General features: G+C 40.0%; 3 long non-coding RNA genes across 3 annotated transcripts; all 3 read right to left on the reverse strand.

Annotated features, from left to right (window-relative positions):
• Positions 1-6503: 6503 nt before the first annotated feature.
• On the reverse strand, positions 6504-11911 carry LOC124125832. Its single transcript, XR_006859704.2, has 3 exons — positions 11849-11911; positions 8385-8513; positions 6504-7343 (listed from the first exon to the last, which is right to left on the reverse strand). It is a non-coding gene; the product is annotated as an uncharacterized LOC124125832 (long non-coding RNA).
• Positions 11912-11965: 54 nt separating this feature from the next.
• Positions 11966-32614, reverse strand: LOC125384136. Its single transcript, XR_007222949.1, has 2 exons — positions 31214-32614; positions 11966-12379 (listed from the first exon to the last, which is right to left on the reverse strand). It is a non-coding gene; the product is annotated as an uncharacterized LOC125384136 (long non-coding RNA).
• On the reverse strand, positions 24217-27865 carry LOC124125833. The gene is made up of 2 exons (XR_006859705.2): positions 27529-27865; positions 24217-24962 (listed from the first exon to the last, which is right to left on the reverse strand). It is a non-coding gene; the product is annotated as an uncharacterized LOC124125833 (long non-coding RNA).
• Positions 32615-72089: the final 39475 nt, after the last annotated feature.

Here is a 72089-nt window from a genome sequence, read left to right on the forward strand (position 1 = left end):
ATAAAGGTTTCATATTACTTTATAATTCCCGGGCTTTTGGCGACATGGCTCGTTTTGCACTGAGTACAATTTTAAAGACGACCACAGTTTTATTGTGCGCTAGTCAGGCTTCGAAAACATATTTGATGGATTCTGCGAAGGGTTTATACTGTTAAAGTGTTTCACTCATGTAAGGGTTGTGGGGCAACATGATATTTAGGGTCAGTCAAAATGTGTGTCCTCCCTGTTCATGTTGGTGTGTACGTGTATGTCAGAATGAATGTCAAAGGCGTAAAGCCGAAACACAATGTTTATGTGAACGCACTGCAAGGCATGCTGTCCCCATCGCCATCATGAACTAGGTGATACCAGTCAACAGTATCAGGACGGTTAAATCCATGCAAGTATAGACCCCTGACCAGGCCAATACCAGTCAGCAGTATCAGTACGGTATATACAACGTTAGACTTAAATAGACCCCTGACCAGGCCAATAGCAGTCAACAGTATCACTACGGTAAAGTCCACGTTAGACTTATACAGACCCCTGACCAGGCCAATACCAGTCAACAGTATCAGTACGGTATAGTCCATGTTAGACATATAGACCCCTGACCAGGCCAATACCAGTCAACAGTATCAGTACGGTATAGTCCACGTTAGACTTATACAGACCCCTGACCAGGCCAATACCAGTCAACAGTATCAGGACGGTATAATCCATGTTAGACTTATATAGACCCCCTGACCAGGCCAATACCAGTCAACAGTATCAGGACGGTATAATCCATGTTAGACATATATAGACCCCTGACCAGGCCAATACCAGTCAACAGTATCACTACGGTATAGTCCATGTTAGACTTATATAGACCCCTGACCAGGCCAATACCAGTCAACAGTATCAGGGCGGTATAATCCATGTTAGACTTATACAGACCCCTGACCAGGCCAATACCAGTCAATAGTATCAGGACGGTATAGTCCATGTTTAACTTATATAGACCCCTGACCAGGTCAATACCAGTCAACAGTATCAGAACGGTATAGTCCACGTTAGACTTATATAGACCCCTGACCAGGCCAATACCAGTCAACAGTATCAGAACGGTATAGTCCATGTTAGACTTATATAGACCCCTGACCAGGCCAATACCAGTCAACAGTATCAGAACGGTATTGTCCATGTTAGACTTATATAGACCCCTGAACAGGTCAATACCAGTCAACAGTATCACTACGGTATAGTCCACGTTAGACTTATAAAGACCCCTGACCAGGCCAATACCAGTCAACAGTATCGGGACGGTATAATCCACGTTAGACTTATATAGACCCCTGACCAGGCCAATACCAGTCAACAGTATCAGTACGGTATAGTCCATGTTAGACTTATATAGACCCCTGACCAGGCCAATACCAGTCAACAGTATCAGTACGGTATAGTCCATGTTAGACTTATATAGACCCCTGACCAGGCCAATACCAGTCAACAGTATCAGAACGGTATAGTCCACGTTAGACTTATATAGACCCCTGACCAGGCCAATACCAGTCAACACTATCAGTACGGTATAGTCAATGCTGGAATCATCTGTGCTATGTGTGGAGATTCTTGTAGCTCGGTACTCAAGACATGCAAGAGACCACATGCCTATTTTATATTACAAGCAGTATGATATAACAGTTGTATATTTACCAAGGTGCTATATGGCTTTGCTATGTAACCTACTATTTCGTAAGTGCAATGGCTTTATGTAATGATCTTGATTTTGTCAATATGTATTATTTATCTGGAAAACCTATTACATCAACTTTTGTTAACTACACGTACATAATCTTAACGGTATGAATTCCGAGGTTTGTCTTCTACCATTTGATGCTGGATTTCATGTATTATAATTATGATCACTATAACTGTTTGACGAATTAGAGGAACTCATCGTTGGTTGTGTATATCGAATTATGAGAGTAAGAGCATGGATATTACTTAAATCCTGAGTTGCATTTATTTTTTTATTCAGGTTTATTCTGTCCGACCCCAGGGGAAGACAAACTTTACAATCCATGATTGAACCTGGATACTGTCTACCTAAGATGAGCTGCGCTTCTCTACTGTTAATGGTTTTATGACAAATCATGCCGTTCCTTGCTTGTATATTCGTATCGAACAATATTATCGAAGGCATGGGTGTGACTGTGCGGAGTTATGTCCCTTTTATTATTTTAGTCATAGGTCCGAATTCCAGATTATTATCGAAAATAATTTTTTGTATTTTGGGGCGGTGGGGTAGCCTCGTGGTTAAAGCGTTCGCTCGTCACGCCAAAGACAGTGGTCCAATTTCCCACATGGGTACTATGCGGTGACAGTGTTGAAGTATTGTTGGAAGCGGCGTTAAACCCAACTACCTCCCTCGTTTGGCGGTGTCGTTCATGCACGACTATACCCCAGGACAGAGTTGTGGTCGCTGAGTATTTTATAAAACTTGATTTATCAACACTCACCTTGACGCCTTGATATACAGTTCAATGTGACGTTAATGTAGCACTGCAAACTCCTAAACATCATTGGGCTTACCCAATGGCCCAGATACAATTTAAAATTCTTTCAGGTATCGATCCTTGTGTCAGGAGTGTTTACATAGCGACCATATACAATAAAATGTGTTGACAACCGAAACGAAACAATTAATTTCCTGGGACATCGCTCTTCCTATAAATAACAGCAATGAAATTTAACATTTGGTTTACGTGACTTATGCTAGCAACCATAGAAATTAGAAAAGTATATGAAAAGCTGTCCATTAAACGCTGGGGGATTTGGAAACAAAGAAATGATTTCTCATAGAAACGTGCCGTATGTGTGATTGTTTCGTACGGTTTGAGATTACGGGATATTTGAATGGAATTGATCAAATAAACGTATTGATTTACGGGTTAATGATGGTGTTAGCTTAGTGAAGTATATGTACACCGTGTCCATTGCTACCATTAAAGACACATCCCATTTCTAAACACGTTAGTTTTTGATCAAATACATTGTGACCATCGCAGTGAGCAATCTGACAGCTTACCACGGAGGTGATTTACCAACTGAGCCTGGGCCAGACAAACCATTGGTTGACAGCGTGAGCACCAAAAATGTTGGTGTGTACACGATAACGAGATCACGATTGACTACAACAAATATAATGAACTGCACAGATCCACAGATTATAGACCGTCCTTACTCCATGCTTGTTGTAAGAGATGACTAACGTCAAGATCGGGTCAAATCCTAACGACGTGGATTATTGCTCAAGCTATCAACCATATATTTGCCCGTCACAGGTTCCATTACTTGCAGACATCCTGGATTTAGCTATAATAGCACTCAACTTGTACTCATTCATTCTCACACGCGGACAATGGCTATCGTTGGCATATCACGCCGAGGGCTCAGGTTCGATTCCCAGCATAGGTACAACAATGTCCCTTTAGGGCTCAGTCAAACATTCAGGATTTTAACTGCCGTCCTTGATAGGACAATTCTCGATTAAAATTTGTCAACAGTAAGATCAAGATCCTGTGATTCGTGGCGGGCAGTTCACAAGATATTGTTCAGGAAGCGTCCCGAATCTGACGTTTCCAGCAGAATTCGTCCCGATTCTTCCGCATGGTAAAAAAAATGACCGAATCTGTCCCGACAACGTCCCGATTCTCCCGAATGCGATCCGACAGCAATCAGACAAAGACGGTTCGCATTCGGCAAGATCTGGACGCAATCTGGACTCAATCGACAAGAAACGTCAATGAACAATTCATGCCCTTTCACCACGACAGCTTCCCGATCCGCAGAACACCGTCCAGACAACACAGGACACTGTTACGATTTTGATCCGATACAGCAGAATATGTCACGACATAGTCACGATTGTAATCCGACGAGACAAAATAAAATCGGCTAAGTTTCCCGAATGTTACGGTACGCACCATACTGCCAGGAGTGATTGGTCAACCTCTCTGGACCTTTCCCGATCCGTAGGAATATGTTACGAACGTATACGACTGCGTTCAGACAATGATAGGACATTCCAGATCATTGAAGATAGTAATCCGACCTTGTCACTTTTCGTGTCATAGCGCTGTCTAATCGCAAACGGGAGCCATAATCGGCAGTGTGTGAACCCGGCCTTACTGGTGTCTCTCCTTCCACCACCGTGATATTGCTGAAATAGTGCGTATGACCATACTCACCCAGTCACACAAAACACTCGTGTTTTTACGTCCTCGTGTTTTTGTGACCCAGTATGGCTAACGTACGTTAACCTATCACTGAACTGAGCCGCGTGCTTGAGATTAAATACTAATGCATACCTGATCGGTCAACTGATACATAAATATCTTTATATCTGTACTTGGAAATAAAGGCCCCATCTGCAACTGTGAATTATCACTGTCATTTTCGTAATCAGGTATATCTATGAAGTCGGGATTTATCTACACATTATCAGGTAGACGGTTCATTATGTGTCGTGTATATCAGCGACAATGTATTAACCGCCCATGGTTTTGGAGCGGCAATATCACCTTTCTCTTCCGCGCCCTGGTATGTATGTACGTAGACTACCACAAGTCTCTAAAGCAAAAATTATTAGTTTAATCATAATTTCTAGATTATGTAAATAATGAGAACACGTTGTCCTTATAAGAGACTGGAGTCCTTCCTGTCCACAAATCTAGTCTTCCCTATTATGAGGATAGAATTACTATACAGCCATGGACTTACTTTCAGTACAGCCTTGGAGCAAGGCTAGGATTAAGGCACTGCGCCACCTTTAGCAAGTTTTGAGCAATAACGTGACGGGGCTTGCTCATTCAATTAAATATTTGTGGAGTCGAACCTGGACTATGGGCTTGATAAGTGAATGCACAAGCCCATAATCCGACATGGTAATGTAAACCTGGCTATGTTCAGTAAAAAGTGACTTGAGTTTAATCTTCCCCCACGTGGCTGACAATCCGATCAGTGCACGTGTCCTCGGTGCTGCCATCTCCCTCTCATGAACCAGGGCTGGCCTGACTAACTTTCAACTAAGGGCCATAAGAAAGTAAACTGTCCAATGTAGTACATTGTTTGAGTAGTTCATTGCGAGTGTATGTGGTCTGTTGAGGCTGTTTGTATATTACTGACAACCAGTTAAACGTGATAGGGGTCCAAATGGGCTCAGAAATGGAAACGAAAGAGTACCGAGCAGTCATCAAGTTTTTTTCTTTAGAGAAAAGTATTTCCCACGAAACTCATGACCGCATGTCACAAGTGTATGTGAATAAGCTTCCCTAGTTATTCCACTGTTAAACGTTGGGCAGCTATGTTAAAGGCTGGCACCATTCCACTTCTCCGGCACAAAAGAAATTCAAGTCTTCAAGATCAGTGAACAAAGTTATGGTCACTGTATTGTGTGTGATCCTTGTTGATAACTTGGAAAGTCAAAAGACGATTACCGGTCTTTACTGATTTGCTTCATCGCCTGAGAGATAATATTAAAGAAAAGCGGCGAAGAATGCTGACTGCTGGAGTTGTACCGCTTCATGACAATGCCTCGTCTCACACCTCTCGACTGGCACCAAGTGATTTCCATCTCTTTGCTAAACTGAAAACGCTATGACAACAACGATGACCTCAAAGCTGCCGTGAATGGGTTTTTCAGGGTGGCTTCAGAAAACTTCTCCCTGACTGGAATTGAAAAGCTTCACTATCGATTTGAGAAGTGTATGGAAAAGCAGGGGGATTATGTTGAAAAATAAAATTAAATACACTTTCACAATTGTTGGTATTGTTAATTACAATCAATGAGTACTTAAAAGATAAGAATATCACCCGGATGCCCTGGAGGGCTGTATAACGGGGTCAGAGGCAGAGTGTTAGTCTATAGACAAAAACATCCTCCAAGCATTGACGACTTTGGGGAAGAATCTGTACATATATTGATAGCAGTGGTTCCTTTGCTTAAGTTTACACAAACTACTTAGAATTGAATGCGCTATTTATATTTGTAAACAAACAAGGCAAAAGTGAGCAGGGCTCACTAATACCGCCGACCTCGACTCCAAGATATTTCTAAGTTCAAAAAATTAAAAAATCATATTTTTTTCCGAAAAAAAACCATATCAAAATCAAACTTTGCCCTGCATCTCTCCTATTGGTATAGAAACTGTGCCCTTAATTGGAAAAGGAATCCGTGAAGTTGTTTTCAAGTTATAGGTCGCACAAATGTCAATGAAAACAATCCTCAGAAAAGCATGAAAAAGAGCTGTATTTTTTCAGAAAATCCAAATTCTAGTATTGAAAACAAAACTTCCCACTGCACCTTTCCTATAGATATAGGAGGTGGCCACCAAGCTTGAAAAGAATCTAGTAGTTTTCAAGTTATAGGTCCTTCAAATGTTGAAGTAAAAAAATTCTAAGTTCAAAACATGAAAAACATCATACGTTTTCATAAAATATACATATCAAAATCAAACTTTACACTGCACCATTCCCATTGACATAAAAGTGTTCACCATGTTTGAAAAGAATTTATGCAGTAGTTTTCTTGTTATAGGTTGCACACAAAGGACGGACGGAATACCTTGGCGTAACAATATACCCCCGCCCTTTCAGGACGTAGGCATAATAATAATGATGAGTATAATAACAATGAAGGTGATAATAATGATAATGATGATGATAGTTTGATTAGAAGAAATATGATAACAAATAAATATCGGGCACCATGAAGACGTCTTTCCTACTGACACCCGTACTGCAAACATTGAGATAGATTGGGACTAGTTTCATGTGTTCATCCGGGCACTTCCAAATGTACCTTCAAGCAGCTGAAAACGTACCGCAGGACCGTTGAGTTTTATTAGACATTTACAGAAAATCCGCAAGATTTTGGTGCGTGTATTTTTTAAACGGAATAAACAAAGTTTCAAATAACATCCTAGCCAGAGAAAAACTTTGTAGACAGGTTTGTCACAACAATATCTGAAGATCAACTGAAGACATAAATATATGTATATACCAACTGTGAATACCGTTGCCGCAGTGGTACTTTCCAAACAACTGAACGTTAAAGAAAGTGTAATGCTTGCTGTGGGGTTGCCTTAATCTTTCATAGATCGCTGCCTCGTTCAAGTGGCAGATGTGAGATATTTCCAAGCCAGGCTTTCGACAGGAGATCGTTATCCGTGTATTTTATTGCACTATTTGCATAACCAAGTCGCGATGCACTGGGCATATGGAGGTAGTGGTTTGTTAAATGGCATGAGCATGCCGGGAAATCGTCCTCTGTGAACTTGTGGAAGGGAAAACAGCATCTCGCCAAGGTTGCCGGCTTACTGAAAATAAAATAAGAACATGAAAAAAAAACGGAAAAAAGTTTTCTTTGTCTTTGATCCGAGGAGAATGTGAAGCGTTGTATTGTTTCAATGTTGTAGTTTGACTGCTTGTATATCTACGTGTTTATCTGCTTGTCGTTTGTAAACAGGTTTGCCTGGAATAATCCCCAGATTAAACAGTCTACGGATTAGCCAAGTTAAAATTCTACAGGGTTGTCTTTATCCCTCATGAAAGAAAGGAAGACTGTTGTCTGTGGGAAGTCACCTCTGACTGCCAATCCACGTTAATATAGGAAGTTGTGTTCTCGTCTGAGGCTTCGTACCGCGCTGTTCATGAGGGACCGTAGTCTCACACAAGTCATCAATAGGAATCACTGAATTATCATAGGACAAACAACAGCGAAACATTATCATGATGACCTGTCATCATATAGTGGCGGTGGGTAGCTCAGTGGTTAAGGTATTGAGGGTCAGGCCGAACCCGAGTTCGAATCTCTGAATGGATATAAGCCTGGTAACCCCTGTCGGGACCCCTGTCGTGATATTGCTAGAATAGTGTAGGAAGCGGCGAAAATTCTTATTCCCTCACTTTCAGCATGTACATATATAGCAATCGAAGATCACCTTCCCGGGGCAAGGGAGTTGACTGAAGATCCGGGGTAGAATAGGTTGAAAAGGCGACTATGCATGTCATAAGAGGCGACTAACGGGATCGTGTGGTCAGCCTCCCTGATTTGGTTGATGCATGTCATCTTATCCCTAAAGCGTGGATCGATGTTCATGATGTCAATCACTGGATTGTCTGGTCCAGACCCGATTATTTACAGACCGCTGTCATATAGCTGGAATATTGCTGATTGCGGTGTTAAACTACAAACAAACAAACAGTCAACTAACTCTCCTGCCTCGGGAAGATGTTGAAGAATGATATTCATTCTGCATAGGGGTGAGTTACTGTGTGAACCATACTGATGTCATGCATGTGTCAGAATTCAATCCCTACTTTCAGCTCAGGAAATACTGATACAAACACACACTCACGCGATACATCCTGTACTCTCAACACTTAGGAGAGAACTATGCTGTGTTTTCCATGTAGACAGAGGTTCATTGTAGATTTGCCCACGCTAAATTAAATTTGGAACCGAATGCTTTTTAGTCCGACAATGGCTGAAAAAGAAATACCATTCTATAAACATTACCTGCCGCGGTGATTCGGCCGTCAAATCGGCTCATTCCACCAGAGTGTGTCTATTTTGATTTGATAACCTATGATTGACCAATCAGAATCGAGTAATTCTAAATTCATGGTCGAATATACAATTAGCTGTGGTGAAGAAGTATCTCCTATTTTGTAAACAGTCTCAGCATGACGTCAGTAAAGATAATCTCTCACGTCATTGCTATTGTGACGTCCTTAGCAAACACATGACGTCAATAATGGTGTCCTGCTGGAGCTGGGGAATCGAACCCAGTGGCGGACCCCGTAGCCCCGTGCAGGGCCCCGTTCCACAAAGCGATCTTAGTGCCACGTTGATAGTGAGTCTATGATAAAGTATGGGAGTTACGACCAATTTAGCACTAAGATCGCTTTGTGGAACAGGTTTTAGGGCCCCGTTCAATAAAGTTATCAGACCCGTGAAGATGCGGGATAGAATAGGTCTTCAGCAACTCATGCTTGCTGAAAAGGCGACTATGCTTGTCGTAAGAGGCGACTAACGGGATCGGGTGGTCAGGCTCGCTGACTTGGTTGATGCATGTCATCGTATCCCAATTGCGTGGATCGATGCTCATGATGTCAATCATTGGATTGTCTGGTCCTGACCGCCATCATATTTCTGGCATATTTCTGGCATATTGCTGAGTGCGGCGTTAAACAACAAACAAACAAGTTATCTTGGCACAATGAAAACCTGGAATCAGCGTTCACGGCAGACAAGTAACAGTGATGGTACCTGTTGTCTTGCTGTACCTAAACTGTCCTCTTGAGACGGTCGAGCCATCAATGTCTCGTGCATACCACGAGACGCACGTAGATTTTACAAGAGACGGTTATTTGACTTTCATGCTTCCATAGTTATTAATCGGTTAAACAGAGCTGTCACATGTGAAGTACACAATGGCGACGATGAAAGTACACATCTTGAGACGCACGTGTCTTATAAACATTAGGGTGTGGTTTTTTCAACCGCTCAAGTCTCCAAACGAGAGGCCACGAATCTTTTATACTTTGATGAATATAATGAAAGTGAAGGCTCTTTGAAACGTATGACAAAGTAGGACATATATTACACCGCCCCTTCCACTTTTCCGCGTATAGATGAACCCGAAACATACTGAATCTTCAACAGTTACTGTTTGAGGGGGATAGAGAAACGGGCTCCGTTTGTCTGTCTGTCCGTCCGTCACGTTTCGTTTCTGGAGCTTAATAAACCGTTCAATAATTCTCTATGATGTACGTCCATGCGACCTGCACTAAACTTGGGCCTTTTGCTATTCAGTATTTTTAGTATTTTTATGGTAGGGAATGTTTCAAGGGCAAAACTCTTAAACCGTTATTTCATGAAACTATATATATATATATATAACTATAGCATAACTCAACTGTACATTATTTCTTTGTGACAGTTTGTATATACATGGGGCATACCCTGAAATGATACATTTTCCTGTTCAAGTTTTTATACCGAGCTTTTAATTTTGAGTTTCTAAGGTTATAACAAGTTGGACTTCAAATGGAAGGTTTTGTCGGAGGAAGACGAAGATAACTTTCTCTTCCATGTTGGGATTCCGGCTTCAGTCACAGCAACCTGTGCTTGAATTGACAGGAGACTGGATGGATGGAATGGCCACGCTTGGTGACTTGGTTGGTTGTGTGACATCGTGCACGGACAGACAGGACTTTGCTAATAATGCAGTCTTCATTAAAATACAAGCAGACAAAACATCATACATTACTCTGCTATTTTGTAAGCAGGCAACAAACAAACTTACTTTGTAATGCAAAATGTGAGAGTGGCGGGTGCTACCGGTAGAGCAGGACATACTTACCTTTTTCTCGAACACTGGTTTTCAGTGATCTATTCATATAATTTTCACTGCTATTTCGCCTTTCACTCTCAGTGTACGTTATAACGGGAGAGATCCATATACAGCCATTTGTGCAATAGCGGGAGAACCAGCATGCAACCATGTATGTAATAAGGCAACGTAAATAATATATTCACACTCATTCACCTGACGCCATTAACCTATGTTGGAACATGTCTATTGCTGCTATTTGTCATCAGCTATATGGTTATGGGGGTCAAGTATATACGTATGTCTACATAATCACTCATACCATGCACATTAGGCAGAGACACATCATTCTATGTTCCTTGGAAAATGCCGACCGCGGGTCGTTTAAATGAGACTCTCGTACAATATCCCCAAAAAGTTAAACTTTATCAGTCTAATGTGGACAGTCGTTAATCCAGACTAAAACGGTTCCTACGATTGTGTGATGGTATTATGAATGAACTATATCATATTTGCAGGAGAAAAGCAACCGATCCGAAGCATTGATCAAACTCGTAAAAAAGCAGTGTGTGTGAGTGGTTCACGTTCAATTATATATTCACGTTATACAGTTTAGTTTCAGGACTGCCGCATCCATTGTGGATAAAGAAAAGCTACAGAATCATACGTATAAAGTTATTAGGTTTACATTATAGAAAATAGAAGAAAAGAACATAAATATAAGTGAGTGAGTGAGTTGGGTTTAACGCCGCTTTTAACAGTATTCTAGTTATGTCGCGGCGTGTCAGCTTAATGTGGGAGGTAAGCCCGAATTGATGCAGGTCTTAGACGTTTACCACATAGTAGGGCTATGGTGCTGACAAACCTAGAAATATAATCGGGGCAAACCGAACCCACGATCATAGGTATCTGGCCCAAGGGATTAAATATTTAAGAAAGTTCAATAATGAAAACTTTCTTTTCTGACAATTCCCACGAATACTCCCGGTGCTCGATGTCATTAAGTGTACCGTCTTATGTCATGTCGAAATGAAAGATATATACATATCTGAATCAGCTTAAGCAAATGTGGATAAGGGTATTTTATGTCATGTTTGAAGATGAATGTGTTTCACGAAGATACTGGACTGTTACTGGAAATAGATGCATTTAATGTCACATCCGAAGTTGTTTTGAAAACGTTACCTGCATTGCAAGCGTTCTGTGATAATGCACGGCGGAGCGCCTATGTTCCCGTGCGCACGTGCATATGTAAACACACATGAACACTCACACAAGGGGGAGAGGGGAAACAGGTACGCGTGTGGATATTAAAGATGCACATGCACGACTTCAATTGCTGCAGACGATTGCAACATGTATGCTCGTGTCAGGAGACACACGTGAATGAATGAACCCTGTGTACGACATCCACACCCCCAGCTCACATGTACTAGTAACTGCTCATATAAGGAATGGGCGTATGCAGTGTGAATCACACCTACCTGTTTGTTATTTTTATCTCTACGTTCTTTAACAGCCAAACCATCCGAACACCCCAGCTCACTGATAAAACAGAGAAAACTGGTTCTAAGTGTTTCAAACTTATCAAAACAAAGAAATAGACAGAACATTTAATGTGACGTGTGACAAACTTCATACAAACCAAAGTAAACAAATACGCATTGTAATAGATTTTCCCCAAAACTGTCTTTACGTGTGAGCGACTAGCCTTCCACAAGTCTCTAATGCAATAATTATTAGTTTTAATCATATTTTCTAGACTATGAAAATAATAACCACAAGTTGTCCCCATGAGAGACTGGAGTCCTTGTACTGTCCACATATCTAGACTTGCCTATTAGGAGGAAAGAATCACTACACATCCATGGACTTTTCTGTCAGTACAGCCTTCAAGCAAGGCTAGTGTCCGACTATCACGTGTGCATGACACAGTTTGAGTCGGTGCACGCGGTGGCCCTTGGACCTCGGCCGTCTTCACGAGCTGCTTCTGCACAACACTGGCGTTCTGGGGGCTGAAACGCAAACCTATAACATGTTATCGCAACGCTTATGCTCTTGCTGTGATTAATATAAACACGTCATTCTTAATTACTTCAAAATAAATAAACATATAGCTAGACTTGTTCAATGTGTTTCTACGTTAGGGGTAATCTTTGCTTCGGGAGACGATTTCTTGAAATAAGGGATTATTTATTGTATGCAGTGTTGGGATAATCGACTCTTGAGTAATGCTTAAAACATGTTTATGAATTAGGTTTGAATGCTATTTCTATTAAATGCATTTTTCTGTTCGCTTTTCTCACTATTTTTATGCATGCTTATCAATTTTAAATTAGGTTTATTAAACAAAACTGATATCCCACAGCAGCTTGCATAATCAGTTGTTAATTTGATGCTCGTTACGTTTAAAAGGTTGACAGACCATATTAATGTGCAAAATTCTTTTCAAGTGTTTTGTCTGACTGTTAAAATAATCTGGTATCGATTTTAGTTGTTTACACAAAGCAATCCTTTCTTGACAAATGTTTTTCCTTTTTAACAATTTGTAATGTGAAGCAATATGGGTCATGAATGTTAATAATTTATTGCATGTGGTTGAATAGTAAGTTTGGGATAACAGAGTTTATATTATGTGAGTTTGTGAGAAAAGAATTTACATAAGGTGAGATCGTGAGTTCACTTAAAGTGATTTTGTGATAAAAAGGTTCGCATTTGGTGAGTTTGTGATAAACGAAATTCGCATTAGGTGAGTTGGTGATAAAAGAGTTCGCATTAGGTGAGTTCGTGATAAAAGAGTTCGCATTAGATGAGTTTCATACGAAGGAGTTGAGATGAGAGAAATATATATAACGATATCCGTGTTGTTTTGGTCAGTTTGTTACAATATTTGATAATTGTTCTCATTATCTAATTCATGAGCCGTAAAATACCCTAACCCTCTCATCTCAAACTTGCATAAACATTCCCCAAGCCCTAATCCCCAATCTACAATTCCCTTATCCCAAACTCGTGTACCGTACGGATTGAGGGGGTTGCGTTGTAGTGTGGCTGGACCAGCCTGGACCAGACAATCCGCTGATCGATAGACTGAGGCATTGCTCTTGCTGTCGGTTGCAGTTAATTATAATAAACATATTTGCCACACATACTTTGACCATTTGTTGCAACAGCAACGTTGCATTTTGTAACCTATAATTGTACATATCATTGTATCAGAACGCCTTATACATGTCACGAAATATATTCGCCCCCAGAATAAAATCTCCCCCCGGCGAATTTATACCGGTACAGTTCTGCCCCTCTCGAAATAAACTCTCCCCCACCCTACGAAATAAAATCTCCCCCCCCCAGAATATTTCCTCCCCCGGTCGTTTTATAAATACTTGCCATGCAGTTCAATAGTTGCCAAACACTTCTGATAGAGACGATGTTGAGAATGTGGAGTGAAAAGGGCTTCACTTTGAGCACTGTGTTTTTTTAATTACCGCAATATGAGACAATAAAGTGGTACATAGGTAGATATAGTACTAGTCGTTAGATATAAAGAATGTTTAGTAACTTAAGAAGTTCTAGGACAGTTATTAACACCTGCCGTGTCAGCCCTATGACATTCGCGATTGTCCACTTCCAGAAAACATCCTGTGTTGGTTTAACATGAATTAGTAAAGGTTAATTAGGGATGCCCATAACGTTAATTAATGTAAGACGAGTAGTCAAAACACTGTCATTTCCTGCCCAGGACATCACAGCCCTACACGCTAAGGTCGGTGAGAAACATTCTCATAAAAAAAACCACACAGTCAAGACTGTAGATTCCCGTCGTCTAGCTACAAATCCTGTGATGTATTAAAGGTTGAAGAATTTTGAACTGAACTGTCCGAAAGTTTATATCAAAAATTTTGGAATTGGATACAGTGATAAAGTCTTATATCAATATGTACACTCATAAATATTGGTTTTATGTTTCAACGGAGATATGATATTTTCTTATGAAATATCGCGTATTAGTGTAATTTGCATGCTTTACCATTCATTGTACCATTCTAAACCATATGAATGTTGGAATATCAGTCAACCGGGTGGGAAAACAGCCCAATCCTCGCTCTGTAAAGGACTATGTCAATCATTTTGCAAGTTGAAATGACCCCTGATACTTTATGAATACTTTATAACAGTTTATGGAGTCAAAATCAATGCTGATTATTCATAAACCTAATGCTTCGTACTATAGGCCTGTGGCCTCTTCAGTGCTGAATAAAGATTGAAAATACATCAGTCGATCAAAGATGAAGGTAACTTTATACATCAGAGTTCTTGAGAATTAGTTCATGTTTTGTTCTTAGACTAACATTTCAACCATCGATTGTAGACTCAAACTGGTATAATAAAAAAATGTATACAGACAACAACAACTGTATTAGAAACAACAAACTCTGTAGAGACTCTTGTCTCCCATCCTTTGTTTGGTATGATCATGTCTTATAATTATTTTAGGATGGAAGGTACAGTTACCAAATAAAATATTCTGAAATATCAATTCATTATGACCATATTTCATAATCTATTTTTTAAAGTTACCCTCCTTACATTAAAGATAACTATTTAAAGAATATAGTACTTAAAGACATTGCAACAAACCGAATAATCAGGGGGGAGACTTTATACTGAGGGGGGCGCGAAATATATCCGCCCGGGGGAGATTTTATTTCAGAACAGATTCTCCGGAATCTGTAACGGTATAAAATCTCCGTGGGCGAATTTGTACGGGGAAGAGTTTATACCGGGACACCAGCAATAACTGAGATATAAGACTCCGCGGTTATGCGGCCGACAAATCAGCTGTTGCAATCAGAGGTGGCTATTGTAATTTGTAATCTCTGATTGACCAGTCAAAATCGAGTATTTTCAAAACTCATGGTAGTATAATCTATTAATAGCATCAAACCTTGCCACCTGATCCCCGCTTTATTCGAAATTATGAATCATTGGGGATCTAGTTAATATTCTCAGGGTTATATAATTATTCATGGAGTGTTCCTTAGAAGGTCCGATAATAACATCAAACATTGAAAGTAGATTGCACAGAAATAATCACATTCGTCAACTTACCAACGAGCACTTTTGATAATAAATTATGAGAATTAGCATCGCACTGTTACACTGTCTGACCTTAGTATTTCGAAAATGGATACTATATTCCCCACTTTACCATACAATCCAACAGGTGCATTTCCTATCTAAATGGGTAAAACTCGCTCAGTATTGAACTCAACCTGGGTATCTCCTGCACTTCCAAAATAAATATTTGTACTTGGTTCTTGAATACTTCAGTTTACTTCATGAATAATTCATGAATACGTCTTTGGACTACAGGAATAATTTTAGAATATGTCATTGTAATTCATGAATAAATCGTCATTTTAGTTCATGAATAAATCATTATCGGTGACACGATTGGGCTAGTCGTCTTGCTCGCCTTTCAGAGTTTCTTCCTTCATGTGTACAAAATACTTTTTCTTTTTCTTTTTTATTATATACAGCGCCAGTTTTCATAAGTGTATAGAAGGGACTAATGCAGAAACTCCCAATCAGTGAATGTTTTGACTGGCAACAAGCAAATGTTGCTCCAAGACATGGCCAAGAAAAATATCATTTTCGTCAGAATTTTAAACATGTTGTCTTTAACTGTACAAAAAATATTGAAATAAATCTACAGTCTACAATCGTTCCATCTAATTTTCCAATTACTCCCAAAGAGGCTATCACAAGAACCAAACTCACTCACTTGTCATTGAACTTCATGAATACGCCATTATATGTCAGGGATAATTAATGAATGCATTATTTGACATCACAAATAATTACATCCTCGATAAATCAGTGTACCATATCTCTGTTCAAATTTTATAGATACCGTGCACATTTCTGGTGTCACGATATGGCTGAAATATGGCCGATGTGACTATAACTAACTAACATTTCTTGTGTCACCCGTTGTGGTATTGATATACTAATGCTAAAAGCGGCGTAAAACCATACTCACTCACTCAACATGGACCCACTCTCTGCCACAGCTTCGTTGATGGTTATGATGATGGCGGAATAAAAATCGCAATACTACTGCAATAAGTTTGTTTGTTTGTTGTTTACCGCCGTATTTAGCAATATGCAAGCTTATGACGGCGGTCTGTAAATAATCGAGTCTGGACCAGACAATCCAGTGATTGACATCATGAGCATCGATCCACGTAATTGGGATACGATGACATGCATCAACCAAATCAGCGAGACTGACCACCCGATCCTTTTTGTCGCCTCTTACGACAAGCAAAGTCGACTTTCACTGCAAGCATGGGTTTCTATTCCGGATCTTCGCAACAGTAATACATATTTTAGTTCATGAATAAGAAACGTGGTAAAACATGGAGACATCGAAGTCGATCCCCGATACAGAAGTCGTCATGGTTATTATGTTTTCCGTTGAAGGGGTTACTTGAACTACATAAAAGAAATAATTGCACTTCAATACTGTATATACAAGAACAAAACATAACTGTTACAAACATGATATAACTACAATACGTTTCAAATGTCAGTAAGCGCGATTCACTCACAGTACCGTGATAACGAACCAGCCTGATATGTCTTTAGTGATTTATGTAAGTACTGAAAACATTTAAAAGAATATATGTATTTTTACATCTACACAGGGTAGTCAGAGGTGTATCTGCCCCAGGAGTTTACACACAACACGTGCATCTATACAGGGTAGTCAGAGATGTATCTGCCCCAGGAGTTTACACACAACACGTGCATCTATACAGGGTAGTCAGAGATGTATCTGCCCCAAGAGTTTACACACAACACGTGCATCTATACAGGGTAGTCAGAGATGTATATGCCCCAAGGGTTTACACACAACACGTCCATCTATACAGGGTTGTCAGAGATGTATCTGCCCCAAGAGTTTACACACAACACGTGCATTTATACAGGGTTGTCAGAGATGTATCTGCCCCAAGAGTTTACAGACAACACGTCCATCAATACAGGATAATCAGAGATGTATCTGCCCCAAGAGTTTACACACAACACGTGCATCTATACAGGGTAATCAGAGATGTATCTGCCCCAAGAGTTTACACACAACACGTCCATCAATACAGGGTAATCAGAGATGTATCTGCCCCAAGAGTTTACACACAACACGTCCATCAATACAGGGTGATCAGAGATGTATCTGCCCCAAGAGTTTACACACAACACGTGCATCTATAAAGGGTAGTCAGACGTGTATCTGCCCCAACAGTTTACACACAACACGTGCATCTATACAGGGTAGTCAGACATGTATCTGCCCCAAGAGTTTACACACAACACGTCCATCAATACAGGGAAGTCAGAGATGTATCTGCCCCAAGAGTTTAAACACAACACGTGCATCCATACAGGGTAGTCAGAGGTGTATCTGCCCCAAGAGTTTACACACAACACGTGCATCTATACAGGGTAGTCAGAGATGTATCTGCCCCAGGAGTTTACACACAACACGTGCATCTATACAGGGTAGTCAGAGATGTATCTGCCCCAAGAGTTTACACACAACACGTGCATCTATACAGGGTAGTCAGAGATGTATATGCCCCAAGGGTTTACACACAACACGTCCATCTATACAGGGTTGTCAGAGATGTATCTGCCCCAAGAGTTTACACACAACACGTGCATTTATACAGGGTTGTCAGAGATGTATCTGCCCCAAGAGTTTACGGACAACACGTCCATCAATACAGGATAATCAGAGATGTATCTGCCCCAAGAGTTTACACACAACACGTGCATCTATACAGGGTAATCAGAGATGTATCTGCCCCAAGAGTTTACACACAACACGTCCATCAATACAGGGAAGTCAGAGATGTATCTGCCCCAGGAGTTTACACACAACACGTGCATCTATACAGGGTAGTCAGAGATGTATCTGCCCCAAGAGTTTACACACAACACGTGCATCTATACAGGGTAGTCAGAGATGTATATGCCCCAAGGGTTTACACACAACACGTCCATCTATACAGGGTAGTCAGACATGTATCTGCCCCAAGAGTTTACACACAACACGTCCATCAATACAGGGAAGTCAGAGATGTATCTGCCCCAAGAGTTTAAACACAACACGTGCATCCATACAGGGTAGTCAGAGGTGTATCTGCCCCAAGAGTTTACACACAACACGTGCATCTATACAGGGTAGTCAGAGATGTATTTGCCCCAAGAGATTACACACAACACGTCCAGCAATACAGGGTAGTCAGAGGTGTATCTGCCCCAAGAGTTTACACACAACACGTGCATCTATACAGGGTAGTCAGAGATGTATCTGCCCCAAGAGTTTACACACAACACGTCCATCTATACAGGTTAGTCAGAGATGTATCTGCCCCAAGAGTTTACACACAACACGTGCATCTATACAGGGTAGTCAGAGATGTATATGCCCCAAGAGTTTACACACAACACGTCCATCTATACAGGGTTGTCAGAGATGTATCTGCCCCAAGAGTTTACACACAACACGTGCATCTATACAGGGTGATCAGAGATGTATCTGCCCCAAGAGTTTACACACAACACGTGCATCTATACAGGGTAATCAGAGATGTATCTGCCCCAAGAGTTTACACACAGCACGTCCATCAATACAGGGTAATCAGAGATGTATCTGCCCCAAGAGTTTACACACAACACGTGCATCTATACAGGGTAATCAGAGATGTATCTGCCCCAAGAGTTTACACACAACACGTGCATCTATACAGGGTAGTCAGAGATATATCTGCCCCAAGAGATTACACACACCACGTGCATCTAAACATGGTAGTCAGAGATATATCTGCCCCAAGAGTTTACACACAGCACGTCCATCAATACAGGGTAGTCAGAGATGTATCTGCCCCAAGAGTTTACACACAACACGTGCATCTATACAGGGTAGTCAGAGATATATCTGCCCCAAGAGATTACACACACCACGTGCATCTAAACATGGTAGTCAGAGATGTATCTGCCCCAAGAGTTTACACACACCACGTGCATCTATACAGGGTAGTCAGAGATGTATCAGCCCCAAGAGTTTACACACAACACGTGCATCTATACAGGGTAGTCAGAGATGCATCTGCCCCAACAGTTTACACACAACACGTGCATCTATACAGGGAAGTCAGAGATGTATTTGCCCAAAGAGTTTACACACCATACGTCCATCTATACAGGGTAGTCAGAGATGTATCTGCTCCAAGAGTTTACACCCAATACGTCCATCTATACAGGGTAGTAAGAGATGTATCTGCCCCAAGAGTTTACACCCAATACGTCCATCTATACAGGGTAGTCAGAGATGTATCTGCCCCAAGAGTTTACACCCAATACGTCCATCTATACAGGGTAGTCAGAGATGTATCTGCCCCAAGAGTTTACACACAACACGTGTATCTATATAAACAATAATGATGTTAGAAAAATAAAGAAAAAAAGTAATTTCACACCTTTCTTTTCAAAAGATGGTACTTGGAATGAATGATTTTGAAAGTAACTCTCATGTTAAGTAAAGGCATATTATAACTTAACAAGATAAAGGTGATTTGGACAGACCAATTTCTTTGAAATTATATCTTTATCAGAATGTTACATTTGATTATGCCAACTCATGAACCAAAGGAGCTGCATGTAGTCAAAATAAAACTTTATTAACTATATGGCACGTTAAAGCTGCATTACTGTTTGGTTTCAGACTAAAATCATCATCTGAGTTTTTCTTCATGAAAAGAAACTATTTACCTCATTAAGTAGTAAAATTGACATGTTCGAGTTTTTTTATTGAAACTAATAGTCATTTTTATTATGACCACACACCCTATATGCACGTGCTCATCAAAATTTAATCTTTGCAGCCAAAATGTAGAGTACGACCAAATAGTTCTAACCCTCCTTTTCACCCCTTAAATTTCGACAAAATGATCTCAGATTTTGCGGTAATACTAAGTAAAAATGTGTCTATAAAAATATTTGAAAACCTTTAAAGGGTAAGATTTGACCGATTAAATACAGGAAAGCAGCTTGAACTATACATATAAGCTTAACCTTTAATTGACATGAGGGTCTTCCAACATCTATTTTCAATTTAGATTCTATCTATATTTGAAAAGACATGTAGGACCTTATTTACAGAATTTGTTTCAAATGGCCTTTTAATAGGAACAAGCAGGTTTTGCAATTGTTTTGGTTTGTTAGCAGAACTCTCTTAGTTAATATACACATGCACAAAAGTTAAGCGCCATCCACCATATTTGTGAGCTGTTACTTTTAGCACTTTATGATGACTATTATAACGAGATGTACGATTGTTATAAGCCGTATATGTAAACCTCATGTGATGCAAAAGTTGGCCCAAAGCAAGTTTATCTTGTGTTCCAAAAGAATATGAGCAGAAAGGAATTTTACCGAAGACCAGAAATTGAAGGATTAGAAAACATTGACAAACTTTTTTTGTCATGTAACTGTCATGATATCAGCTGACCATATCAGGTGTCACATAGACACCCTAGGGAGTGCAGAGTCTATTGCTAGACAGAAACGTCAGTAACCTGTGTATGATCTACGGACATTGACCACAGCTTCAACCCTACGCCTCATACTCATTACAAGTCGTTGAATGCTTCTCAGAGGCAAACGGATCCATTCTTCATGAAGTTGGGCTTCAAGTCAAGCGAGATTTTGAACTGGGGGATCACGATGTCTGATTTTCCGGCCAAGAATGTCCCAGAGATGCTCAATCGGATTAAGATCCGGACTACAGGCCGGCCAAGGAAGTGTGGCAATAGCTTCTTGACGCAAATAAGCCAAAACTGCCCGAGATCTGTGTGGTCTAGCATTGTCGTCCATGTAAACAGGTCTTGTCTGAAGAGGATGGTTGTCAAAATGAGAGACTACCACTGGACGAAGAACGGCCTCTTGGTGTTGTTGGCCATTCAGGTTTCCACGAATTGTCACCAACGGAAGTTTGCAGCCGTAGGAAACACAACCCCATATCAGGACAGACCCCCCGCCACATGCTAAGGTCTTCTGGATGTTCCGTGGTGCAAAACGAGTGTTACGTTGCCTCCAAACACGTATTCGACCATCAACAGTTCGTAGCAGCATTCGACACTCGTCAGACCAATGGATCCTTCTCCAGTTGGCCAAATTCCATCGACTACGGGCACGACACCATATCAGACGATTCCGCATGTGCCTCTCAGTCAGTTGAGGACGTTTTGCTGGTCTTCTGGCGTTATAACCAGCCGCTCTAAACGGCGACGCCTTACGGTCATCGTCGAGAGTCTCTGATGGGTAATCCACTGCAGTCTTAAATCTGTTGAAGTGGCAAATGGATTTCGTCTGACTATCCTGAAGAGACGTCTATCCTCTCTGTTAGAGGTCTTTCTTGGCCTACCAGACCTATGCCAGTCATTGACATCATTGGTTTGACCATGTTTGACAATCAAACGAGTGATTACACTGTGATGACGACCCATTTGTCTTGCAATGGCCCTGCATGACATGCCAGCATTTTTCATGCCTATCACTTGCCATCTTCCAGCGTTCGTTAACTTTCTCCTCACCATGGCTGATTTTCAACCTCTATTGGAAGGGAAATCTCACACAGGAGCAAAATGTAACCACGTGTCTGAAACTTGAATTTCACTATTTATAGGGTAGGGGAACTGCAGCCACACATAAACCACGCTTTCCTTGTGGTATCTGGACAAATTTGGGTTCATGAAACTATGGAAGCCTTATTCAGTCATACATCATCATATTTCGTATTCCCACACGTGAAATCAAGAGACTTTGAATATGGTGGCGCTTAACGTTTGTGCATGTGTATAATTTGGCTTTTTTCATATGATATCATATCAACAACATCACATTTGTATGTTTTATTTCAACTTTATGTTTAAAATACAAACAAACATACAAAATAAAAATACAGGGCAGCATCAACAGTCTCTGATCCTCCAGGCAGTGGTGACAGTGGTTGCCAAACAGGAACAAAGGTCAATCCATTCCTCAAAACCTCCACTCTAGATGGTGGCATCCATCCCGTTGGGCACTGTTGCTGCTGTGAAACCGCAATATTTGGCTGCTGCAGCTGTGCTTGCGTCTGAGATAGCAGATGTGGATGAGGTTGGGACTGTTGTGGCTGTACTTGCGCCAGCTGCCTCTTCCTGGACATTGCAACTCTGAGAGCTTTCTGGATGTGTGGGAGAGGCATCAACTTTATCAGTATCCTGCAAGTCTTCATAGATCGAACCCTCAGCAACCCCAGAAACACAAGGAACCTCAGTAACGTCAGAAGCCGGGGTTTGACCTCTCCTGTTTCTTGTTGTCCTCATAGCTAGACTTTAGTTAAGCTAACCCTAACTACGACCAAAATGACGAAAGGAATGAAATATATATGTGCTTTGTCAGGAATTCAAAAGTGAAAGAATGATGAAAGCCACGTGTCTCTTTATATACCCTGTACTGTTTGCGCGAAATTGGCGTTGTTTACCCTAGTTTAACGTAATGTAACGCTTTAATTAAATGTTGTTCAACGTACCTGAATGTACTAGCTACTGTACTTTACTGTAGTCTAACGTAGCTTAACGTAGGAAAACGTAGATGATGTGTAGCACCCTTTTCGTACTTCAATGTTGTTCACTCTAGATCAACGTACTTGTCTTTAATTTGACGGACATTTCCCTGGTAACACTTTCATATAGAAACGTTGTTCGACGTAGTCAAGCTTTTCTTTTATATATTTCGACACGTTAGTGTTATTTCGGCTACGTTGATATCCCTAAGGATAACTACAGCTACTAACGCAAGTGTGAATGCCGCTTAAGTTATCATAGATAAGTAATAGGTAATGGACACTGGGCAAACGGGAGGCTGGGGTAATTAGCACTGATAGGTGAAAGTATGGACATAGCAAAGGGAAAATTGAAGTCAGCTAGGTAATTAATGAATGAAACAAATTCTGTAAATAAGGTCCTACATGTCTTTTCAAATATAGATAGAATCTAAATTGAAAATAGATGTTGGAAGACCCTCATGTCAATTAAAGGTTAAGCTTATATGTATAGTTCAAGCTGCTTTCCTGTATTTAATCGGTCAAATCTTACCCTTTAAAGGTTTTCAAATATTTTTATAGACACATTTTTACTTAGTATTCACGCAAAATCTGAGATCATTTTGTCGAAATTTAAGGGGTGAAAAGGAGCGTCAGAACTATTTGGTCGTACTCTACCTTTTGGCTGCAAAGATTAAATTTTGATTAGCACCTGCAAAAAGGGTGTGTGGTCATAATAAAAATGAATATTAGTTTCAATCAAAAACTCGAACATGACAATTTTACTACTTAATGAGGTAAATAGTTTCTTTTCATGAAGAAAACTCAGATGATGATTTTAGTCTGAAACCAAACAGTAATGCAGCTTTAACGTGCCATATAGTTAATAAAGTTTTATTTTGACTACATGCAGCTCCTTTGGTTCATGAGTTGGCATAATCAAATGTAACATTCTGATAAAGATATAATTTCAAAGAAATTGGTCTGTCCAAATCACCTTTATCTTGTTAAGTTATAATATGCCTTTACTTAACATGAGAGTTACTTTCAAAATCATTCATTCCAAGTACCATCTTTTGAAAAGAAAGGTGTGAAATTACTTTGTAAATTATATATTTTTCTAACATCATTATTGTTTGTTCTTGTTTAGTCTTGATTATAACAAAACAACAAGGACACAAACAAATACAAATGCACAGGTCTGATATTTTAATGAAAGCTGGTACAAATGCATTAACTTAAAAGAGTAAAACATGGTTTTCACCTTGCCCTTAAAATCGACGTTCAACAATGATTCAGTATTCGTGAAGATGTGTAACCTGCCATGGAACCGACCCTGCGGGTGAGCAAAGGTAATGTTTCAGGTAAATCCGCTGCTTCTTGGCTATACTGTGTCACGCTAACCCCAATAAGTGTGATTCATGTCCTTCAAGTTGGCTGTGTCCCGCCAGGCACCAGGTACCAAGTTGTGGTTCACATCTTCCTTGTCCAGGATCATGACATCATTGGAGGGGTTCCTTTCTCTCAGGTAGTTGTGCAGCACCACACCCTTTCTCACTATCAAAGATGCAGTATCAACCTGAACCTGGAGAGTGCTAAGCAGGCACCTGAATCTGTTTGCGAGTATCCCAAAGGCATTCTCAACAACACGGCGAGCTCTTGAAAGGCGATAATTGAATACTAGCTCATCGTGTGCCAGTCCCTGTCGAGAGAATGGTTTCATTAGCCAACTCTGCATGGCAAAGGCATCATCTGCAATGATGTAATAAGGCCATGTCCAAGGGCAGAAAGTTCACGAAAGCTTCAGGATCCTCAAGTTGTAAGTCTTCCATCAGGGCGTCATACTGACCATGGATTGATCTGCGCAGAAGCCAGTCACGAACCCACCATCTTCTCTGTTTTCTCTGCTTCTCTTCGTCCTCTTCAAATTGCATGAGACACTGTGCATAAAATAGCAGCTCTTTGTTGACAACAGCCCAGAAGCTAATCATATTTACTCTTCTATCACTCATGTTGTGTCTGCAGAGTTCAGACAACAAATGATCAGACTGATGTCATCATGGGTTATAAATATCACGTGTATCAACCCATACTTGCTACCAAGTTATCTGTAGTTTATCTTAGTTTAACTTATTTAAACCTATTTTAACTTACTTTAACTTACATGTGCTAAGAGCACACCTAGCAAGACGTGATATAGCATTTTCAAAACGTAGATTACTGTACAAATACTTAGTTCACTGTACTGAAACGTTCTCTAATGTCAATAAGGTAATTGTAGTGTAGTGTAGTATAACCGGGTCATGTGAAGTTAAACGAAGTTAGGAGGACTTGTGCCCCTACTAAAATGTAGTTTACAGTAGTTTTTCGTAGATATTTTATGCCTCGATAACTACGGTGTTCGTTACGTTTGGCTACAGTAGACTATGTTTATAACTATAACTATGTTTTTAAACTACATCTAACTACATTAAACTAAGTTACTACTACGTTAACAAAAATGTCAGCTTACTTGGCTATCTTTTGTGCATGCATATGTACAGGTACAGGTTGTGCATGCACAACAGATAAATCCCCAAGTACGTTTTTTTTCACGTAAATGGCTACGTTATGAACACAGATAGCCACGGACAGCTAGGGTTGAACCACGTATGGATACGTTACACTACGTAAGATTTGTCTACGCTTAAGTACGTTATTTAACGCAAGTGTGACTTAGGCTTTAAGTATTGGTTTCCATACCTTCAGCGCTAATTACTGTAAAGTGTTGGCTTCCATTGTCTATTGCTAATCACCTATCAGCGCCAATCATCTGTTGGCTTCTCTTGTTAGTTCTACCCTTTGTTATTATCCAACTTTTGTTATCTTATTATTTTGTTGTCTTTACCTGTACATATATATGCTCTCTGCCTCATGGCATTCATTCACCTGATGAAGGAGTAACGATATACTCCGAAACGTTGTGTTCCTCATAATAAAGAAGTTGACATCCATATATTCCCTTCCTTATAATATTCATACTGCTTGCGATGAAAATAGTCCGAGACATTGTGAAGATTTATATTAAAAAACATTCGGTCTTAACTACATGGGATATTTACATTAAATCTGAATACGACAGTCGAAAATTGGCCTTCGTCTGTCCATTAGGATTAATTCCGCTTTGAAATACAGGAGCAACGGCGCCGATGCGATTATGCAACCTAATACCTTTAATGTCTTTGTCTTTTTGCAAGTATCCATAATTCTACTAGAATGGACACACACAGAACTATTTTGGTGCTAATATTGTATAATGCGACAGGGAAAATAGCGTAATATTCCTATTCCACATTGAGTATTCAAAGTACAAAGAATACAACACACTTTAGAAATGGAGATATTGTGTTCAAAGTTGTAAACAAACCTCGGACTATTTCTATAATGTCTATAATTGCAGCCGAATTTATCCACTTAATCGAAAGTAATAGTGGTTAATCGGATGTAAATATCAGCAATGATATTTCGCTATGCGTGTAATATCTACGCATTGTTTCTTCTGAATGATTTTATGATGAAATACACGTTTCCCTTACCATTTAACATGTAGATCTAAGTATAAGGACTGATGCCGACACTTACCATCTTATTTAGCTTATTATGACGTTTGTAACAATGATATAGTGAACCGCGCCATGCAATGACGAAGGCAAGGGAATAAAGATTATTTCTGGTACATAATTTAAGGAGAAATAGATTAAACAATCGTACATTTATACATGAAGGCTCTGTTGAATGATTCTGTATGATTAAACCATTAGCATGTACAGATACTTATTTGTCATAAAGCGACCGACGTGACGGTTGGGTCTTTTGTTAGAATCTTGTGTGATATAGTCATCCCAAGGAATTATGTGATAACACATTTAACGGTGTGGAGAAAATATTGTATAAAATGAAGTGTTATGATTATTTCTTGTATGACGTGTCCCTCCTGTAATATACAATACGTGTTTGTGGCATACTGTTTTGGTGTAACATCACCTTACCTGTTGCGATGTATTGTTTAGCGTGTTGTAACATAGCGTTAGTTAATAGTATGGTAGCGTATAGAATACTATAGTACCTGGTATTATTGTAACATTGTTTAACATTATATATTACACTGTAAGACTTGCATTATATTGCAAGACAGGACAGAACATAGTGGCGTTTTGTACCATAATGAACTACGTTGTAACATGCCGTGCCATCTTGTAACATTCTGAACCCCTATGTAGCGTACAGTACCATAGTAAAACATACTGTTAAACAAAATACCGTAATGCATTTGAGCATGGGAAAGTAAATGCACACATTCAAAAAACAGTGTAAAATAATTTAACATTTTTTACCACATGAAACGTACTGTAAAATACAATACATTGTACCACAACGTAACATTCTGTACCCTCATGGTACATACCGTGCCCTCGTGTAATATTATATACCCCAATGCAACATGCTGTAATAATGGGAAGCACTCACAATTAGAAAACGTTTAGCCCCGACGTCGCTGTGTGACGTCGCTGTGTAGACCCGACAGTCCCCTCACAGTTCCCCGGGGTATCACACAACACCACGCACGTCACACGCACGCTGGCACAGTTCATAAGGGTATGCTGCAAGCGTTTCATATTTGGCTTCAATTGTGTCAACCTCAGCGCCTCTCACACACAGTGCAGACGATCGGCTATGGCTGCACGGGTTTAACAAGCTCGGTGCATCCAAGGGGGACTCTTTCCACATCTGATTCAGTTATATCCCCTTTTTCCTTTCCTTTTTGAATAAAAAAGATGGGGACCGGAAAACATGCATTGTTGCTGTTTACATTACAGTCTTGCTTGACAACGGTACAAGGATCTATACCGAAATGTCGCCTCTACAGTAATCAAAGAAGTTGTTATCCATAACTTGTGTCTACTTTGTTTACATTAAGACCCAAGAAAGACAACTGTAAAACCAATACATATAATCATAATATGTGTGACAGAAACATACATATATGAAATCTCCTCGGTGATATCAGTCTTCTTCTAACGTATCATGTTAAACACAGACAGAAAAAAGGTCAAAGGACGCTTTGTTTCAAATCCGGAAGTCATTCTCTGCTCCCTCGGGAGAATACACCCACTGGTGTACAAAGCCACATACAAGGTGAAAAACTTCATTTGGTGCCAGATACATTCCCTCGGGTGAAACACAAACGCAAAGGAACAAAGGCTCTTGTTGACAACTAACAGTTTCAACCAGTGCAAATATACTCACTGGCCTAAAGAGCATAGGTTTAGTTTTAACATTTGAAATACACTGACACTGATGCTAAGAAAGGAATATTCAAGTTCTCAGATCCATAGTATGGAAAGTATTCACACTGTATACAATATCTTGGCGGTATCAATATTTCTGGTGTCTAAAAAGAGTATTTTCCAGGGGACGTGCAACTAATTTTCGATTGAAATTTTAACACTGATTTAATCGCAGTTAAAGAACTGCTTGTGTAATCACACTCCGTGTGACGACGAATCATTCGAACTGAATACAATAATGGTTAATTGATAGTGCCATCGAGATATTTACAATGATATTTCTCTGACGTGGACAAAGTTGAGTGAGAAGAAGAGGTGTATACTCAATTACCCCTGCTTACAAAATTAATACTTTTACTTGCAATATTGACAGCAGGTGCTCTAGAAATGCAAATATAGAGTAATACGAATAATACTGTACTCAAAATCATAGGGCCGCCTGCATAGGCTAGAGGACAGAACGTCCGCCCTGAGAACGGAATGTCGGTGTTTTGATCCCATACAGAATATGTTAAGAGATGGCACATGTTGTTACACTGCCTGGGCGGCACGGAATCAGTATACTTTGTCTGAGTGAGGTATCCATGTTAAACTGGGGCATGAAATGTTATCACAACGATATACGTGCACACATAAACGCACGTATAAATACACGTGCAGGAACGTCGCTGTATATGTAATATTTTAGGAGCGCAAAAAAATGCCTTTCAAATGTTATCTTAAATTGGGATGATGATGATGATTTTTGAAGATTAAGATTGCAAATAATTCAGATTTTCTCTCTGTGTGTTGTTCGTCAGGTTGTGTGTTATTTACGCACGTTGTAGTGAAATTCTGTTTATTTTCACCCCCAATATCAATACACGGCGTTTGGAAGGGTAAGGAAATGTTAGGTATGATTTTCCATCTGTCCATAGGTCTCCAGCAACCCATGCTTGCCGTAAAAGTCGACTAACGGGATCGGGTGGTCAGGCTCGCTGACTTGGTTGATGCATGTCATCGATCCCAATTGCATGGATCGATGCTCATGATATTAAACACTGTATTGTCTGGCCCAGACTCGATTATTTACAAACCGCCGTCATATAGCTGGAATATTGCTGAGTGCGGCGTTAAACAATAAACCAACCAACCAACCATCTGTCCTCAGTACTCTTAAACGGCATCTAGATTCCTTGGTGTGTCCTAACACGTGTTTGTGTTGTGTGGGGAGAAGAGAGATCAGTCCTCAAAGTCATATGGTCCCCATCATTGTATCATTAATAGCAATTATTAACAATCACTAACTGTAAGTGATCACAGCTACATTTAACGATATTGATACAAGGACATCTTGATGCAGTTATCGATCTGTGTTACTCATCGTTGGTTTGACACATACATGGAATCTGTGTTTATGACGAGACCTTAACGTCGCCTTTGAGAATTTAGTGAAATAGAAACGTCAAACGTTGCAGAATCTCATTATTGTTGTACATTACGCCATGTAATTTGATAATTGCAAACATCAGTTGACGATTATGAAAAAAGATTTAAAAAATAGTCAAATCTACGTTGGATAACCTCAGTACAGAATGAAGTTTTCCTTAACATAGGACCCTGGAAGTATATAGCCACATAAACCTCACCTCAAAGACAGATATCTGCAGACCAATAAGCCTTAATCTTTGGAATCTAGGAAGAATGTCAATGTACTGGACCTTGTAAGCGTCGTTGCGTCTTCAGCATCGGACTGCAATGATTGTCTGAGACTATCGTACCAGCGATGCCATTATGAACCGTCTAATCTTCGTCAGAAATCGCCGCCAAAAATTTAACCATTTTCACACCGGATTCCGAGTAACTTCTACAGTCAGCCCAGGCCCATGTCCCCCGCTTGGAGTTGTGTACAAATTTATCTGCTAGTGATTTGTTAATCTCGTTAGCCTGACTGTGGAAGATTGAAGAAACGCATAGGGCCAAGAAAATGGCTACTTCTGAAATCGCGTAGGGACACCAGAAGGATAGTTATTAGATTGCACCAAACGGTACCGATTCTATCTGAGAATCTGACTTACTGCCGCCTGTTTTCGGTTCACTAAGGGCAAGTTCGTGCAAGAAAACATTTGTTGCCCTCCAAATTTTTCTCGCTCTTTTTGCCGCTGTGTTATAGTCAGACGTCCCCGTTACGTCGATGATACAACTAAGGAAGATGGTTCTTGTCAGACTATTCGACTGGTATTGTATAGAAACCCCTCACAAATGATTCCGTACATTCAATTTAAGGAATAATATTTATGGTGAATTGGTTTTGAGACAACTTACTAATTTGACTTCAAAATATATAGGAAAAGGAAATGCTTAGAACTCTTGCATTGAATGGATTTTATTTAACCAGCATTTGGATACAAGAACACGACATTATTTCCATGATAATTCATCAGTGCTAAACTTTACTGTTTTCATAGTGTCCTTCTGTCGTCAGACACAAACCCTTATTTGTTAAAAGCCATTTGCCGGAATAAAAGCGACAAATCGTCTGTTGGACGATTCGTGTGTCATCTGTCGTGTGTGTACAAAGTCGAAAAATCTATTAAAAATTACAAGAAGCATACTTCTTAATCATATAATTAAACTACTTGCAGAAAAGATTTTATAATATATCAAAAGTTTTATAATGCTTGGCCTATTGCCATATAGCCTAATCTAATGTCGATTGTCCTTTTCAAGCTGTTTTATTTCATAAATTACAGTACATGCATCATCTATTGAATATAAAACGCAACATATCAATCTTGGGAAACAAAATCATTTTTTAAATGACTTTTTCTGAAAACATTGCAAAAACATTAATCATCTAACTGAGAGTTGAAGAATGAGCTTACGTCGCAGTACTCCGTGTACTAAGCCTTCCTTTACGTGTCCTGGAGAGTTGATGAATGAGCCTACGTCGCAGTACTCCGTGTACTAAGTCTTCTGTTACGTGTCCTGGAGAGTTGATGAATGAGCCTACGTCGCAGTACTCCGTGTACTAAGCCTTCCTTTACGTGTCCTGGAGAGTTGATGAATGAGCCTACGTCGCAGTACTCCGTGTACTAAGTCTTCTGTTACGTGTCCTGGAGAGTTGATGAATGAGCCTACGTCGCAGTACTCCGTGTACTAAGCCTTCTGTTACGTGTCCTGGAAAGCATTAATACCTCACGACAGAGATGTGACTTCATTTTACAAGAATATCACAATAATAAAACATTTTTTTAACAATTTAAGCGATGGGAAAATTGTATATAAAGTTGCAACATTTTAATAAAGTAGTTATTGATTACACTGGTATGGCAATCGAAGTGGTTCAGTCTCTGAAATGAACATATCTTACAGAAAAAACGTTGTCATATTATCTTAATAAAAATATAATAAAAAGGAGCCCTGATACTCTCTTCATTTTTAGATACTGCAGTAATCTAGACTTGCCAACTAATATAGACTTGCGTGGTCCTTATGGGATATATATGTATATGTTTCAAGGTCTTTATGACAGGAATTGATCTTCAGCAACACACTCAGGATCGCCATCACATAGCTTGAATATTAAACAACAAACAAACACGGAAGCAATATCTAGTTATTTCAGATGTAAACCTGCTACATGTACTAATCGTACTATTGTTTCAGTCCTATGGGTATTTTTTTTTTGACGTAGCACTCATTTTTTCGAGTATGCATTCCAGGTACACTGTTTAAAGGATTCGCTTTCAAATTGTTAATATGTATCACAATGTCCATTCAAAAGCTCTGACATATCACCTTATTGATGATCCATATTTTAGGCAAAATATATGTCTTGTGACAGAAATGTTTAAAAAATATATGAGACGCGGAAACCACTTTCAGTTCAAATACGGGGCTGATGTCTGATAGGCGCAGCGGCACCACGGTAATCGCATAGGCGCCACGAGACCCCAAGAAACAATTCGGAACTGACAGATCGTGCATGATCCTCTGAACATCCTTTTCTTTAATTGTTTTTTCACAGTCACATGATAAGGTGACGAAGGGACATTTTCAGTCAGCGAAAGATTTCAGTTCAAAGGATAAAAACTAGAACAAGCTATAGCACTTTGTATTTTTGTCCCTCGACGATTTTTCGTCCATGTGTGTATTGTAACTCGAATGTTATCTCATTTCAAGTCTTTGAAAGGCATTTAGAAGTGATACTGAAAATGAAGAGAATGTATGGATGTCAACTTCTCTATTATGAGGAACACAACGTTTCGAAGGATATGCTTACTCCTTCATCAGTTGAATGAAGGAGTAAGCATATTCTCCGAAACGTTGTGTTCCTCATAAAAAAAAAAAGTTGACATCCATTAATTCTCTTCCTTTTGTAATCTCATGTGTTTGTGTCTGTTATCATCACAAATAACACGAGTATTTAATTGATATGTTAACACATAATTTAACAGTTAACAAGACTTTATGATTCTCAAGTGCTTTCTAAATAGATTTTCAGAGGCATTAATACTCATAGCTTTCAAATGATACGTACAATAGATAACAACACACACACATCTACAATTATTTTGTGTCACTGCCAGAAATGATAAGACAAAGATAACACCGGGTGTTCGTCCAGTGTTTTAGCTTTTCACTATCTGTAGCATCTCTGACATGCGCAGAAGGCCATTTTGTCCCAATGCCAAGTTTGCATGTGAGCAAGTCTATATAGCACATGGAACCAGTGGGATTGGGTCTCCTTTGGTATTTGAAAAGAAAACATTTAGGTGCGAGATTATGTGCTTTTGGGTTGGATTTAAGAACGTAAATGTCAGGCTCTCTGATAGGTCTCTGCCAGGAACTAGGGGAGCGATGTTCCACGGTCAAGTGATCATTTCCAGGCCAAGCTTAGACGGCGTAATGAAAGTCTTGTGTGAAACGGAGACTGTCAGTGAGTGAGTTAGATTAACGTTGACAGTACTGTCGTTATGTCATGACGTATAAGACTTATATGGGCATCGCCAGAGAATAAACAGTCTGGATTATCCGCCGAATTAGATTCCATTGGGCTGAAAGGGCCAATGGATCATTGAAAATCAATGATGACACAAGGTGTTCGAGAAAAACCACGAAATCTCAACTCGTAGATCGTTGATGTCTGCGTAGACTAAAATCTAGTCTCTGAAATGAACATATCGTACATAAAAAAACAGTTGTTTAGTTATCTTAATAAAAATATCATAAAAAGGAGCCCAGTGACTCTCTTCATTTTCAGATACTGCAGTGATCTAGACTTGCCAAACATTATAGACTTGCATGGGCTGTATTTGATATATATTTGTATCAGGGTCTGTAAGACGGACTAATTTCTGCGATGGGTATGGTGCCGCCAGATCAATAATCATAATCGCTCTGAATCTAAGACTCGAACTCAGAACCAATAAACCCAGGAGATTAGCCTGGCAAGTGGCATACCAATCATGTTGTCCGTTATTGCAAGATCAAACTGGATCAGTATCCAGTCTGACATGGTAAAGAAGATGAAAGGCCAGCCGAGGCCACTGCTACGACTGACATCCCCTGAATATATCCATCCGTTTCACGAACACCCGGTGTCATTCCTGACCTTCCTTGGGAGTTAGTGTTATGCGCCTGAAATGCGACTATGTTTTACTCAAGGATTTGGGGTTTATCACTTTTACGAGATTTGCCATTATTCTTCTTTATTGGAACCAAGGTATCTGTGACTCTGGGCCGGTGGGTTGGCTTGTGGCTATGCGGAAGGCCCGGGTTCGACTGCCCCTCATAGCTCTGTGTACACTGTGTGAAGCCCATTGTTGGTGTCTCCCGTCGTGATATTGCTGGATAAATGTTACAAGTGTTGTAAAACCATACTCATTCACTCTCTTATTTATGTGATTCCTTCTGTTATGTTTATAGGGGAAGGGGCACCACCATTCAGTTTGCTGGAAACCTATGATCGTTGGATCTAATCCTAGATTGTACTGATAGTGTCAAGGTATGTCAGCAGCATACCAAAGTGTTTTACCACTCAGAACGGCATCAAATCGCACTTTCTTCTCACATCATTCCGTGAAATAACTGAAATATTGCTCAAAGAGGCTATTTTACCCAAATCAATCACTGGCGCACTGATATGTTTACAGGAAGGACTTGAATGCTAACACATCCAAACAAAGCATCGTGTTTGGCAGATAATCGAGACTGATTATTCTCTGGCGTTGACGTTTAATATATTTGCTACATGTGTAACTATCATAGTGACCAGCTATGGCTTCCCTTCGTCTCTTGCTTATAGTTTAGCCAGTGAGTTAAAAGTTAAAGTCACGTGGGCCAAACACTTGGAAGATACAGGTGGACGTCAACGTGCATTCTATCTGTTAACACTCTAATGAGGGTATTTCTAGAAATCGGATTTTACAAACGCCTTTCTAGAAAATGTTGAGTGTGGTGTACAGTGACAGAAGTATTTCTACAGCAAGATGTAACCAGCCAAGACCAAGCATTTTCCCCCCAAATGTTTCTACTGTTGACAGCTACAATCCATCAGTGTAACATATGTCCACATCCCAAAGCATTTGACAGCACATCGAGACTAATATCATGACAAATGGTATTTGTTTTATTACTGCTTGAGTTTGATCTTGTGCTGAATGGTGGGATCTTAGAGTAAGAACAAATACTATATTCGTAGTGAGGCCTTTATATACGTCAATATATGCCGACGGACTATATTATTTTATCATAAGATCATATAAAAGTATATTTGAACCAAAGCAATTTGAAACGTCATTGATATTTTTTTCTGTTTAAATTAGACGTATGTAAAATCAATGTTATCACATTTTCATGACACGATAAAACCATGATTTGCATCAACACGATACTGATGTCGATGGCAACGAGATCCTCTTTGATATATCAATCCAGATGGTTTTATAGACATTAATGAGGAAATATAAAACTGATTTTACTGTTTACGCTAGTCGTTCTTACAGACACTTGAGAGAAAAATAAGAAAGGAATCCAGTTAAAGTCTGGAATGATTAGGCAGGTCTAGATTGTCTCAGCATGAAATTAAGCACATTTGAAGTTTTGATATTTTATAGACATATAATTTTAAGTAAGAAAGCTTTATTTCTGGGACTACCTGTTAGTCACTGCTGACTCGTGTGACGATCTAACAATCCTGCGAAAATGGCATAATGATATGCAAGCATTGATTTGTTATTATATCTCATTTTTTAAGAACACATACATGTCTATTCACAATGTTTTTTTCAATAGCAATAAACACACTATCCGCAATTATGTCTGAATCTGTAATATTTAACATTGACATTGTGTGATTGCTGTGAGAATACCTCTCACGTGCCATGTTTGACTCTGGAACACAACACTGCAATTCAAATCTGCTTAACTACATACATTAACATACCGTATACATATTAATAATTTGCCACACGAACCTACGCCTTTTCCAGAAGAAAATGACAAAAGAACCCGTGTTATGGCTCAGCCTTTTTTTCACCTTTGTACCGTGGTATGAATACGAGTACCACTTAGCGTCTTGACTTGACACACTGATTATTAATTATTATTCTCCACACAATTGAACATGGACAGCGTTTCTCGTCAATGATAGCAATGTACTCCTGTAAAAACCAACTCTGATAATGAGGATCACTTAATACAAATTAACTGTATCGTCCCCAGTTGACGTCGTAGACGTCGATGATTTTATCCGGTGATTGAGAACTCTTCACAATATCCCAGCTTACTATTAACACGAGTGAGAGGAATCAGCTCGCTTAGCAGAGGTACGACTATACACGACCAACCTTCACAACAAACAAGACCCGAGTGACTAAACAGTCAGTTTATTAGACAGCCACAGAATCATTTGTGACTGGCTGTCGTCCGTATTTATACCTATTCTAGCAACTACAGATAATCTCACTGACTGATTAAAACTGTTATCAAAGTTGTTATTGCAAACTTTAGTGGCGCTACCTAGACATAATTATATAACTTAGTTTGCCCGAGGCATTGATGATTAAAGTGTTCATGAGTGAAGTTTAGTAACAATAATAGTTTACCAGCTGCTAGTATGAAACTTTAAAATTTAGACGTGGTACGGATGATTTGATAAGGGTGGATGATAAAGATATTAACGTCTTATATTTGTTTGCCTGACTCTATCAGACCAGCATCATGAGAGTTGCGGGTCCTGTCCGATAGGCGATATCGGGTTGACCTTTGGCAGTCTAAAGACAATGGAACGAGGTCGTTTGTTGTAATATTCCCTTATTTCAGAATTTCCAATTCTTAATATGTGGCATTTAATGTGAGTAAATATTTGTCAAACTTTTTTTCCTTTTCCCCATGTTAATATTAAAACTGCGTCGGACACAACAAATGTACTTCATACATTGTACACACTGGTTCTTCAGCATGACAATCCGCGCTTTCACCTTTAGGCTGCTCCACTGCCTCCGTTGTGCGGCCACCCTGCATATAAATATATAGTAATGTTGTAGATGGTCCAAAGGACTTCGAATTAACGCTGTTAATTTAATACATTTACATGTCTGTCTAAAACATTAACTTTCCTCAATGTAACAACATGAAGTTATAACCTGTATGTTCATTTACACAATATAATACATGACCCGCCACAATATAACAGGTAGTCTTTCTCCAAGACCCAAGAGGGTATAGTAAAAAAGGAATACACCTCAAGTCTGGATTGATTTAGCGAAATTAGATTGCCTCAGCTCCAGCTTGAAATTAAGCATTGTTCCCGGCTATGTTTGGTTTTTATTTCATATTTTTTTTACATTCATTTTAAAATAAGATTATTTTATTTCGGGGACAAAATGTAAATCTACATAACAGGTTACCTGAAACTTTATCTTATATATATAACGTTTCTTCACTTTTTTGCGTTTTCTTAAAATGTGTGTTTATTTTGAAAGGTGTAACACACGTTCTTATTACGGGTTTACTTCCCCTATAAAAAACAATATATATCTCAGATGTGCTGGATTATAGGAACAAACTGACACCCAAACCTTGGTGTTGTACATGGTGGCACCCTCTACTGTGACAGATGGTCGCGGAAATTGATTTCGATTGTTTGTGTCTGCTGGAGGGAGATCGCAGATAAGACCCTCCGTGGGTTATAGCGTCTTGTCGGTCATCCATTTCTCCGTCGTTGATGGCCCATCTGAGTGATCATTTCTATGTACTTGACTGGACCACGAAGAAAGATTGTCTGGGACTGTTATTGAACCTAAAGCAATTAACGAAAACGGTTCATTGTGAACTGCAAGAACAATCTCGCTATAACATCTGAACGAATATGAGTCATATTGTAATGGATACAATATATTGAATCAAGGCTGGAAAATGGTCATGTGTGGTACAGCACGCAAACCGTCAACTCATCTTTCGGCAAAGTATCTACTATTCTTCTAAATGCCTGGGTCGATGTGTTCCGATTAGTGTGATCCAATCCACATAACAAACCAGGAGGTGGATATTGACAATATCAAATGCGTTTCTCTGACAGAAGGAGCACCATAGGTATACTTTCCACAACACATTTTTTCAGCACTTCACTCAAGCCCCGCGAACAATTTGAGTAACCTTCTTCTTCCTCTTTTTTCTGGAACTTTTTAGTAGAGGTTGCTTATGAATAAGGAAAGGGTTTTGTTGTTTCTATTTATACTGTATTATATGTCCTACAATAGAATACTGTTGCCATCATTGTGTTAATTTGTTTATTAATAGGATTTGACATGACAACACTAGTACGATAATAGAACTGTATCAAAGATATAAACATGAATATTACCTGGTATCTTAAAACATTATTCAGGCAAAGCAATGTATTGGATAACATCTTGTACACAGACGAATACCGGTACTCTCTGAAAGTAGGCACTACTTTAATATATTCAAACTATGATTTACCACGTACATATATTTAAATTCAGGAATACTGGCCGGGTTCATTTTTATGATTGAATTGGAAGTCATTGCAACGCAGATCGATCGCGATAACTTCTGACCATGCTAATTCAAGCCGGCAAGTGTTTCTCTTCAATAAATGATATTTCTATCTGATGCCTATTTCATATTGTAAATTGCAGTCACTACGTGGATTGATGCCAATTATTGGTGTAGTTAATCACATGTCACAGGGGTCGTCGATAACACTGAATGATGTACCAATTGTTAGACTGGCGCCACCGCCAGCAAATGTCGAATGTGAAATGTCAAGAGGTTCATTTCATCCTCCGATCTCCGGAGTAGCATCACCAGCGTTTCGTTTGCATTTACTCCACGTCCATAAACTTGTGTTCATATTGTGTGGGCGCCATTGACAAATGATCTCCTCATGATGCTGTTGTTTCATGCACGTAATACTATATCAGATATTTATTACATTTAGGTGCAGGTGATTGGCATATAATGAGTAACTGAGTAGTTCACAGGTATAGTCCTATACGTACACTTGTCAGCTCCAGGGAAATGATCAATACATCTACATAAGCCCTGTGTGTGAATGGCAACCTGCTCAAGCCTCATCAGGGTGATGCCTCCATGGGTTACATACTAAAATATTTCCATTCAGACTTGATATCAGCACCACTGATAAAGTGCACGAATGCCCCGTTACGACACGTTATATTGTGAAGTCCAATAATACATTCAATAATATTTATATTTCCCTTTCATTTATACTTCAAGCTTCCACGCTCAAATGCAAAGCTGTTTCTGATTAAATACAAAAATTATAGACAAGGTATTTGGGGGATACATATGCGTACTCGGCCACAATAATGTCATCGTGAAGGGAGCAAACAGTTTAAACAAAATCAGTCAAACAATTCAAGAAAATGTCAAACGTCATTGCCACAGGCTAACCAGTCTCGATTATCCGCCTAAACAGATTCCAAGGGGCGTAAAAGGCAAAATAGCCGTGACAAATATTTGAATGAATCACCGAAAAACAGTGATGTCACCAGGTGTTACCAAAACTCAAGTATGACAAACACAAAAATAATTTTTGCTCATAACAAATGAAATAATTAAGCTGTAGATAGTATCAACATGCCTCGGATAGCAGAAATATTTGACCTACCCTGGCAAACGTTACTTCCCAATTACATAATCCTCATATAAAAGATAAAATCATTTCACCATGCCACTAAGGACATATTTGAATATTTAACTGGCTGATGCAAATCACCGACATTAAATTAATGGGAAAAGGTCAGAATGGATTTATAAAAAAATCTATTTGAAACTCACATGCAATATGTCAGTTGTGTTTATGTATATTTCACTAGTCAATTCCTCCAGCGGGGGCCCGGGGTCCAAACCGATAAAACTAGCTGGAATTAAACATTAATGACACGAATATACCTTCGAGGTATCAACAGCAAATTGAATTCTAGAGTAGATTACAATCCTACTATCATTCAGACTCACGTAGGTGGGGCTCCTGCTAAACAATGGTCCAAACTCGTGTGCGATGTCGCAATATGAGGACACCAATACCACCTGAAGACGTCTGTCATGGTTATGGTGATCATATCGATGTTGTGTATATCTAATAATAAGACTTTACTCATACAAAACGTTTTGTATTTAAAAAAGAATTTAAAAAATCAATAGGTTTTTCATTAACGGAAATAATAGCCCGGATTAAATTAATCAACCAAGTTGGGTATTAATAAATTTATTTCCTGTTAAAACTATGAACTACGGTTATTATGTTAAAATACAGATAGCAGTATAGTATTGGATATATACTAATACATGTACAGTCACTCTATGGAAGTACATTGTCGGTAGTAATTTCCAATTACATGTTAGAAAAGAATCAATATGCTTTTGTCTGCGATCCATTTATGGCTGATCAATATATTGATTACATTACCAGTTCATCCACTAATGACAACTATCGATCTTTAAATGACCTTGTATAAGCAGAAGTGAGGACACACGGATGCTGTGAGGAAGCATTCACTTATGATTATTTGAACGCTGAAAGTTTAGTCAGTTCTTGGGGTGGCGTTAATTTGGGGATCCAGTGAACATATAGCATTGCAACGATAAATCAGTAATGCCTATTCGTGGTTAGTGTTGGGTTCAACTCTGGGACAATTAGCATGAACCCTTTTGCGTACCATAAACTTATGATCGCGAGTTCGAATCCCAGTTTCGCCCTGATTATGTTCTTAGCTTTTTCTGCACTAACACATGCTTGTTGGTTTCACCACGTCTGAGACCTGCATCACTTCGGACTTTCCTCCCACATGAAGCTGACGAACTATGATGTGACTTAAATATTCTTTAAAGCGGCGTTAAACCAAACTCACAACTACCATCATCACAACAACTACAAGCATCCACCACCGCCGCCGCCGCTACGCCTGCAGCGATACCCACCCTCCCTACTCCTTCTCTTACTGCCCCCAACTTCGCAACAACTACTCCTTCAACAACTACAACTCCTTTGACGACAACTACAAGCAACACAGATGCCCCATCTGTCACGTGACTGAGAACCTTTATCTATGAAGTCTGTCGTCGAAGTCGTAACAGGAAGCAGCTCGCCCATGCTTGACTTGCTTTGGCAATGAAGGAGATGTTCTTCTCACAAAGTAATGAAATTTAACCGATGTGATGTCACGAAACAGCCGTCTTTGCAAACACATATCAAGACTTAATTTAATTAGTGCCACAATGTTTTTGAAGATCTAACTAAATAATTACTGTGTTCACAGCTATTGGAAACTGACTTCAACATCAATGGCGAGGGCATTTTGGCATCCGATTGCAGGATGCGCTATGTCCAACATTATCCATAATTGAGGACATACATTGTCTTTCTTTTCAAGGCTTGAATGAATAATCAGCTGCAATGTTTCATTCAACTAATTCGGTTAGTAATGACAGGTAAATATCATGAATCTCAACTATATGTTTAAGTAAGGAAATATAGCACCTGGGCGAAAACTGCACAAATGCAAATTGGTGACGTCAAGTACGACGACATGGTTGAGGCTCAATGGTTTTATATAGTTACATTGAGCAAAATAAACGTTGAATTATAAACCACAAGAGAGGAGCACAAACTGTATGATTGTAGTTGCAGGGTGAACAGGACATAAAAGTGTCATCCACGGCAACGGCTGCCGTTCACAGATGGATATCAGAATTCGCTCCGAACTTGTGGAAAGATGACTTTTTTCTCTTACATTTAACTCAATGAATTCTTAAAGGCGAAATGTGGCGTCGCCAAATCACAAAGACTTATCACTAATGTCTTCCCAACTAATATGAGACGTCATGTCGGGTCTTTGAAAATCACTGAACATGAAAATCTTAAATCTACCGACATTTAACCCAATTCTGTGGCAAAGACTCTGCTTTTATTTTCTTCCTTTCAAGCATATTTTTGATGATCCCTCATAAAGCACTTTTGTAAATATTCAACATTTTTTAAACATTGTGTATTATATTTTACAATAGTTCAGCGGGTAGGGATACCTCCTCAGCTGGGGGTTCGTCACGGTCTGGAGACTACCTTTTGCCAGACAAGAATAGATGTGTTCTTCCTTTATGGCCAGTGTAGCTATGAATGGACTGACTGGACAATAGGCTAATGAGTGCCCCACTCAGTATGACTGTTTATATTCAGACTAAAACATGATGGGTTCGAATATTGACTGTACTCTTCCCTTCTTTCTTTCCTTCCTTCCAGTATTCGTCTATTTCATTCGTTCGTTCGAACACATTGGAAAAGGAATACTTAGGCGATGCGGACAATTTTCGTCAATGATGGGTAAGGCTCTTCATTATTTTACTCAGGATATGTGACATGTTACCTTTGTACGTTGACATATACGATAACTTGGTTATGTGAAAAAAGGCCTATATATCTTTAAGTACTCGATAACGCCCTCGACAGTGGTATGTTTGTCTCTATCAGGTATAAACGAAATGAAATGAGATTATTTATCAGGACGGACGCAGGTTGAAATTGAAAGTCAAACATCTCAGTGTGAAGTAAAAACTTAATTAAACTACATTAATTATCACATAAACTGATATGTCTGTATTTCCTTACCTCTAATATTCAGTTCTCCTTATAATACATTTGAAAATAAAAGGAAGAATATATATATTTATATATATTTGTAAATTGTTCAAAGGAGTGTTGGGGTTTAATGAAGTAAATGTTAACTTAACAAGAAAATATGAAGTGAAACATGATTGCTATGACGTGGGTATGATCTTAAATAACACAAATATGAATGGTTAAAGCAAACTGAACTAGAATATCCGTATTTGTAAATGAACGTTAAAAGTAAGCAGTTATAATGTTATAGTCAATGTAAATCTTACTGAAAGCAAACAAACGAATCAAAGATTTTCAACAGGGTGTCAACGTGGGTGCAGGATATTTCATCTTTTCGCGAACAACCGGTTTCATCAGCATTAGATAGTGATTCATAAACACACGTTTAGGATATAATCGGAATTGCACGTTTAGCCGTGATTTCTTTTGATTATGGAAATGGTTTTTGGGAAGCTTTTTATTCGAAACTAATAAAAAAAAAGGAGCAGTACTATAGATAACTGCTTGGGGAAAATAATATAAATTGTCAATGCAAGAAAATATATATCCAGTCTAGATTATCCGCCGAAACAGATTTCATTTGGCATGATGGGCAAAATATCTGTGAAAAATATATCAATGGATCACTGAAAATATAAAAGTCTGTCTTATTTTTTTATTAACTCTAAGTTATTTTCTCTCGTTAAACTTAGTGGGTGGCGGTTCATTCTCTTAAAACAGCTTGATTTTGAACAATATACCATGATGTTGAAGAATTCAGTATCTTTGTGAATAATCTTAGTAGACAGAATAAGGCAATAAGCATTTGTGGAGCTGAACCGTACCATGTCGGAGTTACGACATTATCGGTTTGTAGATAAAGCAATGTAAAACCTTCAAGATGAATTTCAAGAGTGTTACCATTCTACTAATTATAAAAGTTAGACTAACATACATGTATACGAAATTCAAGAGTGCAGTCTTCTACATTGCTGCAGAATAGGTAAATGTAATATAAATTCTTTTAGATTAGATTATTTAAATTTATGTAGAATTAAGTATATAGATTCACATATACTAGATTATATATATATACATATGGGCTAGTTTTCCTAAATTCATGTGGACTAGATTATATACATTCACGTAGACTACATTATTAAAACTTGTGTAGAATTGAGTATATACTAGATTATACAAATTCATGCAGACTACTTTATTATAACTTATGTAGAATTGAGTTATATATACTAGATTTTAAAAATTAAAGTAGACTCGATTACATAAATTCATGTAGGGTATTTAAATTATTGAAGATGAAGCTAGGTCTGTTTACATAAGTGTAGATATAACGTACTTAATGTATATCAGATAAAGATCGGTTAAAATGTGTCAGCTACAGAAAATAATCTGTTAAATTCATGCAGACTTAATTACTGTCCTTTAATCGAAATCCATATATGATTTAGTATGCTGTTTTTGTTTCCGTAGATAAGTTGGTGAGTGAGTTAATATGTAACGTCTCATCGCAGCCGTATGGCGATCTACTTTCGAGTATAGTCGATAATCAATGTACATTTGAATATTGTCATGTCAGGCCAAGAACATTGTGCTATCATCATGTAAAACGATTTCATGAAATAGATTTTAGAACACATTTAAATCTAGTACATATTTCTCACGTGTAGACTGCAAACATATATGTACATTTTCTCAGTACATGTTATTCCAGCTATAGCATCCTGGCTACAAGTTGTATATCCCACAACAACAAAAATCATTATAAAGTGGGTTTTTTTTGCTAATCCTGTTGTAAATGAATACCCCTCATAAGTCTAGAATACGTCATTTCACGACTGAAAGTAATTTGACTCTTCCAAGCGCCTTGTTGTACAGACTTGATGAACTGGGGATATGTTATCAAGAAGCGTATTACACAAATTAATTGCTTAAGATAATGCTGCGACATATGGAAACCTATACTTGAGAATTATATTTCCCCTCAGCTCTTAACACCCCTTCAAAGATAGAGACGTAATGTTTTAACATTATACAGCTAATTTTCGATAGGAAGTAGATATTTCGTTTATGCCTGTTTATGTGTTCGCACCAAATTTGACCTTGGTTGACTTGATTTGTTTGTCGAAAATACTTTGTGGTTTGGAATAATTTGATGAAGTATTTACAATTAAGATGTAATGAGACAATTAAAGTCAACATCTTTTTTGCAGCCTCTTTAAAAATTATACATCAGTGGCAATTTTTCAAAGGTGTTTTTGGAATAAAGAAAGAGAGAAAGTAGGAAAGAAAAAAGGAAATAAAGAAAGAAATCTACATATATTTAATAAACATTAGTTTAGAAATGTCCTGTGAGTGGCAAAGGCGCATCAAGACAGGCCATTAATCCGTAGGGGGATTATGACAAACACATAATTTGCATATGAAAGTTATTAAGGGCACAAGGAGTTTATACGAGGGGCAGTTTATAAGAATTTATTTCACCTTTTCAGTGAATTACTCATAACGTGGAGGTGTCACTTTCAGCTTCAAACATGAAAATATTGAAACAGGAATTTACAGGCAGATTCCCTCGTCTCTGTTTGCTAGTGTTCAGTTTGTATGGGTGGCAACGACATGAAATCGTAGGACACTATAAAAATGTGTTTCTGTAAACCATTTGTAGTGTCCGATAGATATATATATAAGCTGTTATCAGCTTATGTCTTTGCGGAAGCATAGAGTTAGCATGAGAATAGAAGCTTAAGATCAGATCAGCAAACACGTTAAGTAATAGCACCTTGGTATTGCAACTGGAAATTCATGACAATTGGAATTTACTACTACTACTAATACTACTACTAATAATAATACTAATAATACTAATACTACTACTAATAATAATAATTTATTTTTAATCTGTAAATAATAATAACAATAACAATAATAATAACGATGCAAGAAGGAGGTGGGGGGCTGGGGGTGGATTGGTGGGTACTACTGTATGTGTCACTTAGCCTGTCTTGACAATTATGACTAATATTTGGTCTTCTCAATCTTCCAGAAAGTTCCAATCTTATCAACTTAATTCTGGGTTTCTAGATCATCCTTAAACAGAACCCTGTGAATATTATGAAACATTATAACACTAGCATGTCACAACTGGCTTTGCAAACAGATTGTCACAACAACTAGGAAACAGGGGTGAATTCATAAAATTATGTGTCTTTGACAGACTAATTTGTTTTAATAGAAATGCTTAATATATGAACACAATAATTAAATTCATGAAATCTGTATATGGGTACCAATATTCCAATAGACATAAGAACACTACACACAAACAACAACTACATGTACATTAACAAGTGTAAATGACTTGCGATATGCTACTTTAATTATAAAGCTATAGTGCGGTACTGACACAAATGTATTTACATTCACGGTACTGTCTGTTTCACTTATTACACAATAGATACATCTGGTTTTACATTCACGGTACTGTCTGTTTCACCGATTACACAATAGATACATCTGGTTTTACATTCACGGTACTGTCTGTTTCACCGATTATACAATAGATACATCTGGTTTTACATTCACGGTACTGTCTGTTTCACCGATTACACAATAGATACATCTGGTTTTATGCTGTGTCATAATAAGTCATAAATTAATTCATTTATTTTATTAATTATTCGTAAAACATGAATTTAACTGACTCGTAATGTCCTCCCAAACTTGCTACAATGATTTAAAAGAGGAAAATATTACCATAACAACACGATTTCTTAAATACATGATGACTAATTTAAATGTCCACGCATCGATGAAATGTTACACTGAATGAGTAGGGTTACAGTTAGATGTTTATATTATTCAATATTTCAATCATAGCTATTAGCGCAATAGAAACACGAATAAATATTATTGAAGAAAAGTACTTCATCAACCGTTAAGAACGAACTTTAACCCAGAGCAATGCATAGTATCCACGCTACAGCCCTGACATCTGGCATTGTCTGACCTACATGAAGTGAAATAAAATCCCAACTACGTAAATGACAAATTACAGGAGGAAGTGCGAAGACAAACAAACAACTTTAAATGTTGAGAAATGGACAATTGCATGTTTTATATTGCGATATAATAATTTGAAGACAATGCTTCTATTTAAATTCATTTCATGCTGCTAATGGCAGTTTTGTATTAGATTTGTAGCCACACGAGTTTGTGTAACATCCATACAACTCCATGTGGTGGAGCTACTTAACTGTCTCCTGAAATAAGATTCAGATTTACTGAAGATGAAATAAACTTTTTATAATTTTATCAATAAGCAAAAATGGTAAAAGCACGGAAATTCGTCTGATTCCAACAGATACATTAAATAACGAGCACGTAATATTGTGTCAGATGTTCCGCATTATAAAGAAAAGTTCAAACACATCCATATGTTTCTGTGTAAATACAAGGCCTTTTAAGACTTCGCCCGATACAACTATTCGCCTGGGCGAAGGCACACATGTGCATTCTGGTTAAAAGACACAGTTCAGGGCTCCATCGGCTGTAAATAAACATATTACATGCAATATACAAGCAAAGTAGAGTGTTTCTCCCTTCCGCTGAAAACGCTCTGTGTTACAAAGAAGGGTTCGGAGAGCGGTCATGATGCCGATTGTCAACAAGTAACATATAATAACACGATGAAAGATACTGCCCATCCACACAGTAGCTACTACCCAAGAGAAAAATGCTGGAAGGTTTGGGGAGGGCGAAATGTACACGGGTTTCTAGCTGGAAGGAAAGGGACTATCAACAGCTGTCAGTCAAATACCGCTTGAAATCGGACACATTCGCACTGCTTGAACCTGGCGCGCCGCTGTGCTGTCATTCACCGGGAATCATTATTTCCACTTTTTTACTCCAAACTTCCGTCATTCGGGTTTTAGAAAGCCCCTTGATTGGAGATATACGTTACATATCCTTAGCAATTGACGGGCATTCTAACGCCGGAATGAGATCTCGCGATAAAATCCACAGTGGATATAAGGATCTTGTTTCGTGAAAATATGCTTAAGTTTGCAATGTGCATGAAATTTATAACAACATTGCATTATATCTTCGAAATATTGGGAATAGACTGCCTGACTTTGTGATGGGAACGCGGGTGTTTCTTAAATGTCCCTTTACTGTTCATGATTGTTGTTTCGAATAACATTTCAAATAAGAGTTAATATTAACGAGATGTACAAAACTATTCAGTAACACTTTCGTTGTATACGATAATTTAAGAAAACTAAATCAGTACAGGTAAAGACTTACAGTGTATTGATTTTGTTTTAAAATGTGACAGCTCCGTGTGTAGTTATACTTTAAAATAGCATTACATGTATATACATATGAACAAGAAAGATTCTTTGAATTACTGAAAGTTTAACAAACCTTACCAAACCGAATAAGTCAATGATACAAGATAAATACAAACATCAGTACAATGTCAATGTCAGCCGTGATATTGGAAACATATATCGTACAGAATTGTACGTAAATCCCCCAAGGGAAGTATGTTTTTGCTTCGTTAAATTTTATCACATACTGCGTGCTGTTAAAGTCACAAATGTTGTTTTTTTTATGACATGACAAATGCGTCAAATGTATGAAATGTCTAATACGTCATTTTCCTCGTACCCGTAAATATGACCTACATAAAGATGAACTAAACCTACATAAAGATGAACTAAACCTACATAAAGATGAACTATTTGTATGCCCCTCCACGATTACACTGAACTCGTAACGTGTAGGTCGGTACACTCGGGGTATTCACTAGGTCGGTACACTCGGGGTATTCATAGGTCGGTACACTCGGGGTATTCACTAGGTCGGTACACTCGGGGTATTTATAGGTCGGTACACTCAGGGTATTCATAGGTCGGTACACTCGGGGTATTCACTAGGTCGGTACACTCGGGGTATTCACTAGGTCGGTACACTCGGGGTATTCACTAGGTCGGTACACTCGGGGTATTCACTAGGTCGGTACACTCGGGGTATTCACTAGGTCGGTACACTCGGGGTATTCACTAGGTCGGTACACTCGGGGTATTCACTAGGTCGGTACACTCGGGTTATTCATAGGTCGGTACACTCGGGGTATTCATAGGTCGGTACACTCGGGGTATTCATAGGTCGGTACACTCGGGGTATTCATAGGTCGGTACACTCGGGGTATTCATAGGTCGGTACACTCGGGGTATTCATAGGTCGGTACACTCGGGGTATTCACTAGGTCGGTACACTCGGGGTATTCATAGGTCGGTACACTCGGGGTATTCATAGGTCGGTACACTCGGGGTATTCATAGGTCGGTACACTCGGGGTATTCATAGGTCGGTACACTCGGGTTATTCATAGGTCGGTACACTCGGGGTATTCACTAGGTCGGTACACTCGGGTTATTCATAGGTCGGTACACTCGGGGTATTTATAGGTCGGTACACTCGGGGTATTCACTAGGTCGGTACACTCGGGGTATTCATAGGTCGGTACACTCGGGGTATTTATAGGTCGGTACACTCGGGGTATTCACTAGGTCGGTACACTCGGGGTATTCATAGGTCGGTACACTCGGGGTATTCACTAGGTCGGTACACTCGGGGTATTCATATTCCATCTGCCACAAGAAAATAAACTAGACTCCAGTTAATCTCTGTACAGAAATGTCATCGACAATTGCAGAACGTCATCCATGCATCCAATCCCTTCAAGAAATATACCAAAGATCTGAAAACATTTCAAAGTTTTATGGGTGATCGCGATTGCTAGATGTACACGTATCATGTCTTATTGTCTGTGGCCATACCAGGGATTATCTGAAATGGCGAGCTTATCCTGCCCCACTAGGGGCATCCGTCACAACCATACACAGGCACAGAATACAATAGTTGGATTATACAAAAATAAAATAAAATAACACTATTCATAGTGTACATTCATCAACAGGACCTTTATATGTTTACGTATGATCCCGAAACGCACCCATCCAGTTCCAAAGCTGTATGACTCGGAATTAAAAGTGATGACAACCCATATGAACGGTGTCTAAGGTCAAGTGCAATAAAGCTGGACAAAAAAACATCCAACGTCTGTTCAATCCCACGAGATTATTCTTCCTGGAGTGAGGTAATAATCCACAAATAACATGATCAGACATTCTGGGGCTGACCGGGCCATGACGCGCAGTTCCAACAAAAAACGTACCCGACCAAACAATCTTCCACATGACATCTCTGGCTGAAACAAACATCCTTTAATAATATTTTAAATTCATAAATGCCAATGGGATTGCTCATGGCATAGTCGAGATCCTACAGAGGAGATTTCTTATGATTATGGAAAGATTTTTGTCGCTTTTATTCAGAAACTGACTTAATCCTATATGTAAAGGAATCACAATACACACATTCTTCAGGAACGTAGTCATAAAAACCAAACACAGCCATACGCGTCTGAAAATGTTTATCGGAAGACAAATGCACATATGTGTGTTAGGGTAAGGAAACCTTCGTGCATGTTTCAATCAAAAGACGAACTGTACAAGCTGTGTGACATATTTATGGTGAACCAAGAAATGCTAATGGAGATATATCTTGTCAAAAAGAATGATTCGAAACATTAAGCCCACAAGTTGAGCTGTACATGCGTGCATTGCTGACACAAGAACAGAACTTGGCATACACTTATTTCTGCTATTGCAATGCCAGGGATACCACCAGGTGTTCTGAACGTGAACTGGGCGTCAGGTGGCTTCGTTGCAACCGCGAGAAGGTCAAGGTCACCATCAGATGTCCATAGAACTTTTCGACAACTATTATCTCAAGGCAGCAGTTCTTCATCAAGTTATTATGAGAAGAGTGGACTGTGTTTAAATGGAAAGTATTTCGTTAACAAAATGGTTTATGTTTTATATAAATAAAAGGGACAAAACCCCTTCCATAATCATAAGAAAACTACTCAAACGCATGTCGATTGTTATAACACACAAGCTATTAAGCCATGGGTGAAGGCTATTGTCTTCTAAAAGACTTCCATGAGAACACCTGGATTCGTGATCGATGCACTTCATCTCACAATTCCCTGCTCCTGGTGCAAGGGAGATACAGAAATTCACCATTGGTTTCGGTAGCAGTGTGCTTTGTGCCCGGTTCATATATGTTCGTTCTATAGATCTACTACCATATATATCCACCCTGTCTACTTTACGATACAAGTTCTATATCTACTACCATATATAACCACCTTGTCTACTTTACGATACAAGTTCTATATCTACTACCATATATATCCACCCTGTCTACTTCTACGATACACGTTTTATATCTATTGCCATATATATCCACTCTGTCTACTTCTACGATACAATTTCTATATCTACAACCATATATATCCACCCTGTCTACTTCTATGACACAAGTTCTATATCTACTGCCATATATATCCACTCTGTCTACCTCTACGATACAAGTTTTATATCACCTGCCATGTATATCTAGTCTCCATCTGCTTCAATGATATAAGTTTGATATCTACTGCCTTTTATGATAATTCGTTCTGTAATGTATATAGTGAATATCCATTCTCTGACACGCCCTGATGTAACTGGCATACTGGTCAAAGTGGCGTTGAGACTCACTCACTCACTCACTCACTCACTCACTCAAGGGTGGCCTTGTAGCAATATCCCAGGAGACCTGGGTTCCATTGTCCATCTGTGATCAATTTGTGAAGCCCGTTCCCGCACCCCCCATAACGATACAATACAACATGCCGCCTCACCCTCTGTCCTATTGTTACTAGTACTGCTTGTGTTAACTGTTAACTGTACCATGCTACTGTTTCATTATTTTATTTAAAATTCGAGGTTTGACACCATAGGTGTAAATGTTTTCATGTATTTTCAAAAGAATGTGTCCAACACAATCCAATCTACTAGTCTTGTTATAACTGTAAGTATTTTCACAAGCTTGAGGTTGAAGTTTAGGTTGAAGTTGAAGTTAATACTTTGATTTTATTGGTGAATACTCGGGTTGTATTCCTTCTAAGGTGCTACAAGGTGATGCAAGGTGCCCAATCTTCATTCAAGTTGCCATGTTTCTTCTTTTCTGATTATTGGGTAAATTATAAGAAGCCTAATTCTGGTGTCCCCGCTGTGATATTGCTGAAATGTTCCTAAAAGCCGCGTAAAACCATACTCACTCACTCACTCACTCACTCTTCTGCTTACGATTAATACTTCGTAAGTTCGATTAAATCGGAACACATATTGACCAACTCCACTCCATCATTGTTGATGACGAAAAACACAAATGCACGATTTTCAACAGCATTGGAAAGAAAATATATTTATACCATGACAATAACCAGAAATTGTTCCTGGAAAGCCAAATTGATTGAGAATTACGTTTTAAATACCCTTCAGTTTTTCACAAAAGTTATTGATGCAGAGGATATTATAAATTGCACCAAAGATACAGGACAGGTTTAAATGAGACTTCACTTTTCATTTCTTAATAAACACGTATTGTCATTACTGAACATTCATTATATTTCTAGCTGTGTGACATTAATTTCGTTAAAACTTAAACATTGTAAGCCTGGTGATTCTCTTGCATTGACGTTTCCTATTTACTTCATCACGAGGTTTAGTGGAAGTTTGCTGAGGGTACATGAATTATATTAGATGTACAGACAACATAAACATGACAGCCCAATGACATACACGTTTAATAATCGCAGCATTTGCTCAACCGGCATTATAAATGGGGAAATTATTAAGATGGTATATTGTACACGCCTAATCCCAAAACACCGAACATAGACACGCTCATCTTTACATAAAATATTAAAGTAATTTGCTTTTTTTTTAACGTTTTGTATATTTTTTTTAAATGTGTTGGAGAGTTCAATGTGCGAAAGTTTAATGTTTGGTTATTAGATGGTGTCAGAAAGTTTAAAGTACGTAGCACTAGATGTATGCTGTGTCTGTGATATACTCCATTTTATACGCTGTATATACACGCAGTCTTCAAACCAAAATAAGTTTTGAAACAAGGGAACTTGCACATTTGTATTGAAATAAATAACATGTATGCATACATATCTGATTAAATACAAATGCAGCTATAGAAGGTTATCTGTAAGTGCAAAAGAATTTATTTTATCAGTGCGATTAATTCGTCGTATAATACTAAATGGTAAGCTGCCAAAGTTTATATCATAAGAATTTACGATGCCAATTTAATCAGATAATAGTCTTGTGAAATTACGCTTTGGAATTTATGATGCGAAATCTTGATTTATTTATACCCGTAGGAGTGTCAGCTGCTTTTCTCATGAAAGAAACATACTCTCGGAATTACGTGATTGGTCTCCTCATCACGATAAATAAGATCTGTCAGGTGTAAGCTGAAAATAGGAACTCTGTGATTGTTGGCAATTTACCCGGATTACAGTCTACGTTGTAGGAGCTTATTTCTTGTTGTAGGCTTATATAACATTGGGGTATAATCAACAATTTAAAGACTTATTCCATAGCTTCGTAACACCATGTATTACTAGCAATGTAACTCCTTCTTACATGGAATTAAAATAAATGAGCAACATTTTCCTATTTGATCAAAGTAATCATATCCGTATTTCATAAAGGATGCATGGTAATCATCTCCCTTCTCTCGGTATAAAAGATACAAGTCACTCGTAGATACATTTAATTAATATTTTACTGTATGGCTTATTCATAAATCATATTGTGTGAGTAAATAACAAAATGCTACAAAAAACATTTCCAAGATCATAAGAAATCTCTACTGAAAGCAGAGTCTATTGTGCAATTCCGATTACATGTATACCATGAGAATGTGTTTATGAATCGATATCAAACAGCAATGATACCAGGTGTTCGCGAAAAGGTGAGCGTATCTTCCCCAGCTGTGACATCCGTCAAAAAAACAAAGGAAAGTCAGTTACTGACCTGACAAAAAACACGGTAACATATGGCACAAGTTAAAAATGGGAGATGAAATAAGAAATAAGAAATTCGTTTGTAACCATGAATGTATTTTAGATATATAACAAATAACCCTATTTTCCTACTCGCAGACAATCAGCAACGTCTGATTGTAAAATCCTTTTCAAATTTACTTTCTACATAGAGTCTGAAATACGTTAACACAGAGTGTCTTAGTCAGGTCTGAAACAAAATAAATTTAACAAATCCCAAAGTCTATAGTATTTTGTCAGATTAGATTCCATCCGTTGTTTCAGTTATTAATAGAATCTTTGGGGATCCTTCCATCATACATTAACATACAATGAAAAACTTTGTGAAAAGGATATTTAGGGACTTAATTGAATCCATCCGATCCTCATCCACCCTGGGATGTATCCTAACTTTGCGACCCCACAGTGGGGTAGACATTAACAAACAGGTGCTCTAGTGACATGGACGGATAATATTTTAATTAACAGGTGCCCTGGTTACGAATATGGTTTTAATGAACAAAAGTTACTTTACAACGTTCATATAATACAAATTTATGGAACATAGAGAACAAATAATTTTCATATTTCACTCTTTAACCTTCTTTAAGTGAAGGAAATGTCACCCCATTGATATGGTCAAACCATCCCATTACCTGCACACACAGACCTTTTAGAAAACTCATTGAATTCAGTGTTGGTTTTAGACCTTTGTTTCTAAGTATAATCAGTGTAAAGTACTATGACAATTTGACATTCACGAGATCACTGGACTCGCCGGTGAATCATGAATTAGTAAAGTTCACGCACGCTTGCACTCTTTAGTACTTTGCCACATTACGTAAATACGACGATCACTTAGGTCTTGAATCCTGTCCATAGGGTCAACATTGACAAGCTATCAACGAAACGGAAACTGTCAATGTTAATAAACCAAAGGCCTTCCTTTCAATAATTATTGCCGAGAAATCACAGAATTTGACTAATGTCCTTTGAGTTTATAGTTGGGGTTACCAAGTCCCATTAATTCAAAAACTTTAAAAAGTGAATGTCTGTGGCCGACAAGTGCCTCTGTTTCCTGTTGTAGAGGTAATAATATTTGTGCAGTTAATTCTTCATATCAGTCCACGTTATCTTGAAAATATATAAAACGTCTACGCCAATGAATAAGCAGTCATCACTGGTTTTCAGTGACACATTCACATGACTGTCACCACTCTTTTGTCTCTTACGTCTTTTGGAATCTGTTTCGGTAGATAATCGAGAATGGTTATTCTGACGTGCTGAATTGTCCATGTATTTTGGTGATACTAAATGATAGTTCTCCCTGCAATAATTGTTGAATGGATATTATGGAGGTAATACATGATGGTATAATATCAATTTTGTACCACTGTGAGGAGTGTCATTACAAACAAACCAATTAATTACCAAATAATGTAATAACACTGACATAAGTCCCTTCCATTTCACAGATCTCTTACTCTGATATATTGATAATGTTACGGCTGAATATCGAATCATTACATTTACGCTAACCTCTCAATCAACATGGATGGACCTATTTAGGACAAAACACATACCTCGGTGGCATCAAATGCATGTATTTATTTCAGTTATTCATGCTACAGAACCCTAACCATCTGCGATGCAGGTACACTGTGAACCATTCACACACTGTTCCCAACTGGTCGTTTAGGTTTAGTGTCTTCCTTTACTGATTTTTATGCTTGATTATATAAGCGGGTGTGTTCAGAAGATTGACAAATGTCACATTTTCAAGAGAATGCTTTTTTGCCGAGATTTCTTGTTAATATGGAAAGGGTTCTGTCGCTTTTAATTCACTGTCAGGTCTCGAAAGTTTGCCGCCATAGCTCGGGACTACGTTTTGCTTCTTCACCGTGGGAAGCTTTTTTCATTTCCATTTCTTCATCTCAGCCGTTCCTCTACTTTCTCTCATCTCATCTTCCTTAGTTATTCTCCGTTCTTTTCTTTAGTCCTTTCCATATATTGGTCCCCTTCTTCTTTTCCCTCTTGTCGTCCCTATGTATTCGTCGTGTTGCCTTTTAGATGTCCTTCACCTGTCCTGTCATCTCCGCCTTTTCCTTCAATCTTTATAGTAACTTTCTCTCCCCTCGCCTCGGCTTACTTCCCCCATGTCCTCTCATCTGTGGTGTCTCTTCGTTCGTTTCTTGTCTGTCCTCTTTGTCTCTTGCATCCCTGATTTTCAGTGACCTATTCAAAATAGCACTTCTCCTGTGTATCCTTTTACTTTCACTTCATGTAATTATCACCACTATTTGTTAGTTATCGGCAGATAATCGCGACTTCGAATTCTCTGGCGTTGACGGGTGTTTTTATATTGTGTATCCTTTTACTATTACTTCTCATCCTTTTCCTGTCCTTCCTTCCTTCTCTTTTCTTCCCGACATGTTATTTCTTCTCATCCCTTACGTTGCCTTCTTTTCATTTGACGTTTACGCCTTCGTATTTCTTTATCAAAATTATGTCGCCATCTGTTTTCCTATTCAAATTAATCGCCAGTCTTTCCCTCCATTTATAAGAAATAAAATTTCGATGCATATACTTTCGGAACCATTTTTATTTATTTATTCTACACCTACTTTAATTACAAGTGTTCTATTCCTGTGCCATTAACCAATACCTTGTCCACTCCCCCCAACCTATGTACCTCTTTCACATCCCCACCCACCCCAAACCCGATCCCCACCCCCCAGTTGCTTTAACCCTCACATGCTATCACAATTTGAGTGTATAGGCACGTTTCCCAATTCAGGGACGTCAATTAACGAAATACAAGGACTCGTGTAAATTATACATTGGACCAGCCGACACAAAAGCCTGCTACTAAAGCACTCGAGAAGTGGTTACTTCCACTGTAGTGGATAGCGTATATGCCCACGAAATTCGAGTGCAAGCTGCTCGCGACTGGCACGCGTCTGCAAGAACGGAAGACGGGTGGAAGGAAGGATGGACGAAGAAGAGGACAACACGCTATCACTTCCGCTGTAGACAAGTATAGATATACATAGATAACGCGCTATAGCCGTGCACGGTCACTATGTACATGGCCATTACTTCATATTTCTTCACCACAATGTCATACACTAGCGTCTCATTATAATTAGATAGGATTCCAGATAAAAGACACACGTACAATTACACTATTTTATCCTTGTTAAGTTTCCATCTTTTGTTATTTTATTACTTTTGTTGTTCTTATGGGTATATATGCTCTCTGCCTCATATCATTCATTCTCCTGATGAAGGAGTAAGCATATACTCCGAAACGTTGTGTTCCTCATAATAAAGAAGTTGCCATCCATAAATTCTCTTCCTCAAATGTATCATTTCTAAATGCTTTCCAAAGACCTCATATTTTATCTACAGTACATGTTTGAAACAATATCGTATCGATAGGACAATGTTCTTGATTAACCGTTCTTCTCACTTTCCTACTTCTGTATTTTCATAGTCTTATTCTTCCTTTCCATCTTGTTTTGTCCCTTTTCCCTTCCGTTTTCACTTTTCCTACCGTCTTTCCTACTTTACCTTCTTATCCCTTTTCTCTTCTCCTATCGCTTCTCTTTCTCTTTCCTTTTTCCTTCAATATTTTCCACCATCTCTTCTACCTTCTATTCCTTATTCCCCCCCCCCCCCCCCCCCCTCCCGAACACTCAACCCAAGTGTACACTTCCCGGGTCTAATATCAGTTCTCTCTGCCCAAATGTATATTTGAAACGCCAATGCCAGAAAATGTCCAGTGATGATTATCCACCGATACATATTTCACTAGCACGAGATACAAGAGCATTACCTGATACCTTAGTGATGTTACTAGAATAGATACAAGATACCAGTGGTGGTATCAACAAGTAGTGGCATATGCATGTCCTTACAGACTGTACATCAATATGCTTGCAAATGGAGATTGACATATAATGCAAGAAAAAGCTGTGTTCTGGTGTTTAAAGGTGGAAACAAAATCAACCAACCAGGTTCTTTTAGACTAGGTAACCATATACTGGAAATGAAATCGAACACAATATATGCAGGTTCTATTATCAGTACTCATTTAGAATCCGAAAGGACCAGGAGAGCTTGCGCTAAGGCGAGGAAGAATTTGAATTCCCTGAGAGATATTGGTCTAAGAGCAGGTGGTCTGAACCCAGTCTGCTGTATGAACATATGGCGTAGAGTAATAATTCCAGGTGCCTTCTACGCGTGTGAACTGTGGTCAAATATGTCCAAGACAGAACACAATGAAATTGAAAAACTCCAGCGCTACTTTGCACGTAATGTACAAAATTTTCATGTAAGATCTTCGACCGTTGCAACTATTCAGACGCTGGGATTGTGGACAATGACATCCGTGATTGACAAAAAGAAGCTGATGTTCCTTGGGAGGATGTGTAGAAGCAGCCACAGATACGCCCCGAAAAAGGTGTTCTATTTCAAGTGTGCTCAATATATAACAGGCAGTGACAAAAGTAAGTCTGTAACACATGATCTACTCAATGTGGCAAAGAAATATGAATTATGGACCATAATAGTTCACTTTATGAAAACTAACCAGTTTCCATCCAAGGATGTGTGGAACAAAACCGTACAGACTAAAATAACAGAACATGAAACTGCTCATTGGCACACGAGTCTGCGAGATCACCCTGAATTAAACAGATTTATTAAAATTCACAGTAAGCTTGTACCTCATAGACTGTGGAATATGTGTATTCTGTACAATATACCAACTAGACCAATGTATGCACTTGTGAAACTAGGAACACTACCAATAACACCTGGACAGTGTTTAATGTGTGATGACGAGTGCGATGACATAATAAAGCACCAACTGCTATGTTGTACAGCTTTAGCTGATGCAAGGAACACCCTCTATGAACATCTATTTGACTCTTTAAACCTCGAACAATACATGCGTATTGAGGACTGTGCAGATGACGAAGTCAAACTTGTGACATTGCTAGGTGGTATAACCCCTATTGTAGAGGATATGAGCCTTGACAGATGGGCTGAATTCATATCTTCTGTATCACGAGACATAAGCTCCTGGAACCTGCGATCACTGCTCTATCTATAGACAGTATATCTCATACCAGGACCAGGACATGTAAATATTCAGTATTGCCAATTTCTCTGCATAATATAATGTTCGTGTAAATATGCTGTGTTAACATGATTCCAAATGTATATCACTCTCCGAAATTAATGGAGGAAATAAAGATCATTCATTCATTCATTCATTCATATGTAAAGTCTATCCCCACAGTGTCACATGTGTACAGTCCATCCCCACAGTGTCACATATGTAAAGTCTATCCCCACAGTGTCACATGTGTAGTCTATCCCCCACAGTGTCACACATGTACGGTCTATCCCCACAGAGTCACATGTGTACAGTGTTTCCCCACAGTGTTACTCATGTACAGTCTATCCCCACACAGTGTCACACGTGTACAGTCTATCCCCACAGTGTTACACATGTACAGTCTATACCCACAGTGTCACATATGTACAGTCTGTACCCCACAGTGTCACATGTGTACGGTCTATCCCCACAGTGTCACATGTGTACAGTCTATCTCCACAGTGTCACATGTGTACAGTCTATACCCCACTCTGTCACATATGTACAGTCTATCCCCAACAGTGTCACATATGTACAGTCTATCCCCCGCAGTGTCACATGTGTACAGTCTATCCCCCACAGTGTTCCACATGTACAGTCTATCCCCACAGTGTCACATGTGTACAGTCTATCCCCCACAGTGATACACATGTACAGTCTATCCCCACAGTGTTACACATGCAGAGTCTGTCCCCACAGTGTTACACATGTACAGTCTATCTCCACAGTGTGACATGTGTACAGTCTATCCCCCACAGTGTCACATATGTACAGTATATCTCACAGTGTTACACATGTACAGTCTATCCCAAAGTGTCAAATGTGTACAGTCTATCCCCCACAGTGTCACATATGTACAGTCTATCCCCCACAGTGTCACATATGTACAGTCTATCCCCACAGTGTCACATATGTACAGTCTATCCCCGACAGTGTCACATGTGTACAGTCTATCCCCCACAGTGTCACATGTGTACAGTATATCCCCCACAGTGTCACATATGTACAGTATATCCCCACAGTGTTACACATGTACAGTCTATCCCCACAGTGTCACATGTGTACAGTCTATTCCCTACAGTGTCACACATGTACAGTCTATCCCCACAGTGTCACATATGTACAGTCTATCCCCCACAGTGTCACATATGTACAGTCTATCCCCACAGTGTTACACATGTACAGTCTATACCACACAGTGTTACACATGTACAGTCTATACCCACAGTGTCACATATGTACAGTATATCCCACAGTGTTACACATGTACAGTCTATCCCAAAGTGTCAAATGTGTACAGTCTATCCCCCACAGTGTCACATATGTACAGTCTATCCCCACAGTGTCACATATGTACAGTCTATCCCCCACAGTGTCACATGTGTACAGTATATCCCCCACAGTGTCACATATGTACAGTATATCCCCACAGTGTTACACATGTACAGTCTATCCCCACAGTGTCACATGTGTACAGTCTATTCCCTACAGTGTCACACATGTACAGTCTATCCCCACAGTGTCACATATGTACAGTCTATCCCCCACAGTGTCACATATGTACAGTCTATCCCCACAGTGTTACACATGTACAGTCTATACCCCACAGTGTTACACATGTACAGTCTATACCCACAGTGTCACACATGTACAGTCTATCCCCACAGTGTCACATGTGTACAGTCTATCCCCACAGTGTTACACATGTACAGTGTTTCCCCACAGTGTTACACATGTACAGTCTATCCCCCCACAGTGTTACACATGTACAGTCTATCCCCAACAGTGTCACATGTGTACAGTCTATAACCCACTGGGTCACACATGTACAGTCTATCCCCACAGTGTCACATGTGTACAGTCTATCCCCACAGTGTCACATATGTACAGTCTATCCCCCACAGTGTCACATATGTACAGTCTATCCCCACAGTGTTACACATGTACAGTCTATACCACACAGTGTTACACATGTACAGTCTATACCCACAGTGTCACACATGTACAGTCTATCCCCACAGTGTCACATGTGTACAGTCTATCCCCACAGTGTTACACATGTACAGTGTTTCCCCACAGTGTTACACATGTACAGTCTATACCCCCACAGTGTTACACATGTACAGTCTATCCAAAAGTGTCAAATGAGTACAGTCTATCCCCCACAGTGTCACATATGTACAGTCTATCCCCCACAGTGTCACATATGTACAGTCTATCCCCGACAGTGTCACATGTGTACAGTCTATCCCCCACAGTGTCACATGTGTACAGTCTATCCCCCACAGTGTCACATATGTACAGTATATCCCCACAGTGTTACACATGTACAGTCTATCCCCACAGTGTCACATGTGTACAGTCTATTCCCTACAGTGTTACACATGTACAGTCTATCCCCACAGTGTTACATATGTACAGTCTATCCCCCACAGTGTCACATATGCACAGTCTATACCCACAGTGTCACATATGTACAGTCTATCCCCACAGTGTTACACATGTACAGTCTATACCACACAGTGTTACACATGTACAGTCTATACCCACAGTGTCACATGTGTACAGTCTATCCCCACAGTGTCACACATGTACAGTCTATCCCCACAGTGTCACATGTGTACAGTCTATCCCCACATTGTTACATATGTACAGTCTATCCCCCACAGTGTTACACATGTACAGTCTATACCACACAGTGTTACACATGTACAGTCTATACCCACAGTGTCACATGTGTACAGTCTATCCCCACAGTGTCACAATGTACAGTCTATCCCCACAGTGTCACATGTGTACAGTCTATCCCCACAGTGTTACACATGTACAGTGTTTCCAGACAGTGTTACACATGTACAGTCTATCCCCCCACAGTGTTACACATGTACAGTCTATCCCCAACAGTGTCACATGTGTACAGTCTATACCCCACTGTGTCACACATGTACAGTCTATCCCCACAGTGTCACATGTGTACAGTCTATCCCCACAGTGTCACATGTGTACAGTCTATTCCAACAGTGTCACACATGTACAATCTATCCCCAACAGTGTCACATATGTAAAGTCTATCCCCACAGTGTCACACATATACAGTCTTTTCCCCACGGTGATACACATGAACAGTCTGTACCCACAGTGTCACACATGTAGAGTCTATTCCCACAGTGTCACACATGTACAGTCTGTCCCCACAGTGTCACATGTGTACGGCCTATCCCCCACAGTGTCACATCTGTACAGTCTATCCAAACAGTGTCACATGTGTACAGTCTATCCCCACAGTGTCACACGTGTACAGTCTTTTCCCCACAGTGATACACATGAACAGTCTATACCCACAGTGTCACACATGTACAGTCTATCCCAAAAGTGTCACACATGTACGGTCTGTCCCCACAGTGTCACATGTGTACAGTCTATCCCCCACAGTGTCACATCTGTACAGTCTATCCAAACAGTGTCACATGTGTACAGTCTATACCCCACAGTGTCACATATGTACAGTCTATCCCCCACAGTGTCACACATGTAGAGTCTATCCCCACAGTTTCACATGTGTACAGTCTATCCCCACAATGTCACATGTGTACAGTCTATCCCAACAGTGTCACATGTGTACAGTCTATCCCAACAGTGTCACACATGTACAGTCTATCCCCACAGTGTCACACATGTACAGTCTATCCCCTACTGTGTCACATGTGTACAGTCTATCCCCACAGTGTCACATGTGTACAGTCTATCCCCACAGTGTCACATGTTTACAGTCTATTCCCCACAGTGTCACACATGTACATTCTTTCCCCCACAGTGTCACATGTGTACAGTCTATCCCCACAGTGTCACACATGTACAGTCTATCCCCACATTGTCACACATGTAGAGTCTGTCCCCACAGTGTCACATGTGAACAGTCTATACCCACAGTGTCACATGTACAGTCTCTCCAAACCGTGTCACATGTGAACAGTCTATCCCCAACAGTGTCACATGTGTACAGTCTATCCCCACTGTGTCACATGTGTACAGTCTATCCCCACAGTGTCACACATGTACAGTCTCTCCCCACAGTGTCGCACATGTACTGTCTATCCCCACAGTGTTACAGATTTACAGTCTATACCCACAGTGTAACACATGCACAGTCTGTCCCCACAGTGTGAGACATGTTCAGTCTATCCCCACAGTGTCACACATGCACAGTCTGTCCCCACAGTGTTATATATGTACAGTCTATCCCCACAGTGTTACACATGCCCAGTCTGTCCCCACAGTGCCACATATGTACAGTCTCTCCCCACAGTGTCACATGTGTACAGTCTATCCCCACAGTGTTACACTCGCATAGTCTGTCCCCACAATGTCACATGTGTACAGTCTATCCCAACAGTGTCACATGTGTACAGTCTATCCCAACAGTGTCACACATGTACAGTCTATCCCCACAGTGTCACACATGTACAGTCTATCCCCTACTGTGTCACATGTGTACAGTTTATCCCCACAGTGTCACATGTGTACAGTCTATCCCCACAGTGTCACATGTGTACAGTCTATTCCCCACAGTGTCACACATGTACATTCTTTCCCCCACAGTGTCACATGTGTACAGTCTATCCCCACAGTGTCACACATGTACAGTCTATCCCCACATTGTCACACATGTAGAGTCTGTCCCCACAGTGTCACATGTGAACAGTCTATACCCACAGTGTCACATGTACAGTCTCTCCAAACCGTGTCACATGTGAACAGTCTATCCCCCACAGTGTCACATGTGTACAGTCTATCCCCACTGTGTCACATGTGTACAGTCTATCCCCACAGTGTCACACATGTACAGTCTCTCCCCACAGTGTCGCACATGTACAGTCTATCCCCACAGTGTTACAGATTTACAGTCTATACCCACAGTGTAACACATGCACAGTCTGTCCCCACAGTGTGAGACATGTTCAGTCTATCCCCACAGTGTCACACATGCACAGTCTGTCCCCACAGTGTTATATATGTACAGTCTATCCCCACAGTGTTACACATGCCCAGTCTGTCCCCACAGTGCCACATATGTACAGTCTCTCCCCACAGTGTCACATGTGTACAGTCTATCCCCACAGTGTTACACATGCATAGTCTGTCCCCACAGTGTCACACATGTGCAGTCTATCCCCCACAGTGTCACATGTGTACAGTCTATCCCCACAGTGTCACACATGTACAGTCTATGCCCACAGTGTCACATGTGTACAGTTTATCCCCACAGTGTTACATGTGTACAGTCTATCCCCCACAGTGTCACATGTGTACAGGCTATCCCCACAGTGTCACACCAGTACAGTTTATCCTGACAGTGTCACATGTGTACAGTCTACCCCCACAGTGTTACACATGCATAGTCTGTCCCCACAGTGTCACACATGTACAGTCTGTCCCCACAGTGTTACATGTGTACAGTCTATACCCCACCGTGTCACATACGTACAGTCTATACCCCACAGTGTCACACATGTACAGTCTATACCCCACAGTGTTACACATGTATAGTCTATACCCCACTGTGTCACACATGTACAGTCTATCCCCCACAGTGTCACACATGTACAGTCTATCCCCACAGTGTCACACATGTTCAGTCTCTACCCCACTGTGTCACACATTTTCAGTCTATACCCACAGTGTCACACATGTACAATCTATTCCCACAGTGTTACACATGTTCAGTCTATCCCCACAGTGTCACACATGTTCAGTCTATACCAACAGTGTCACACATGTACAGTCTGTCCCCACTGTGTCACATATGTACAGTCTATACCCCACTGTGTCACATATGTACAGTCTGTCCCCACAGTGTCACACATGCAGAGTCTGTCCCCACAGTGTCACACATGTACAGTCTGTCCCCCCAGTGTTACACATGTACAGTCTGTCCCCACAGTGTCACATATGTACAGTCTATCCCCCACTGTGTCACATATGTACAGTCTATCCCCACAGTGTCACACATGTACAGTCTGTCCTCACAGTGTCATATATGTACAGTCTGTCCCCACAGTGTCACAAATGTCCAGTCTATACCCCACTGTGTCACACATGTTCAGTCTATACCAACAGTGTCACACATGTACAGTCTGTCCTCACAGTGTCATATATGTACAGTCTATACCCCACTGTGTCACACATGTCCAGTCTATACCCCACTGTGTCTCACAGGTTCAGTCTATCCTCACAGTGTTACATATGTTCAGTCTGTCCCCACAGTTTTACACATGTTCAGTCTATCCCCACAGTGTCACATATGTACAGTCTATACCAACAGTGTCACACATGTACAGTCTGTCCCCACAGTGTCACACATGTTCAGTCTGTCCCCACAGTGTCTCATATGTTCAGTCTATACCAACAGTGTCATATATGTACAGTCTGTCCCCACAGTGTTACACATGTTCATTCTATCCCCACAGTGCCACATATGTACAGTCTATACCAACAGTGTCACACATGTACAGTCTGTCCCCACAGTGTCACACATGTTCAGTCTGTCCCCACAGTGTCACACATGTACAGTCTATCCCCACAGTGTTACACATGTTCAGTCTGTCCCCACACTGTCACACATGTACAGTTTATCCCCACAGTGTCACACATATACAGTCTATTCCCCATAGTGTCACATATGTACAGTCTATCCCAAAAGTGTCACACGTGTACAGTCTATCCCCACAGTGTCACATATGTACAGTCTATCCCCACAGTGTCACACGTGTACAGTCTATCCCCACAGTGTCACATATGTACAGTCTATCCCCACAGTGTCACACGTGTACAGTCTATCACCACAGTTTTACTCATGTTCAGTCTATCCCCACAGTGTCTCACATGTACAGTCTATTCCCACAGTGTTACACATGTATAGTCTATCCCCTCAGTGTTACACATGTACAGTCTATCCCCACAGTGTCACACGTGTACAGTCTATCCCCACAGTGTTACACATGTACAGTCTATCCCCACAGTGTCACACATGTTCAGTCTGTCCCCCCAGTGTTACACATGTATAGTCTATCCCCTCAGTGTTACACATGTACAGTCTATCCCCACAGTGTCACACGTGTACAGTCTATCCCCACAGTGTTACACATGTACAGTCTATCCCCACAGTGTCACACATGTTCAGTCTATACCAACAGTGTCACACGTGTACAGTCTATACCAACAGTGTCACACATGTACAGTCTATCCCCACAGTGTTACACATGTTCAGTCTGTCCCCACACTGTCACACACGTACAGTTTATCCCCACAGTGTCACACATATACAGTCTATTCCCCACAGTGTCACATATGTACAGTCTATCCCCACAGTGTCAAACGTGTACAGTCTATCCCCACAGTTTTACTCATGTTCAGTCTATACCAACAGTGTCTCACATGTACAGTCTATTCCCACAGTGTTACACATGTATAGTCTATCCCCTCAGTGTTAAACATGTACAGTCTATTCCCACAGTGTTACACATGTATAGTCTATCCCCACAGTGTTACACATGTACAGTCTATCCCCACAGTGTCACATATGTACAGTCTATTCCCATAGTGTTACACATGTACAGTCTATACCAACAGTGTCACACATGTACAGTCTGTCCCCACAGTGTCACACATGTTCAGTCTGTCCCCACAGTGTCACATATGTTCAGTCTATACCAACAGTGTCATATATGTACAGTCTGTCCCCACAGTGTTACACATGTTCAGTCTATCCCCACAGTGCCACATATGTACAGTCTATACCAACAGTGTCACACATGTACAGTCTGTCCCCACAGTTTCACACATGTTCAGTCTGTCCCCACAGTGTCACATATGTTCAGTCTATACCAACAGTGTCACGCATGTACAGTCTATCCCCACAGTGTTACACATGTTCAGTCTGTCCCCACACTGTCACACATGTACAGTTTATCCCCACAGTGTCACACATATACAGTCTATTCCCCACAGTGTCACATATGTACAGTCTATCCCCACAGTGTTACTCATGTTCAGTCTATCCCCCACAGTGTCACACATGTTCAGTCTATACCAACAGTGTCACACGTGTACAGTCTATACCAACAGTGTCACACGTGTACAGTCTATCCCCACAGTGTTACACATGTTCAGTCTATCCCCACAGTGTCTCACATGTACAGTCTATTCCCACAGTGTCACACGTGTACAGTCTATACCAACAGTGTCACACGTGTACAGTCTATCCCCACAGTGTTACATATGTACAGTCTATCCCCACAGTGTCTCACATGTACAGTCTATTCCCACAGTGTCACACATGTACAGTCTATTCCCACAGTGTCACACATGTACAGTCTATTCCCACAGTGTCACACATGTTCAGTCTATACCAACAGTGTCACACGTGTACAGTCTATACCAACAGCGTCACACGTGTACAGTCTATCCCCACAGTGTTACACATGTACAGTCGATTCCCACAGTGTCACACATGTACAGTCTATTCCCACAGTGTCACACATGTACAGTCTATTCCCACAGTGTCACACATGTACAGTCTATTCCCACAGTGTCACACATGTTCAGTCTATACCAACAGTGTCACACGTGTACAGTCTATACCAACAGTGTCACACGTGTACAGTCTATCCCCACAGTGTTACACATGTTCAGTCTATCCCCACAGTGTCTCACATGTACAGTCTATTCCCACAGTGTCACACGTGTACAGTCTATACCAACAGTGTCACACATGTTCAGTCTATCCCCACAGTGTTACTCATGTTCAGTCTATCCCCCACAGTGTCACACTTGTTCAGTCTATACCAACAGTGTCACACATGTACAGTCTGTCCCCACTGTGTCACATATGTACAGTCTATACCCCACTGTGTCACACATTTACAGTCTATTCCCACAGTGTTACACATGTTCAGTCTATCCCCACAGTGTCACACATGTACAGTCTATCCCCACAGTGTTACTCATGTTCAGTCTATACCAACAGTGTCTCACATGTACAGTCTATTCCCACAGTGTCTCACATGTACAGTCTATTCCCCACAGTGTCACACATGTACAGTCTATCCCCACAGTGTTACTCATGTTCAGTCTATACCAACAGTGTTACTCATGTTCAGTCTATCCCCACAGTGTCACACGTGTACAGTCTATCCCCACAGTGTTACTCATGTTCAGTCTATCCCCCACATTGTCACACATGTTCAGTCTATACCAACAGTGTCACACGTGTACAGTCTATCCCCACAGTGTTACACATGTTCAGTCTGTCCCCACACTGTCACACACGTACAGTTTATCCCCACAGTGTCACACATATACAGTCTATTCCCCACAGTGTCACATATGTACAGTCTATCCCCACAGTGTCACACGTGTACAGTCTATCCCCACAGTTTTACTCATGTTCAGTCTATCCCCACAGTGTCTCACATGTACAGTCTATTCCCACAGTGTTACACATGTATAGTCTATCCCCTCAGTGTTACACATGTACAGTCTATCCCCACAGTGTCACACGTGTACAGTCTATCCCCACAGTGTTACTCATGTTCAGTCTATCCCCACAGTGTCTCACATGTACAGTCTATTCCCACAGTGTTACACATGTATAGTCTATCCCCTCAGTGTTACACATGTACAGTCTATCCCCACAGTGTCACACGTGTACAGTCTATCCCCACAGTGTTACTCATGTTCAGTCTATCCCCCACAGTGTCACACATGTTCAGTCTATACCAACAGTGCCACACGTGTACAGTCTATCCCCACAGTGTCACACGTGTACAGTCTATCCCCACAGTGTTACTCATGTTCAGTCTATCCCCCACAGTGTCACACTTGTTCAGTCTATACCAACAGTGTCACACATGTACAGTCTGTCCCCACTGTGTCACATATGTACAGTCTATACCCCACTGTGTCACACATTTACAGTCTATTCCCACAGTGTTACACATGTTCAGTCTATCCCCACAGTGTCACACATGTTCAGTCTATACCAACAGTGTCACACATGTACAGTCTGTCCCCACTGTGTCACATATGTACAGTCTATACCCCACTGTGTCACACATGTACAGTCTATTCCCACAGTGTTACACATGTTCAGTCTATCCCCACAGTGTCACACATGTTCAGTCTATACCAACAGTGTCACACATGTACAGTCTGTCCCCACTGTGTCACATGTGTACAGTCTATACCAACAGTGTCATATATGTACAGTCTGTCCCCCCAGTGTTACACATGTTCAGTCTATCCTCACAGTGTTACATATGTTCAGTCTATACCCCACCGTGTCACACATGTACAGTCTATTCCCATATTGTTACACATGTTCAGTCTATCCCCACAGTGTCACACATGTTCAGTCTATCCCAACAGTGTCACACATGTTCAGTCTATACCAACAGTGTCACACATGTACAATCTGTCCCCCCAGTGTTACACATGTTCAGTCTATCCTCACAGTGTTACACATGTTCAGTCTATACCAACAGTGTCACACATGTACAGTCTATCCCCACAGTGTTACATATGTTCAGTCTATACCAACAGTGTCATACATGTACAGTCTATTCCCACAGTGTTACACATGTTCAGTCTATCCCCACAGTGTCACACATGTTCAGTCTATCCCAACAGTTTCACACATGTTCAGTCTATACCAACAGTGTCACACATGTACAGTCTGTCCCCACTGTGTCACATGTGTACAGTCTATACCAACAGTGTCAAATATGTACAGTCTATCCCTACAGTGTTACTCATGTTCAGTCTATCCCCCACAGTGTCACACATGCACAGTCTATCCCTACAGTGTTACATGTGTACAGTCTATCCCTACAGTGTCACATGTGTACAGTCTATCCCCACAGTGTCACACATGTTCAGTCTATACCAACAGTGTTACATATGTTCAGTCTATACCAGCAGTGTCACACATGTACAGTCTATCCCCACAGTGTTACACATGTTCAGTCTGTCCCCACACTGTCACACATGTACAGTTTATCCCCACAGTGTCACACATGTATAGTCTATCCCCCACAGTGTCACATTTGTACAGTCTATCCCCACAGTGTCACACGTGTACAGTCTATCCCCACAGTTTTACTCATGTTCAGTCTATCCCCACAGTGTCACACGTGTACAGTCTATCCCCACAGTTTTACTCATGTTCAGTCTATCCCCACAGTGTCACACATGTACAGTCTATCCCCACAGTTTTACTCATGTTCAGTCTATCCCCACAGTGTCTCACATGTACAGTCTATTCCCACAGTGTTACACATGTATAGTCTATCCCCTCAGTGTTACACATGTACAGTCTATCCCCACAGTGTCACACGTGTACAGTCTATCCCCCACAGTGTTACTCATGTTCAGTCTATCCCCCACAGTGTCACACATGTTCAGTCTATACCAACAGTGTCACACGTGTACAGTCTATCCCCACAGTGTCACACGTGTACAGTCTATCCTCACAGTGTTACTCATGTTCAGTCTATCCCCCACAGTGTCACACATGTACAGTCTATACCAACAGTGTCACACATGTACAGTCTGTCCCCACTGTGTCACACATGTACAGTCTATTCCCACAGTGTTACACATGTTCAGTCTTTCCCCACAGTGTCACACATGTTCAGTCTATACCAACAGTGTCACACATGTACAGTCTGTCCCCACTGTGTCACATATGTACAGTCTGTCCCCACAGTGTCACATATGTACAGTCTATCCCCACAGTGTCACACATGTACAGTCTATACCCCACTGTGTCACATATGTACAGTCTATCCCCACAGTGTCACACGTGTACAGTCTATCCCCACAGTTTTACTCATGTTCAGTCTATCCCCACAGTGTCACACATGTTCAGTCTATACCAACAGTGTCTCACATGTACAGTCTATTCCCACAGTGTTACACATGTTCAGTCTATACCAACAGTGTCACACATGTACAGTCTATACCCACAGTGTCACACGTGTACAGTCTATCCCACCACAGTGTCACACATATACAGTCTATCCCCCACAGTGTCACATATGTACAGTCTATCCCAACAGTGTCACACGTGTACAGTCTATCCCCACAGTTTGACTCATGTTCAGTCTATCCCCACAGTGTCACACATGTTCAGTCTATCCCCCACAGTGTCACACATGCACAGTCTCTCCCCACAGTGTCACACGTGTACAGTCTTATCCCCACAGTGTCACACATGCACAGTCTATCCCTACAGTGTCACATGTGTACAGTCTATCCCTACAGTGTTACTCATGTTCAGTCTATCCCCCACAGTGTCACACATGCACAGTCTATCCCTACAGTGTCACATGTGTACAGTCTATCCCTACAGTGTCACATGTGTACAGTCTATCCCCACAGTCTCACACATGTTCAGTCTATACCAACAGTGTCACACATGTACAGTCTATCCCCACAGTGTTACACATGCACAGTCTATTCCCACAGTGTTACACATGTACAGTCTATCCCCACAGTGTCACACATATACAGTCTATCCCCCACAGTGTCACAGATGTACAGGCTACGATCAACAGTGTCACACATGCACAGTCTATCCCCACAGTGTAACACATGTACAGTCTATCCCCCACAGTGCTGCTGAATTTTGGCGACTGCATTAGTGATGAGTTCGAATGCAAGAGTCGCCACCGATCACGAACTTTAATGTGTCAGCATCGTTGGTTTCAATGCGCATTCTTCGGTAGTAGGATGGGTTGCGATGAAAAAACTGCCGCAGTTTAATATGCGTCGGATCATTTAGAATGTATTTGGGGTAAAAGTAATAGCATGTTCTTTTGTGGACTTCGACTTTATTAAGAAATTTATTTACAATACATGTTTAGACACATGTTTACGTTGTGAGACACAATCAAGCACGTTATATCACGTCTGTTATTGAATAAACAATTGACGTGTGGACAGCTGTGGTATTTGATGTCAGTTTCAATCACTCAAGAGCAAAGGCCATTGACATCTGATTTGAAAGCGATGACATCGTTATATTGGTATGGATAAAATCAAAATATTTTTTTAATTTGAAGTATACACGATATACGGCTTTTCCATTGGACGAGAGGTCGGTCACATGACCGCGAAATTGACGTTCATAAGTTTATGAACGACACAATTTGACGTTCATACGTTTTTCACGAGACCGTGTTCTTGAAATGACGTAAACACTGACGGACTACTTCCACATTCCTGGGGAAACCCCTGGGAATTCCCTAGCACGAAAACATGCATAAGCGTTCTTTCTGATCATTTAGAACCTTTATTCTTGGTCTCAGCGTTTCAGTATACATTGAGAAATGTCAGAGAGCGTGAC

This window comes from Haliotis rufescens, unplaced genomic scaffold (genome assembly GCF_023055435.1).
Source record: "Haliotis rufescens isolate VD_foot unplaced genomic scaffold, xgHalRufe1.0.p SCAF_27, whole genome shotgun sequence".
NCBI classification, from domain to species: Eukaryota; Metazoa; Mollusca; class Gastropoda; order Lepetellida; family Haliotidae; genus Haliotis; species Haliotis rufescens.